The sequence below is a fragment of the Cnephaeus nilssonii genome (genome assembly GCF_951640355.1).
Source record: "Cnephaeus nilssonii genome assembly, chromosome: 23".
Classification (NCBI taxonomy): domain Eukaryota; kingdom Metazoa; phylum Chordata; class Mammalia; order Chiroptera; family Vespertilionidae; genus Cnephaeus; species Cnephaeus nilssonii.
The window spans coordinates 4,044,689-4,115,416 of NC_137094.1; the positions used below are offsets into that span (position 1 = coordinate 4,044,689).

Below are 70,728 nucleotides of genomic sequence, written 5' to 3' on the forward strand. Positions count from 1 at the left end.
ACTGCGTCAGTCATGTGCTTGTCTTTGGAACATAACAACAGGAATGATGGCCTGAAGCCACTGCCCGGCTCCTCTCACGGAGAATCCACCCACCAGGTCCATGTCTCTCCCACTTCCTGTGACCAGATAAATGCTCTGTGACTGTCAGGACCACGGTGCCGGCTCCCTGTCTCCGCCCTCCAGACCCGATAGTCCTGGCCCCACAATCTGCTTCTCGATCAACCAGTTTGCTAGTTGATTCAGCCAACCTTCACGTGCATCCTCTGCAGGACGGAGCGCTCGCCAACGGCCTTTGAAAGCAAGCCCTGGACCCTGGTCGCAAGTGCGCTTGGATTTTTCCTGCCGCCTGCACGAGCGGACACAGCAGGCATTTAACCGGCTGTGCGTTTCCTGCTCGCACTCCCGCGCTGGCCCGTGTCTGTCTCCTGCTACCTTAGTTCTTTCATTCTAACCCTTCCTTGGGCCTTTGTGCTCAGGAGATTACACTATATCTCACTATCATTAGCATCTTTACCTTCTCAGTGACTTAGCACCTTCTCTTACTTTATTTCTTCCTGGGCATTCTAATTCCTCTCCTACAGCATAATGTCCTCCCACACGATGTGTATGAAGTTCTAACTTCAGCCCGTGGCTCTTTAGGCCCCCGCCCTCCTCCGCCCTCCTCTGACCCTCCGGTTCTGTTGCACTTGCTCCACACAAAGGTTGCTGCGATCCCTTTGACGGGAAAACACACCCAGAATCACTGAACTTCCCACTGAGGAAATCTTTTAAGTCCTTCACGCCCTGGCCGTGTGCTCAGTGGTTAGTGTTGATCCGTGCACTGAAGGGTCTCAGGTTCGATTACCGGTCAAGGTCACGTACCTGGGCTGCAGGTTCGATCCCTGGCTCCCGACAGGGCGCGTGGGGGAGGTAACCAAACAATGTGTCTCTCTCACATTGGTGATCTTCTCTCTCTCCCTCTCCCTCCCTTCCACTATCTCTAAAAATCAATCGAAAAAATACCCTGGGCTGAGGATTAAAACAAAGTTGGGGTTTCACAGATTCCAGAGCCCCTTTGTGGAACCCCTAAGTTCAATGCCTCCACGTTGCTTCCAGTACAAGAGCTACACCCCGATAACCCACGATGAGGGCAAATGCAAGGACAGGGAACACTGGCCAGGCAACAACCTGAAGACTCCAGTTCAAGCCCTCGAGTCACATTGTGTCTCTCCATTCCTCCTCCTGGGTTTTCCATCCACGGTCTTGGCAACTCACTTGGTCATGTATTCCCTTCTAAAGGGGAGCGGAGGTGTTGAGCCCCTGACATTTACAGATTGGGGAGTTGAGACCCCATTTCAAGAGGAAGATTGGCCCTAACCGGTTTGGCTCAGTGGATAGAGCGTCGGACTGCAGACTCAAGGGTTCCAGGTTCGATTCCGGTCAAGGGCATCTACCTTGGTTGCGGGCACATACCCAGTGGGGGGTGTGCAGGAGGCGCTGATCAATGTTTCTCTCTCATCAATGTTTCTAACTTTCTATCCCTCTCCCTTTCTATCCTTCTCCCTTCTTCTCTGTAAAATATCAATAAAATATATTTAAAAAAAAAAAAAGAGGAAGATTGGCTGAGGGTTCAAGACCTCTCTCGCCGCGGGACACCATGCCAGGGGACTGTTGATGCTACAAGCACAGGCCGTTCTTGCTGTCTCGGCAGAGAAATGAAGGGCAGCCGGGAAGACGGTGCTCAGATTCGGTTCCTGAGTCCCCGACACCTTAGGGCACTTGCCCATTCACTTGCTTGCTTTCCATTAAATAGGAATCATTTCTATAACGGCAATTCCAAGAGGGTTCCTTGGAATAAGAAAAAAGCGATTTAATTTTTTTACTTGGTTCTCAAGATTTTCTCCAAAATCATTTCTTCGTGATGGTTTTGTTTTCGAGCCGGAGAGGGAAGCATTTGAAGCTCTGGGTGTGAATGGCTCTCACTCCCATGCTTGATGGAAACCCTGTGGCGCTTGGCTTGCTCCTCAGCTGAGCACTGGAGGCAAAAACCCGACAGAGCGAGGGGCTTTCAGCCCAGGGTCCAGGGTCCAGGTGTAGTCCTGACCCGGAAACGCTGGTTTTCCTTCTTGTCACCCTTGGAACCAGCAGGGCTGTGACGAGGACTCAGGCCCCGAAGGTGCTGGCAAGTGGATCTGTCCATGGGGGCCTCCCTCACGGGCCCTGGACGGGAGCGGACCGTCTGCGGGTGAAGACACCACGGAGAACGGACCGTGAGCGGCCCTTTGGGGGCAGATACCACCACCGCCCGCTGCTCTCCCACCAGGAAGCCCAGCTCCTCACAGCGGGCTCACCCACCGCTCCTGGCACGGGCACGCCATCACCGGCCACCGCTCCTGGCACGGGCACGCCATCACCGGCCACCAGCGCAGGAAGAGCACATGGGGAGAGACCCTCGGTGCTAACAGCCGTCTGGGGGCGCTGAGTCCACGGATTTAAGCGAAAGGGAGTTTCGCTGGGAACTCCATCCTGCCCTTGTTGTAATGTACCCCCATCTCACAAAGGACGCCTCAAGAAGTCAAACTATGGAGTCATTTATTAAAGGCCGGTGGCATATGAGGGGCTAAAGCGCTCCAGACCTCGAAGCCCTGAACAGCTTGCCACATCTGGCTTATACGGGCAGAATATCACAAAGGTATCGATTACATCTTTGGGTCTGGAATGAGGAACCTGTTTCGAGAAAAGCATTTTTACAGAGGCAAAACTGAGCAAGTTAGTTATCTAAAGTATCTACGAATCACTGAATCAACAGAAATACATTATCTGGGACCACCGGGGCAATTTAGAATAATTGTGCTGTCCAGATTCCGGGACCACTGAGTCAACGGAAACTCAGTTATCTGTAGCTACTGAGACAATTTGGGATAATTGAGCTGTCCAGATTCCGGGACCCCTGAGTCAACCGAAACTCGTTATCTGTAGCCACTGAGACAATTTGGGATAATTGAGCTGTCCTGGTTCCCAGAAGAATGTGCTTCAGTAACCAGTGAGATCACAATCAATGGGACATTCAAACCATCATCAATGGAGTACTGGGATAGCATACATAAGTTCAGAAAGTCAAAGTAACTTTCTATTGTTTTAGCAAACAAGTAAGTACAGACCCCAAACAGCAGTTTCTACCTGAGATGATGGCCACCATACTTCCCACTTCCCACTGAGCTGCCCAGGCCACAGGCCCCCAGCAGCTTCCGCTCTGAGGGCCTTCGAGTGGCCCCGCCTCCTCCACCCCCTGGAGGGCTGCGAGTGGGGCCGACTCCCTGGCTTCCTCTTTCCTGCTGTTAAAGACCATCGGCCCCTTTGCATTTCAAGTCTTCCTGCTCCTCACCGTGGGAACAGGCATGGCAGCAGTTGGGGCCAACGTGGAGACGTGGAGATGTCCGAGGCTCCAGAACCTCACTGTGGTCTCCCGGTGGGGACCTGTCCCCTGCTTCCCTCTTCCCCTTAACCACCCCGACGGCGCAGATTCCCTCCCCTTGGGGTCCACCTTTTTCTCTTAAAACCCAGCTTCCCAGCCAGAAAGGCAGGCCGTCCTGTGTGAGTGCCCCTGTCTCCAGGGCAGCCCCGTGTCTCCGGTGGTTCTGGAAGGGAAGGCCCGGCGGCTGGGAGGTGGCGGCCGGCCTGGCTGGGTGCGGGAGGGGCCGCAGAGGAAGCTGCCTGGTCCCTGGCCTGGCAGGGCCTGTGCTGGGTGAGCGCCCAGGTCTGCCAAGGGGAACGCTGACTGAGACTTCAAAACGCAGTGTGTGCTGCAAGGGCTCCGAGGAGTTCCAGGACGCGGACTGGCCCTGCTCCTAGACACGGGCAAGGGATGTGGGGGGCTGGGGGAGGCGGGCCAGGCTGGCAGCATGAAGCCAGACACACACCTGCCAAGTTCGAGGAGCCCAGTGGGGACCCCTGAAACGCTGAGAGCACCCCAAGAGCCAGTGTCACGTGCCTGCCAGGGCCAGGCTCCAGGGAGGGGCGACCTCTCCTATTCCCCAGCCTTTGCCCCCCCCCCCCCCCCACTTCCCCGGGGCCCTGAAAGGGGCTAGGAACTGGGACAGGAAGTCGGGAGGCTGAGAAATAGAGAGCAGCCGCCTCCCTTCCCCGCGGCCGACCTCCAGCCCGAAGCAGGTCCCAGGAGCCGAGGGAGGAGGTCACGGTGAGGCCACAAGCTCAGACAGGACTGGAATCCTGCCCCGGGCGTCCCGGTTGCGGAGCTGAAACTGTTTGAATCTGGGAGCCACAGAGGGAAGTGGCAGGGCCTGAGCTTTCACCAGTGACGGGGGTCTCGCTGAGCAATCTGTAAAGGGCAGCGGGAGGAAAATCAATGGTTCTGACCCCAAGCTGTGCCTCTTCAACATAATGGAGGTAAGACGTGTTTTGTCAGGTTCCCGTTAGCTTGGCGGGGGCGTTCGAGGTCTCCTCCGTTGCTGTCACGAGCCAGGGCCTGCCCTGGGGAGGCTGCGGGAGGTGCCCACGACCTGGCTGCGGCCCTGGGAGACCTGAGCGGGCACAGCCAGTTGGCGCCGCTTCCCGGTGTTCTGGGCACCACCCCAAGGAATGGAAGCAGGCAAAGGCTTTCGACTCCAGGCAAGCGGAGCAGGACCGTCCTCTGGGCGAGGACACGGGCTCACAACACACCCGCTGAGGAGGAGAGGCTAAGCGGCCTGTCCCGGGGTGCCCGGCCGGCCGCAGGGCGTCGCTGAACCCCGTCTGAGGTCAGCACTCGGCACCGCCACGCAGGCTATTCTGGGCGACTGTGCCTATTCCTGGGGTGATGTACATACGGCGTTTCTGCAAGCCTCGCACTCAGCCTCCGAGGACCTGAGGGCTATGGACCCAGCGCCCAGTGTGCCTGTGGGAAGCTGCCCTCACCTCCAGGAAGTCATGCACTCAGCCTTCCCTGACCCTCCGGGTCCTAATGGCAGAGCCCACCTCCCCCCGAACAGGCTAAAATACCAGGCATTCTGCGCCCAAGCGCCCTTGCAGCCGGGCCACTGGCCAGTCCCAGCCCGCACCGAGCTGGGTCTGTGGGACAAGGGAGTGCTTTTCTGGTACAAATGGCAGGATGAGCAGGGAGCTCCCTCCCCCTCTCCTGCTTTGGATGCTGATGCCAGGAGTCCAGGTGCATCTGGCAACTGCGGAGGGAGGACCACGAGGAAAACCAGCTGATGGCAATCCTGCCACCGTCCACTTCCTGGCAAGAAGCTCCTTCCTGTTGGAACTGCTGTCGTCGGGTTTTCCTTCTCGTGGCTGAGATTCCCCAGTGACCACCGAGCATCTTCTGTGTGTTCACGGCCCAGCTTAGGAGGTGAACTCGTCTGGTCTCCTCTTTCTACTCATGTCTTCTCCGGTCCTCAGCTTCCTTCAGGGACTAGTCATCGGCGTGGAGACGGCACAGGCGGCTGGAGCACATCTCCCGGGCCCAGGGGCTGTCTTTCGGGGGGAATTTCCTGTCTGGGGGTGACAGGGAACGGACATCATTCTAGGAAATACGGGTTCTTAACCTGCTCCATCGCAGCCTGTGCGGGGACCTGGACAGTCTCCCCTGAGCCTGTGGCCACATCTGCCGGCTCCACGGAAGGGCCAGGAGGTCCTGACTGGCATCTGTGCTCAGTGTCTCCCCGATCACAGCTGAGACCAGCCGCTCCTCCGGGAGTGGCTCCGAGGCTGGACCGGAGCTAGGGCTGCCGCTTCCTTTGTGTCGCTGAAGAGCACTGAGGGGTCAGTGCCCAGGACACGAGGACGGCCGCCTGCCCGCTGTGAGCGGGGGCCAGGCAGGAGCTGGGGTCCCCATCTGCTTCTCCGGCCTCCACCAGCGCTGCTCTGGCTGTCCGCAGCACCCCACGGCCTGGCTGCCTGCTGGCTCCATAGTTTGGGCTCTTGTGGATTCACAGAAACAGAATTCTTTAAACACGGTATTTCTGGAATGCCTGCAAGTCCTAGGCAGACAGATCCCAACGCAGCCTTGTCCCTGGCTCCTGATCAGCGCTGCACACGGCTCATTCAATCCAAGCAGCCCGGCCTGGCCCGGCGAGGACCGCGCGGCTAAAGTTAGCCCGGCACCTGCCGCAGCAGCTATCTGAGCCCCCGCAGGCCTGCCAGCAAGTGGGGCTGGGCCGGGACAGTGTGGAGTTTGGTCCCTTCCGTCAACATGGGGGACTGGGGGGGGAGCGGGGGGGGGGGGGGGAGGACGGGGAGGAAGCCGCGCTGAGGGAGGCCAGTGTCACGGTGCTGTTTCCCAGGAAATAAAGGGGCAGCTCTCTCGCTGAGCCAGCGCTGGGCTCTTCCTCCACGACTGCCCAGCAGCCCCCTGCGACTCAGGGCGTCCTGGTCCCTGGTTTCTCCATTTCCACCGGGAGACTCCTACACTATCAACACCCCCCGGGGTTTAGCAATGATGGCTGAGAACGACTGAGGGGCCACCGAGCCAGGAACAGTGCGAAGACTTCACGGGATCAGCACTCAGCCTCCACAGGCAGAGGTAGGCTGGCACCCAGGGTTTCAGGGACTCCGAATGGCTTGGTTCGTCTTCCCGCAGCCAGAGAGGCTTGGCTGAACGGTGTGACGGTGCGGGCCCTGGCTCAGGCGACCGGGAACACAGGGTTATAGGGGCCCGGCCTCTGCCTACCAGCTGAGCCCCTAACTGGCTCTGGAGGGGTGGGGAGTGGAGGCAGGCAGCAGCACCCCCCTAGAGTGCCCGTTATAACCCAGACCACTGAGAGACTAGGAAACGGAGAGAGCTGCCCTGCTCTCGGAAGCCAGAAAAAGGGGCAAACAGGCTGCTGAATCATCTTCCAGGCAGAGTCACCGGCAGAAGCCAGGAGGCAGCGGGTGCTATCCCTGCACCAGACCCCTGAACCAGCTTTAGCCCCAAACCAGGCTCAGCGTGAAGGGCCCTCGACAGAAGGGTGAAGACACTGTTCCTTAAAATGAGAAGAATCTCTCTATGTAAAAGCCTAAGCGACCGAGCGACTGGTCGACGGGTTGCTATGACACGCACTGACCACCAGGGGTCAGATGCTCAATGCAAGAGATGACCCCTGGTGGTCAGAGTGCTCCTACAGCTGGCCAACCTCCCGCAGTCCCTCCCCCAGTCGGCTGTCTGTCCTCTCCTACCCCCCGCCCCCACCAGCCCTGATGGCCAGCCAGGCCGAGGGACCCCACCTGTGCATGAATTCATGCACCAGGCCTCTAGTAAATAAATCAATCCTAATCTTCTGGGAACTGAAACACAGAATTTAAGGGAAAGGAAGGGACACCACTTTGGGAAATGTGAAATCCTTAACATATGTGGGGGATATTGGCGTGAAATAAAACCAGCCAGCCCTAGCCAGTTTGGCTACGTGGATAGAGCGTCGGCATGGCAACCAAAGGGTCCCGGGTTCAATTCCGGTCAAAGGCACATACCTTGGTTGCAGGCTCTTCCCTGGCCTGGGCCCTGATCAGGGCTCATGCAGGAGGCAACCAATCTAGTTTCTCTCACATACATGACTCTATCTTTCCCTCTCTCTCCCACTCCCCCTAAAAATCAATGGAAAAATATCCGTAGGTGAGGATTAAGAATAAATAAATTTATAAAACAAAAACAAAGAAACAACAAGAAAAGCCCGCCCCACAGGTCGAAGATAAACCATTCCAGACACTCAGACCTCCAGTGAGAGGATCCACAGCCGGTGCACGCCCTGGCCGGTGGTGGTTGGAGTGCTGCCCGTACACCAGAAGGCTGCAGTTGGAGCCCTGGTTGGGGAGCCTCCCACACCGATCAATGTTTCTCTCTGCCCCCCTTCCTCTCTCTAAAATCAATAACAAACAAACAAACACAACGGCCAGTGCGCCGTAGGCTCTCGGTGTGAATACGTCACAGAGCTCGTTCACACACGGGAACACCCTGTGCTAACCTGGGGCCCGGCTGCCGCGGGGCTTCCCAACGAAACGAGCGGCTGATGGACCAAGCACTTCAACGGGAAAGCGAAGCAGGTCTAGGCTGATCACAGCCCAACAGGTGAGCGGTACTTCGGCTGATTCCGACTCTGAGGAGTCAGAATTACACACAGGAATGGTGGGAACCCTGCAGCAAAACAGGAAGCAGCTTCCGAAGCCGCTGAAAAGTGTAAAAAAACTTGCTAGGGGTGACAGTCGCTATCTCTGTCAAGAAAGCGTAACATGTTTAGTTTGGCAGGATAGAAAGCCCATCACATTTATTTCGAACTAACACGATCCAGCCCAAAATGTAGTAATAAACAGAAGAAATAAAGATGGCAGTGTGCAAGAAATACAGATGCCACAGCTGGTGAAGGACTATAATAAATATATGGGTGGCTGTGACAAAAATGACCAGATGACCCGCCTTCACCGGTCTCGTCATTACCGCTGGCCCCGGCGGCTTTTCATAAAGTTTTTTATGTGGGCCAGTTATAATTCTTATATCTTTTATGCTTCAAAGCAGCAAGCTGCTTCAAAAAAGCCAGTGTATTTCACCAGATATATTCAGAAACTGTGCCTGCAACTTATTGGTGGATACAGGACATCAGCCCACCGCCACCCACAAAAGGAACCCTGCCCTCAACGGATGACCCCAGGCAATCATTTTCCAGAGATTCCCCTGGGACATCATCTAATCATATCTGTGCTGTGTGCATGGAAAAGCACTCCAGGTACAACTAGCAAAATCCTGGAGTGTCTTACAAAGACAATCCATGCAAGAAGCACCTCTGTGTGAAACAAGGCTCATCCTGCTGGGTGGATTGGCAGAGGTGGAATATTGGCGGTAGATAAAAGGTAGACCTATTTCCTACAATGTCTCCAAGTTCCATCTTACTCTAACCACTTGTTTGCATGTAACTAACATTTTTCTATATCATGTTGGTTTTTTCTCTTTAATGCTCAGGAGCCCAGGTATAGGGGACAGTTAGGTTCAGGGCCTCAGGTCTGGTAGGGTTAAGTGATCACTCCACCCGAAGGGCTGTTTAATCGGGTGCTGTGAGGGCAACTGCTTCTCTGTGCTGATAAAAAGGGCAAAGGATACAGAATATTCGGGATCCAGGGAGCCTGAGAGCCTTGCTGAATGGCTGATTTAGGGGGAGGCGGGGGGGGGGGGGTGGTGGTGTCTCAGGTCAAAGGTGCTAAGGGTCTTTAAACACGGAGGACGCCGAGAACGTAAGAACTCCACCGTGTTCAAGTTGACTGCTGTGTTTGCATCTGAGACCGAGCACCTCACCTGGTCTGCATGGCCTTCGTACGAACTGCATGTAGCCAGACTCGGCTCCCCAGAGCCCCAGTTCAGAAATGGCCGCTGTTATCCTCACTCACTAGCACATAAAGCTCAGCTCAGAGAAAGCGGAACTGCTTCTCTTCTTCCCTGTCTGGAACAGTATGTCCTTGTCTCCCTTGCCAACAAGTCCAGGGCAGTTTGGGGTTCGAGACCACAGTGCACGCTGCTGCCTTCTCAGCCTGTGACTCCGCCTTTAGGCCCACACTCCCTCCTTTTCCTCTAAAAGGCCCAAAGTGCCACAGGTACACCCAGGCTTTCATTTTTAAGTGCCGTTGTCAGATGTACAGTCGTAGCATGAGGCCACCTGGTACACGTGTATAAAGCAGCCTCCACAGAACCGTGCCCTGACGTGGTCTGTCACCAGCGCACCTGATTGGCTGGCGCAGCGCTTTCCAGGGTTTGGTGTTTGGAAGGGGCAGTGCGCCTGCCCCCGGAACACTCGGGGGGGTTCACGGACACCGGCCAACCGCCCTGCCGTCTTTGTGGACCTGGCACCGTGAAGACTGACTAGACTTCTAGTGAGGATGAGACCAACACAATACACAGAAATACCGCAGCCACGTTCACATTAACGGAGAATTATCATTGGCCCCGGAAATGTCAGTGATATAATTTAACCGGGAAGACAAAGTTGCTCATAGGGAAGTCAAGTTTCAAATACAACTTTCAATGTCTCCACTACACGCCCTGAGAAGGCCGCGGCCAGCTGCCTGCAGAAAAGGAAGCTGCTCCTGTTTCTGAGAAGAAATGTTATCGGTCTCCTCACCCCCTCCACCAGCTAACACCCCAAAGCTAAAAGGGTGACAATAAACGCCAAAGGAAAAACCTAAATATTATGAAATTAGTTTTTATTTTTACCTCAAAATAAATGCTTAACATTTTTCAAAACTAAAAAAGAACACTTAAGTGTAAGGTGGAAGATTAGGTTTTCCTTCCCCCGGAACCAGGACGCCAGGACTTCTCACGTGGCCTGGTCTCTCCTTAGGACTAGTCTAGACAAAACCCTGCCCCTCCCTTTCTCCACTGTCAGTTACCCACAGGGCTATGGCTGCAGGGAAACCCCACCCCGACCCCCTGAACAATGGGTCTGAAAAGTCTGGAAAAATCGTTGAACATGTGACCCGGCGTTCAAATCTCTCTGAGGGGTTCCGTGAAGGCACGCCCTCGGCACCCCAGCCGCGGCCTCTGCCTGCCGTCAGTGCCACGCACACCAGGCAGGTTCCTGCCGGCGGCTGGGCTGCGCCTCGGGCTCCGCCAGCTCACCACAGGGACGTCTTAAAGTTGAACTTGAGCTTCAGCAGGTACTTGAGGTTCACCTGAGCCGTGTCGTAGACAATGTACCTGGAGGGGAGTGTGTCAAGGAGGCAATGGTTTCCGAGCGGAGAGTGTGCGCCCCAATCGGGCAGGAGGCTCGGCGGGGCGCCCCGTACACTGGGCTGCTCGGGCGGGGGCCAGGCTCACTGGTGCAGGGAGACCAGGGCGGGCAAGATCACCCGGAGGCCATCCAAGGCAGCCTCCCCAGCCCGCTGGCTGCACACGGGACTACACACAAAGGATACTCGTTGTACAGCAGGGAGGTGTCGTCGACACCAGACGACACCCCGGTCCCGAGAGGAACCTCCACCCCATCCAGAGTGATACTAGCAGAAGGGTCAGGGGTCGTCTTGCCCAAACCTGCGAAACAGAAGGCACGAGTGAGACCACTGTGAGCCGATGCCGAGAATGTGCCAGGCGGGGAGTCCACTCGTGTCAGATCTGTGATCATTTTAAAGACAAACTTCATCCTCCATTTCTTCCAGATGGGGCCCTGGAGGCTAAAATCACGTTCCCAGGGCACCAGCCTTGGGATTCTGATGAGAAGGTGCACGCGGCACCCGCCCCCAACTACACTTGGAGCAGAGTTCCAAAGCAGTCCCTTCCCCAGGCAGCGGGGCTCCGGCTCCTCAGGTGCCACCGGCTCCTCAACCCACAACGCGCAGGGGCCACCCGGCCCCGACCTGGGCGCTGGAGCGAGGAGTCGGGTTAAATCGCAGCGACCACGCACCTCACTGCCGGTGCTCAGACTCCCCGTGGCAGTTATCACACCGGGGCTGGCAGCGAGGGCAGCTTCTGAACCGAGCCTCCGGCTGTGTCACAGCCGAGCCCCAGGCCCGCCGCTTCCTGGGAGCCAGGTGCCGGGGACAGAGCCGCAGAGCTGACGACACTTACCTTTGACGCTGTGCTTGCCCTTGGGCAGCTTGCTGACGTGCAAAGCGTGCTTCAGCTCGTACCTGTGAGAGAGGACCGTCTCAGAGGGCTCCGGGGACACGGCTGACTCGCAGACGAGGTCAAGGGAGGGAGATGAGCCCCGAGAACCCAGCCCATCGCCCTGCTGGGGGCTCCCTCCCTTGGGCTTCCGACAGGGAAGCTCTCTGCACAGCTCGTGCCGGTGATCCCAGCTCTGCAGCCCCGTGCACAGGACGGTCCTGTGTGGAGCCGCGGCAGCCACGCAGGGGTTTGTTCAGCCCCCATCCCTGGACCCACAGGTTTTCTCTGCAGGTATTAGAACCGGGACTGATGCCACTTTCATCCGAGCTGTCTCTGAACAGCAGTGGGAGGGGCAACGGGTGACCCTCTCTGCTCCCAGCTCCCGCCCTGGGCTGGTGAGGCCTTCCTCCACCTCCCCGTTCACTTCCCGTCACAGGTTCCTGCCACCTCCCCCCCGAGCCCCCATGGGGCCTGTAATTGTGGAGGGAAAGTCCAGGGTCACCCCCAGCCCAGGGGACTCTCTTCCTGGAGCCCACCCGCCCTCCCCAACAAGGGCCACAGCCCCAGGCACACTCACATGTTCCCAAGGGCAACCTCTCCCAAGAGGATCAAGCCCACCGGGTCTCCCTGGGACGTGTGGCAGTAGTTGGCGCTCTTGGAGACCATGTCGGCGAAATAGATCCCTTTGCCGAACATGTAGCCCGTCTGCAGGGGGGAAGGACAGCTGAGCTTCTGACAGGCGCAGCCAGCACCACCCGCTACGGGTGCCCGCGAGCCGTGCCACGCAGAGTGCCGCAGCACCACCTCCCCTCCCCCACACCCCTCGCAGGGCACCAAGCCCGAGCTCCCGCAGCTGCTCCGACCCGGGTCTGCCGGTTCTGAGTGGCCTCAGCAAGTGCTTCACCTCCGGACCCACGTCCTTTTCCTCTGAACGGAGGCAAGACCCGCACGGGGCTGCTGTGAGCATTACACGAGTCAATAAACGCTCCCCCAGAGCCTGGCACATGTGAACTCCCAGTAAATGCTGCCTATTCTTTCATTCCCTTTGCGAGTGACACACGAGGTTCAAAAAGGTCAGGTCACTTCCCAAGTCACGTGCCGTGGCACAGCACTATCGAGTCTTTAAACCTCTCCCCCCGCCCCCCTTTTACAGCCCTAAAATGAGAGGCTTGGAAGACCACCGCCAAGTCCCTGTCCAGCTGCTCCCTTCTGCCATCAAGTGGGTGACACAGCCCCCCTGGTCTGGGCAGGGCTTTCCTCACGCATCACCGCACCCCCGAGGAAGACAGGGAGCTCCATGGAGGTCACCCAGCTGGGAGGGGGACAGCAGGTGGGAACTCAGCTTGGTTCCCAGCCAAAGTCTGTTCTCTGCCTGTCAACACCCCAATCAGCACTCACAGCCGGGCCTGGACGCCTCCCACACGCGCAGTCACACCAGCGGCAGAGTTCGGGTCAGGAGAAGGAGGGCGAAGGCCCTGCTCAGGGGCTGTGCGAAGGGCCTGGCAGCAGCCACCTGTCGGCCACAGCCGAGCCCAAACCTCCATCTTCCCACCAGGCCCCTATTCACTGGGCACGTGCACGTCGCACCCAAGTATCGATTGAAGCTCTCTCTGGAGCCAGCTGCGGAGACAGGCACTGCCACCCACTCTCCAGGCCAGGCACGTACCACAGGCGCTTCAGGGGGCGCGATCCGGAGCCCCTGGGACAGAATGCCGGCGAAGTTGGTGGTTCTAGACCCGTGCCACAGCAGCCTCCGGTTGTGCAGCTGCTTGAACGGCTTGTAGCGCTGGTTTTCCCCTTCTCGCTCGATCTTAAAGATCTTGTTGGAGTCGTCGGTAAAGGAGAGAGGTGAGAGAAACCGTGTTACTCCGGTTAACCCAAGGGCCTGACCAGATCCAGGAGAACTGAGCTGGGAACCCTAACGGACCCTGAAGTAAGTAAGCTGTTCCCATCAGGCTGGGAGAGAGCGACCCGACTAGCCAACGTCCCAGCTAGCAGAGACCAGCTACGGAAACGAGTCACAGGTGCAGGGGATGTACAACAAGGCACTTCATTAAATAAAACCCTCACCCGAGGACATTTTCCCATTGACTTTTAGAAAGAGTGGAGGGGAGGAGGGGAGGAGGGGAGGAAGAAAAGAGAGAGCCACATCGATTGGTTGCCTCCCTCAGGTGCCCGACTGGGGCTGGGGATCGAAACTGCAACTGACTGGGACTCGGACCAAGACCCTTCTGTCTGCGGGCCGACGCTCTAACCACAGCCAAATCGGCCAGGGCAAGGCACTTCATTTTAGATCTCTGAAAATATTTCCCGATTCTAAAACCAGGTTTTAGGCTAGGAAACGTCCTTTAAAACAGAACCCACCCCCAAACCAGGAGACTGATTTTTCAGCTCAATAATTGAAATTTCCCCTGGTTATTTCAAGCAAAGTTAACTGCTTTTCTCTACCCAGGCCCAGGTTGGAAGGAGGAGCAGGAGGAGCGGCAGGGGGCGGAGAGCCCTACCTCGAGGACTTTCAAGTCATAGGCATTGTGTGTGGTCGCGTGAGTGTTCTTCACGTACTTCCTGATGACCTTGGCTTCCTCGGAATCCTTGTCCACCACCTAGGAGAGGGCGTCTGGGTATCAGAGCACACGGTGGGAGGAACAGCACAGGCTCAGGTGCACAAGTCACATGGCCATGGCCTTCAGGAAAGCCCGATGGGACCGAGAGCCCAGGGCCCAGGCCCACAGCTGGGGAGGCCCCGGCCTGCGGCCCCACTTCCTTGGACACGCCTTCTTTGGGCTACGAGGAAACCAGAAACCTGGGCTCTGTCAACAGAGCCTTTAGAACAAGGAGCCAGCTCCCAGGTCCAGTCCAGTTCATGGAGGTAAGACACGTGGGCCAGGAGGGGCACCCCAAAGCCACGACTTGCAATCCAAAGTGGCAAGGATGCTGCCAACCGCGTGGCACTGGAGGGCGGGGCTCTGGACTCCTCAGGGCCACGCACACCACGGCTCAGGCACCACCCACTCCCTACCTGTCCACGAGTTAATGTAATCCGTGCTAAACGTGAGCGTTAGGAGAAGTGCTGGTCCTATTTCACATTCGTATCCAGGGTTCAGAAAACAGGACTTCTGCTCTCCTTCCAGCCTCTTAGCACAACAACCCCGTCACCAAGAACCGACCCCAGCCTCCCATCACGAAGGCGCCCCCGGGCACCACACACGACACGGGATGCTCCCTGCTCGGACCCACAGCCTCCCATCAAGAAGGTACCCCGGGCACCACACGTGACGTGGGATGCTCCCTGCTCGGACCCACAGCGTCCCATCAAGAAGGTGCCCCGGGCACCACACGTGACGTGGGATGCTCCCTGCTCGGACCCACAGCCTCCCATCACGAAGGTGCCCCGGGCACCACACACGACACGGGATGCTCCCTGCTCGGACCCAGTCTTGTGCTTCTTCCTAAGCGAGGAGCAAGGGCTCTCTTTAGTGATACAGACCCGCCCTCCCAGGCTCAGCAGACTCTAGGGAACCCGGACCCTGTGACTGCAGGGAGGACACAGGGCTGAGCAGAGGCGCCTGGGAGCCGAGACCAGCTCCAGGCCAGGGCGAGCCGGGAGCCGAGGCTAACACCCCTCTCAGGCCAGCCTCCGTGCAGAAGTCCAAGGACTCCGGGCATCACCGGGAGGACAGGGACCAGCACTGTCATTATGAGGTGCCATCAGGCACGTCTACTTCTGAAATGGATATCGTAACTCATTTAGGGCTCCAAAAACAGCCCCCCCTGGATAAGGAAGAGACCATCGGTCAGGCCCCTCAAAACCAAGCCGAGGCCTTGGCTGGAAGCCTGCCTTGCACCAGGTGCTCAGCTGTAGGGGAAACGGCCCGCAGCTCTCCAAGGTCAGTGCTGGGACGCGGCGGCAAGGCGGGCGTGTGGCCCAGCCACCAGTGCTCGGGAGCTCTCCGGGAGACCCGGCACACAGGGAGGTTTGGGGACCCCGCACTTGGGTGAGCGCCGAGGATGCTTCAGAAAGGGTGCGCCCTGTTACCTTAATGTCGGTTTTGAGCTTCTCGTAGTTGACATCAATGGGGTCCTTGCTGCTGTCATCAGACCCTCCCCTGAGCAAACTGTAGGCCACCTCGATGTCCAGCAGGTTGTCCAGCATTTCCACCTTGGCCTGGAGGGACAGAAAAAACCCTTGAGCGAGGGGCCACGTGAGGGGGGACGCCCAGCTGACCGGGCAGCCTGTCGCCGTCCAGTGCACACCCTGGAGGGTCCCTGTGGCGGGAGGCGGAAGCCGTGAGGCTGTGGGAAGGCCATCTTGCCTCTCGCCCACATGGTGACAGGTGGCACTTACACCGGCTGCCTCCCGGCTCTGTCCCCACCGAGGGGAAGCACCACATCCGCTCTGCCCGTGGTCCGTCCCCACCACCGTGGGCAGAACCCACTTCACACTGACACCGGCCCTGCCCTTAGGGACCACGGTGTGGAGGGAGCGCGGCCCTGCAGACCCAGAGGCGCTACCTGCACGCTGTCCGCGTTGCTCAGGAGCGGAGGCTTCTTCATCCCGAAGTCGTGGGGGATCAGGGTGTAGAAGCGGTTGGAGAGATCCAGGATCTGGGAGTCGCTGCTGCCCTGGGACAAGGCCTGGAGGGGAGGGACAGACGGACACAGGCTGAGGCTCCTCTAGGAGGGGTGCGGGCCGGTGCCCGGTGAGCGCAGAGCCTTCCTGTTGGTGCCCCACCCCCCGCAGCGGCAGGACCTCCGTCCTCACACCGTGGGGCTCCGCACACAGCCCGCTGCCCATCAGTCTCACCGGCACAGGAGCTGTGGCGTTAAGAGCCACCGTGCAGGGTGAACTGCGTGTCTAGGCGGTGGCTCATGGGAGTTGCTGTAAAATTATTTCTGCTTTTCATATGCTTTGAAAACTTTTCAAAATGAAATAAAAGGGGAAAAACCCTTTGCTAGAAAATTCAGTCTGGCCTCCTTCATCCACTGAACTTCACCTTTAAGACCGGGATTCCTTTCAGGAGGTCCAGGTGGCGGGCTCAGAAGGACCAAGTCCCCCTTTCTGCCACGATGACATCAGTGCTCAAGATGCAAAGGTGTCAATGAACGCAGAGAGGGAGGAGCTGGACCAGGGACACTGCGTGCTGGGCAGCAGCCTCTGGACCCAGGATGGCAGAGGGGCAGCAAGCTGGCATCCTGCAAGCCCGAGGCCGCAGTCTGCTTCTCACAGGACATCGGCGTCTCGGAGTCGTACAACTTGGGCCTGCGGCCGTCTCCCGCTCTGTGCAATGGTGGGGACACTGCCGGAGCCCAGCTCTACGTGTTAACTGCTCCGTGTCAGGGACTCTACTCCAGCTCCCGCCAGAAAGCATCTCCCCGGCCCAAATGCCGCTCCGTGTGCTTTTCTTCTTTCACAAGCCGAGCCTGCCCCCCCCCCCCGCACCCGCACCGCCCCCCAAGTGGAACCCTCCAGGGCACGGCTGGAAGGCTCTGTGGAGGGGGACTATGAATGAAAGTGAGACATTATTTAGCTTCCTACTCGGTAACTTCCCAGCAACTGCATAATAAATTCAGCCTAATTCAAAGGACACACAAAATAAAATCTAAAGTTTTTTATGAGGCAGGAGAACTGAATTCCTCATCAAGCTCACAGGAAGTTTACTGCCTGTCTCATCAGGGAAACACTGCCAATTCACTGTGATCATCTCTCCCGGCAGCACTTGTCAAACTGAAAAAATCTCAATCATCATGAACTGGGGCCAGTACATCCACTGACCTTGAGTAAACGTACGGCTGCCCCCGAGACCGGGGCTGGCCGGGGGCGGGGGTGGGGTGGGGAGGGGGCTGGCCCCGGAGAGCCCCCAGCAGCCGGGACGGAGCAGGGCCGGCCCTCGCTTACCTGCTGGACCTCACTGAGGATCGAGTACGCGGCCTGGATCTGCCTTTTGCTCAGCTTCCCCAAGGGCATCTTCTGAAGGTCAATCTGCGGAGACAGGGATCCCCTTGAAAGGCAGGCTCTGTGCAGCAGGCACCGGGCGGGGTGGGCGGGTCACCTTCTCAGGCCTCCCGGGGCCCTGACGCCCTGACGGAAGCATCCAGAGCTGCCCCCTCTTCCTGGGGAGATGCAGTCACCCAGCTCCGCAGACTGCAGTCCGACCCCCACGCAGGGGCCGAGAGTCTGTGAGGAGATTCCTGCTGTCATGAGTGTCAGGGAGAAGCCCGCCAGGCTCTCCAGCCCCGCGTTCGACGTGAAATAGCCATGCACTTCCAGAAGACGCAGCGCATTCCCCACTCATTCCCAAGCGAGGACGTGGTGAGCCAAGGCCGTCCCCAGAAGGAAACCACTATAAAGTGACTTTGAAAGAGCGCGCTCCTGGACACACACGTTTGTAGAAAGTCACCAGTGTGTTCACATCAGCCACCACACGGCCAAACGTTCGCGCTGACAGTACTGCTACTGCGCCCCCCCCCGCCCCTCCGGGAACCACCACCAGGAGAGGAGACGCTGACATGGAGAACAGATCTGCAGCCAGAAGGCCTGGTCACCAGCCACTCGCTGTGCACCCACTTCTCCGCCCGGGGCTCCTGTCTGTAATCGGGGCCACGTCCTCTGAGGGACCTGCCCGGATGCTCCCCCGGCCCTCACACATCCGTGCGCGGGGACCCCACGCTGTATCCTGAGACACTGTCTCTGGGGCTATTCCCAATGGGTCCTCTGTTCCGGGGCCCGGACCCCCTTACCCCCCTCTGCCTCCCCGGCACCTGCAGTGCCCGGGACACAGATGGAGCCGAACAAGCACCTGAGACATGGAACCACGTGGGGAGAAAATGAAATAGCCATGGACGTGCTCAGTTCACCAGGCACAGCGGGGCCAGCGTCGACAGCTCCCACGGCCATGGCACCCACGTGTCGCCGCACCCTCAGGGCTGCCGATGTGGAGGGAGGGCGGGCTTCCGGGAGTTAAACAGTTGGAGCTAACTCTGGGGAAGAAGGTGGACGATCCCTTTTGAACCGAGGAGCTATAATAAAAGCCGACTTGTAGTCTGGACTACACAGTGGTTCTGAAAGCAGAGCCAGAGGAGGAACTCCGGACGACGTCCCGACCCAGGGCAGCGCGAGCAGAGCGGAGAGCAGGCACTGAGGGGAGCAGTGTTCCCCACGCGGTACATGTTCACGTTTACTTTAAAAGGACTGGTCTCTAATCTGCACCCTCCACACACACACACAGGCCAGGAACAAGGGGCTGAGGCAACACAAGCCGCCCCCTCGCTCGGCAAACAGACTGGAGGCACAGCCCTGCGGCCGGCTGGGCAGCGGCTCCAGCGGCTCGGCTCCCGGCTCCGGGAGGACCTGTGAGAGGGCGAGGCCGGGCCCAGAGCCGCCCCGCAGCACAGGGAGGCTTCCTGGGCATCACAGGCTCTGGGCGGAGCATCCTCCCTCCCCTGGCACACTCCGCTCTGGGCTCAGACGTCACCTCCTCGCAGGGAGCACCAGGTGCCCCCCTGGGCATAAAGCCCCCAGGGCCACCATGTTTACCATCCGCCCGGTTACCCGGCCCCACGGGACACCCGCCAGGCGGGGAGCGGGCACCCTCCTCTCCCTCTCACGGCTGCCCTAGCCTGTTCCCGGGCAGGGCCCAGCCCTTTAGGTGAGGAGTGCTGTAAATCACAGAAAAACCAGCGTACAGGAGCTGGGAATGACATGCGGGGCAGTCCATCGGGGCAGGAGAGAGGGGCTCAAACCCCTCCCCCTCCCCCACCCCCTCACTCAGCTTGGGGCCCAACCTCTTCCTAAAACAGGGGGAATGAATTTCATCTGTGAAGCAGGTGTCAGGAGTTCCCTGCACTGCTGTCAATGGCGGTCAGTTCTACTGGAGGGGGCTGCGCCCCGGCCTGCCTGCCTGTTGGGCCGCAGAGAAGATGCTACCGACCCCCTGCCATTGCAACAAGGGGGCGCAAAGGGCAGGGGGACCAGGAACCCAGGGGACACTCTCCAACACACCTCTGCAAGCACCTTGACCTCAGCACACCTCATCTACCTCTGGCTTCGGAGCAGGAAAAGATGCCAAATCCAGGAAGAGCTGCTGAGCGCCTACTGCCCCGCACAGGCTCAGACAGAACCCCCGGTGCACGCACCTCATACTCCACCATGGCCTTCTTCATACTCTCCACATCGAAGATCATCTTGATGAGGTTCTGGACCGGCTTGGGGAGCTTGGACTTGGTTCCAGGGTTTACTGTCAGTTTCTTCACCGCCTCTTCATCCTTTGGGGGAAAAGGAAAGTTTCGGAGGAAAAGGAAGTCAGTAAGAGACCCCATTAAACAACCCAAAGTGGCAGTGGTGTTTGGGCTGCAGGGGGAGCACCCAGGATGAGTGCCACCAGCAAAAGGCTAGGCACCACTCAACAGGGTTTGGGCGGCAGCCACCAGAGTGTGCGTTTGCAGAGCGATCAGGCACTTCCAGGCCCCCCAGTCCTCTGACTGCCCCGTTCTTACTGCAGCTGCACTGCCACCACTCACCCCCCCCTCACCCCCCACCCCTTCCTGCTCCTTGTCTCCTGCCCTCGGGCTGCTGGTCCTGTATGGGAGTTTGTTCAGTGCCCACTCGTGCCCAACCCAGAAGTGCTTGGCAGCTAGGAGGGCAAACCCTGGGCCGAGGGAACAGGGGACAGATTCTCCCCCTTCTCTTGCACCGCCTCCCCCCCAGGCCAATTGCATGAAGGACTAAGTCTATACAGCCTTCCCCACAGCCCCAAAGCCTCAAGCCAGGCAGCCTGACCGTGTTCAGTGCATCCAATTTGGCCAACCCCACCCCCAAACCCTCACCCGTCCTGATACACTAAGAGCAGGAGGCTCGACCCCCACCGCCCGCAGCCCAGCCTACGCCAAGAGCACCCTGTTCCGGAGATGCCTCAACGTCTCACTCTGAGCCCCGTGGGGCAGGGCGATGCTGCCCATCAGTGTCCGCAGACACATGTGCTTCGAGGGCAGGGAGCGGGCACTGGGCGCTGCTCCTGGGACCGCGGGGCTGCCCCATGCAGAGACCTGTGCCATGCTCATGGCTGTTGTGGGTGAACTTCTATTTTGGATGTACTCTTAACACGGAAACACCCAGCTTCTGGTTCTGACCTCACCGAGGAACAAACTCTTAACGGGTCAAAAAGCCTTATTTAAATGCACATACTCTGGCCCTAGCTGGTTTGGCTCAGTGGATAGAGCGTCAGCCTGTGGACTGAAGGGTCCCAGGTTCGATTCTAGTCAAAGGCGTGTGACCGGGTTGCGGGCCAATCCCAGTAGGGGTTGTGCAGGAGGCAGCCAATCAGTGATTTTCTGTCATCATTGATGTTTCTCTCCCCTCCCCATTCCTTGCTGAAATCAATAAAAAATATATATATTTTTATATATTTCATTGATTTTCCACAGAGAGGAAGGGAGAGGGATAGAGAGCTAAAAACATCGATGAGAGAGAAACATCGACCAGCTGCCTCCTGCACCCCCACCACCGGGGATGTGCCCGCAACCAATGTACTTGCCCTTGACCGGAATCGAACCAGGGACCTTTCAGTCCGCAGACCGACTCTATCCACTGAGCCAAACCGGTTTCGGCTATTTTTAAAATAAATACACATACTCTGAAACTCAGAAACTCCACCTCTATGGTAATACTCAGAGGTATAGGTATTTATGTTTATCAGCACTGTTATAACTAATACCTGTGACTAATCTAAACCCCTATCGGGGGAGGCACATTATATTGCTTAGTAAATTATGAATTATGGCTGCCCACAGGATAGAATTCTATAGAGCCTTAAGAAATGATTCTCTAGATCAGTTCAATACAGTAGTCACTGGTTTTGAAATACGGCCAGTCTAAACTGAGATGTACAGTAAGCGTTAAAAATACACCAGATTTCAAAGAAAAGAAGTTAAAACCTCCCCACCTCACACTCATGGTGCGGACCCCATTCATGAAGGGTACTGGATTTTATTGAATGCTTTTTCCTGGTCTATTATGACGATCATGTGGCTTTTAACCTTTATTCCATTCATGTTACATTACACTGATTTTCGTATGGCGAACCAACCTTGCCTTCCTCGGATAAACGCCTCCTGTGCTGCCAGACTGCTAGCGTTTTGCTGAGGGTTTTGCATCTAGACTCACAGTGAATTGGTCTTCAGTTTCCCTACGATGTCCTTACCTGGCTTTGGTATCGGGCTCACACTGGCCTCCGATAATGAGTTGGGAGTGTTCCTTCCCATTCTGTTTTTGGAAGTTTGTGAAGGACTTGTACTAATTCTTTAAACGTGGTAGCATTCACCAGTGACGCCGTCTGATTCATGGAATGTCTTTAAAAGCCTAGGGTAGCGCTTCCCTTTACAGACACCAGATGGTGTAAGCGGACCCCGTGATTACCTGCCCGTAGTCGATCTCCAGGGGGTAGAACTTTTTGGGATACTTTGTGAAGTTCTCCGAGTGCCAAGCGTTCCCGGTTTTCTCTTCATATAACTTCATGAAGTGCTCAACTGCATCCTCCTTGGACGGCATCTGCTCCAGTTTGTTACTGCCAATCACCGTGCCCACGCGGCCCCAGGACCGGAATATCCAGTACCTGTGAGGGCAGCAAGGGAGAGGAGGGGCAATTACCCATCTGTGGGTCAGCGGGCACATTTCTGGAGGTCCCCTTCCCGGACAGGCCACTGGGTGAGAAAGAACTGCCAATTGCCTAAGATGACGAGCGACAGCGGAACGAAGGGAGCTGACATTACAATAAAGAACATTTATTTTACTTTTATTGAATTGGCGGTTATAACTTTAAAGTAATTAAACAATGGCCTTTCAAACTGCCTATAAAAAGTGCCCAAAGAAATGCAGTAAGTATCCTTTAGAAGTCATGTGTTTCAAGAGATGCAGCCATTAACAACATACCCTCACGATGACACAGAACTTGTGGTTCAGCTCAGAAGCTATGTGCGATGAAATGGCAGGTGTGGGACAGTGGCATCCAGGGTCAGCCACCCTCAGACACAGGCTACCACTGTTTCCATCTCAACTTAGGGCACACATCATGGGCACTCTCTAGCTCCTGAGCTGCCTAGCTTTGGCTAAGTTAATTTTTCTTAGTGGAAGTAGTGGGTAAGTTAAATCTTACATCACTGTAAGTATAAATATAAAACTTGTATGCGTTTTAAGGTAAATAAAGCCAGAGTTCAAATGCTCTGGCAGTGTGGCTCAGTGGTTGAGTGTCAACCTATGAACCAGGAGGTCACGGTTCTATTCACAGTCAGGGCCCATGCCTGGGTTGCAGGCTCCATCCCCAGTGTGGGGCGTGCAGGAGGCAGCCAATCAATGATTCTCTCTCATCATTGATGTTTGTCTTTCTCCCTCTCCCTTCGTCTCTGATATCAATAAAAATACATTTTTAAAAAAGAAAGAAAATTTGGGACTTGCTGCTGTTTTCCTGGGCTGTTGCCCAAAAGCATATAAATTTATCCTATTGGGTTCTTTCGCTTGGAAATGTTTGGAAGATACCACACTGACCTATCCTGAAAACATTTTCTGGCCCTAATAACCCACACAACCCTTTCACTCTAAAACCCAACAAACCCAGGCCCCAGGAAAACGCACACATCCACAACCACCATCAGAATTTCTTGCTGGTGGTGGGGAACGTTCTTCTCGTTGCCTGTCATTTAACAGACCATGACTGCATTTCTACAGAAACCCAATCCTTCTCCTGCAGTACAGTATACATCTAGCTTTCCGAAGGTGTATTTTTACAAGCAAGAGACCATTTTTGACTTTCAAATCTCTGACCAGAGGAGGTAATGAACTAAATGACAGTTGCGGTGTATTTCTTTACACATGTTGAGTAGCCAACCAAATACTCTGCATTCTTTATGGTCGCCTCTGATATCCCCTTTTCAAATGAAACATTTGTGGAAGATGAAGAGGCAGGGAGAACGTGAGCCCGCGGACGGAGGCTGGCAGGGTTCACAGTGCTGGCTTTTCACTGCCGGGGCTGCCACCGCGGGGTTTGCCTTCCCACTAGGAAACCTTTTGGGTCTCCTGGAGTCACAATGGTAAGTGGTTTCCATGTGCTAAGAGTTTAACATGTAAAAGTAGTTTTTAAAAGCATTTTCACCATTAGAATGAGCTCCTTCCACGAACATTCGCCCACACAGCCCCCTCCACGTCGGCTGTAATGGGGACGTCAGCCAGGGGTGCGGGCGGAGAAAGCAGTCCAGCCCCTCAGCACCCAGCACTGGCCCTCGCCGCGTTCTATCAGGTTTAAAAAATAACAAAAAAGGCAAATCCAAACCTCTTCAGTAACTCGAGTCTGAAGGAAAATTTGGAAGTTCAGTTCTAGCCGAACTTGACTTGCTCCAGAAGTGGAGAAACATGAGTGAGGGTGTGAGAAACTCTAGAACCTTCAAGGGAATGTAAGGAGAGCTGGGGGATTGCGTGACCCGCCCTATGGAGACGGCCCGCTGGACCCAGGAGAGCCAGGCTGGCGGGACGTGGCGTCCTTCCTCTCCCACCGAAGCCTCATTGCGCCCCACGCTCCCTGTGAGGGGGCAGAAGGCCCAGGCACGGAGAAAGGCGGGTTCCTGAGGCTGACGGCACAGCCAGGCGGGGCCCCTGTCCTGGAGCCTGGAGCACAGCTCCCCGAACGCCCCGTCCCAGAACACACCTGCTTCCTTTGTCATCTTCCAGGAGCTGCAGCTTGTAGTAGGAGTTGGTTCCTTTCACGATGTCCACCAGGCCCAGCGTGGCGCTGAAGACCTTCCCGCCTTTCTCCAGGACGTGGGCGGAGCGTTCCAGACCTGTCACAGGCAGGGCTCCATAGCTCCTCCTCCAAGAGGGGCCAGGGTGCTGGGGGAGGGGTCTGTGGGCGGAGTCCACACCTGCTGGACACCCTCACCCCACCTCCGGAGGCTCCCACAGGTGTGCTCTCGGGACAGGATGTGGTGGTGGAGCCCGAGGGCGAAGGCGGGCCCCATTCTGCTCCCATCACCCCTGCTGCTCACCAGAATCAGGATCAACAGCAGCTCCTCCTTTAAGAGTTAACTTCACTGTCTTTTCAGATTTGGTGTTTCCTGGGAAGGGGAGAGAGGAATGTGAGCATTAAATTAAAAGTAAATTCAAAGGGGGAAGCAAGACAAGCGGGTCATTTCCACTTGTATCCGATGCCAACACGGGACCCGTGTGCCTTCCACACCCAGGCCGTTTCAGGGGCACACGCAGGGCCTCACCTTCCTCTTTGACGGGGGCCTTGCTCTTTTTGGAGACTGCAGCCCCCGACTTCCCTTTTGGGGCCACGACTTCGACAGGCTCCTCCTTCACCTCGGCCCCCCAGGGGGACAGGAGGTGAGCTGAGACCAGCTCCTGGAGGCTCTTGGTTGAGGCAGCGACGTCCTGGAGGAAATCCTCAGACACCACTCGAACGTTGCCCTCCTTTACTTCCTCCATCTTCTTACTCATCTTTTCCACCTCCTCTGTCCAAATCAGGCGGGAAAGAGAAGAATAAACAAGTTTAAAACGAATGTTAAGTCTCAAGCTACTAGTCACACTTACTCCCAAGCCCTCATCCCCACAGCTCTCCTTTCCTTCCAGCCTCGTGCTCTTGGGCTATTTCCACAACGGCCTTTGCCAGCGACATTCCCTTTCTCTCCGGCACGATGAGCCAGCGCCACCTTCTCTAGACCATTCCACAGAGTGAGAAGCTAACAGGCATCCACAGAAAGAGGGCCCGGAAGTCAGTATGTTTGGAAAATGCTGCACGCTGTTTCTCTGGTCTCAGAGATATTACAATGGTCGTCGGTGTAATAATGCTGCCAAGAAACCCATTTACCGCTGTTTAGCTGCATTTCCCAAATGTACTGAAGCTGCAAACTTTTGTGTTGGCAGCAAACCTGCGAACCCCTGTGGCAGAGCGCCAGGCGGTGAGAGGAACAGCAGCCTCAGTCTGTAGCGGGAGCAGGACCAGACCCGCTCCGGACAGCGGCGGCACCAGGCTCACCAGCCGCCGCCCTTCCCCCAGAGCACAGCAACCACGCTGCCCGGGTGACACGCTGCGTGGCCTCAGCCTCACCTCCTTCAATCCTCATCGCGATCGCAAGAGGAGAGCGTGACCCCGGGTGCCAGGGAGACGCACTCACTTTTAGTGCTGATGCACAGGGACGCCTTGTTGGCCGTCCCAGTCAGCTTCCCCCCGAGTTTCTCGACGGTGGCCTTCACTTCATCCTTGTTCCGGGCGAGTTTCCCAAGAGTCAGGATCTTCATGTTGGACAGCGGCTTATCTGGGATGGGAGAGGAGAATCGTGAGGGCTGCTCTTGAGGAAGGGGGCGGGGAGGAAAGGGGCTAGAAAACCAGGCAGCAAGCTCTCAGGAAAAAGCCGAACAGGCTGCAGGGCCCCTGGACAGCCTCAGCACCCCTCTTTCGTCAGCTTCTCCCGCGGGAAGAATGTGAAAACAGAAGCAAAGGCTGCTGGGAAAGCAGAGGCCAGCCAGCCAGTGCCACCGGAGAGCTGCACTCATCCCGGGGCACAGAAAGGCTGGAGCTGGAGCCTGGGGACCAGGGACAGGAAGCCGGCAGAGGATGGGAAGGAAGCAGAGGTCGGTCACGTGAACGCCCAATCACTTTTCTTCTTCTCCTCCCATTTAAAAGCAAACTGCAACTTCCTACGCAGTACTTAGTAATCAACCCATTAAAAACCGGACACGTCCTTGACAACACAAAGCTCCCACCACAATGACGGGAGACAACGGATTCCGGGGAGAAGGAAGAGCCTGCACTCAACCCCGCTCGACGGCCCTGGACGGGGCGCCATGTTTGCGACCGATGGGAATGCAGTGCTGGCGGCATCTACGACAGGAGGTGCCGCAGGGAAAAGTCCTGCCAGCCCGCCCCCCGCGCCCCGAGGACACAAAGGCAGTGGGCTTTCTCCTGAGAAACAGACGGGCGCGGAGCCTTCTCACTAACGCTGCCCAGCACAGAGGCCTCTGCACGCAGAGGAGGCCGGCGCGCCGCGGGCTCTGGACGCCTGGTGGGAGCAGGGCTCCCGGAGGCAGGAGAGCGAGACCCGGAGACGCTCTGCAGAAGCTGGGCAGATACCCTGCAGGCCATTCCAGGTAAGGCCATCTACCTGGCCTCCCTGCTCCTGCTGTGGGGGGGGACCAAGACAGGGCTTCCCCACAGGATCAGCAACAGTGACCAGAGAAAGACAGCCTGTTCCCCCAAAGCACAGGACCTCAGCTCCCCCCTGCCCCCCCACCCCACGCCCCCCGGCCCCGGAGCGCTACCTGGTGGGGCAGAAGAGTTCATGGTGGTGGGCGCCGAGGCTGTGGGAGGCGGCGGTGCTGCTGCCACGGGGGCACTGGTCTCGGGGGGGAATATCCGGTCCTGCTTTTTGACCTTCAGTTTCTTGAGGTAAGGGACTTCTCGGAATTCCTGAAGAATTTAAGTTTCAGTTAAGAAACCAGTTCTCCCTTGAAATAATCACCTGATAGAGCAAAGATAATTTCTGTTGTCCAAATTAAAAATCTCTTTTGTAGGGAAGTGGCTATAGGGTTAAGCCTCGGACTGACCTGTTGGCAAAGACGAAAACAAGTCCCAGCTTAGAGGGCACAACCCTCTTAACATCATTAAGCTTGATCTTGTGAGCTCCCTAGATCCTTCCTGGGTAGCTAATGGGCTGTGGGAGGTGCAGCAAGTGCTTCCAAAACAAGTGAAACTCACAAGAACATTGTAACCATGGTGACCACTACCTTGTTTACCTCTGACTATAAAATAAAGCATCAGCTTGTTGTCTGGATCTTTTCTCTGTGGCCTCAGCCAGGCACAGGAAGATCCACCTAGACCCCGCTTATTCTCTGTCTTTTCTACATCCTTCGCCGCCCTCCCTCAGGCTTGCCGAACCCTTGGCCGTGCTGGCACGGCACACCTTAATGTTTCTTCTTTTTATAATAAAGAATAACATTAAGGCCCTGGCTGGTTTGGCTCAGTGGATAGAGCATCGGCCTGCAGACTGAAGGGTCCCAGGTTCTATTCCACTCAAGGGCACAGGCCTGGGTTGCGGGCTTGATCCCAACAGGGGGCATGCAGGAAGCAACTGATCAATGATTCTCTCTCATCGTGGATGTTTCTATTTTTCTCTCCTCCCCCTTCCTCTCTGAAATCAATAAAAAAAATATATATATTTTAAAATATATTTTATTGATTTTTTACAGAGAGGAAGGGAGAGGGAGAGTTAGAAACATTGATGAGAGAGAAACAGTGATCAGCTGCCTCCTGCACACCCCCCACTGGGGATGTGCCCGCAACCAAGGTACACGCCCTTGACCAGAATTGAACCTGGGACCCTTCAGTCCGCAAGGCGACGCTCTATCCACCGAGCCAAACCAGTCAGGGCAAAAATATATTTTTTAAAAAAATAACATTAAGAAAACGTGAGGCTCCTAGTATGAATTATTACAGATATGGAGCTTCATTCTAGCACTCCTACACTTATGTTAGAGTGTGTGCTGTGGATGCGGTAAAAAAGCTTTAAAGAGCGAGTTTGCCATCTGTGAACCACTGATGACCTGGACTACCACCTCCAGGCCTCCTTCTCAAGTTGTTCCGCTCCAGTCAACCTCTCTGGGTTCCCATGCCCGTCCCATGACCAAAGGCCCACCGACTGCTCACACTGGGAGATTCCGCAGAGGGAAATCTTAGGAAAAACACGCAGCAGAGCCCAGTCGTGGTCAATGTTCCGTGCAAATCCCAGGATCAGCACAGCTCTCTCCATCCCATGTGATCTGCAACAGGCTGTGCTGAGTGGTCACTGGATTAACATCAAATACAGTGGGTCCCCCACTTAGCTGCCTTTTAAAAAATATACATATTTTTATTGATTTCAGAGAGAAAGGGAGGGAGAGATAGAAACATCAATGATGACAGCGAATCATCGACTGGCTGCCTCCTGCTCGCCCCCTCCTGGAGAAAGTTCCAGCAAGGCAAGCTTTAACCTGGGAGCCGAGTTCTAAACCAGAGGCGTGCTCCGGGGCTGCGAGACGGGGAACGCGGGAAGGGCTCCTCAGCAGTGACCGCTCAGCAGCCTCTAACAGGCTGAGCAAAGGCACGCGACGGACCTACCGTGGTCTGCTGGGAGCCGCAGGCCATCAGCTCCCTGCTGCTGGAAGTACAAAGAACTAGAGGTTTGTGTACACACAGGGCGGTGAGAGTGTATGTGAGGAGGAGACGGTGGCAGAAAAGGGCCACAGAAGGCCAACAGCCAGATCATGAAGGGCTTCCAAGCTAAGGAGCTGACCTTGACTCCGTGGGCCGAGACCCTGGGGACAGCAGAGGTACTGCACGGAGTCTACAAACCCAAGAACTTGCGTGGGCAACAAGCAAGCTGTGGACCTGGGAAAATGCCTCACATGCAGACACCTTTGATTTTAGAGAGGAAGGCAGAAAGAAACATCGACTGACTGCCTCCCGCCTGCCTCCTACAGGGATCGAGCCCGCAACCCGGGCATGTGCCCTGACTGGGAATCAGTCAATTCTAGAAGATAAATAAATCCCAGATACTTGCTTCCAGCCAACCCTGGCCTCTGCTCAAGGAGGCGCTGAAGAAAAAAAGGAGGGACTGGGAGCCATCAGCCCCTCACCCAGGCTGGCCAGGCACCCCAAAGTGGGGACCTCTTAGTGCATGGGGTGATGCTCAACCAATTGAGCCACACTGGCCAGGGCTGCAGATATCCTTTTAAAATACCCCTTTAAAAATATAGGTAGATGCTAGTCCTGGCTGGTGGCTTGGATGGAGTGCTGTCCAGTACATTAAAAGGTTGTGGGCTTGATTCCCAGTCAGGGTATAAATATGAGGCAACTGATGGATGTTTCTCTCCGCCCCCTCTCTAAAAATATTAATAAACGTATCATTGGGAAAAAAGTATGTATTCACATGTATATACTAGAGGCCCGGTGCACGAAATTGGTGCACAGGTGTGTTTGTGTGTGTGTGTGTGTGTGTGTGTGTGTGTGTGTGTGTGTGTTGTGTGTGTCTGTCCCTCACCCGGCCTGCACCCTCTCCAATCTGGGACCCCTCAAAGGATGTCCTACTGCTGGTTTACAAGGACCAGGCTGGCAGTTGGACATCCCTCTCACAATCCGGGACTGATGGTTCCTAACCGCTCACCTGCCTGCCTGCCTGATTGCACCTAACCACTCTGCCTGCCGGCCTGCTCGCCCCCAAATGCCCCCTGCTGCTGGCCTGCTCACTCCAAACTGCACCCCACCCCCGCTGTCCTGATCACCCACAACTGACCCCCCAGTGACGGCCTGCTCACCCCCAACTGGCCCCTCTGCTGGTCTGCTTACCCCCAACGGCTCCGCCCCCCACCAGCCTGATCACCCACAATTGCAGTCCCATCCTGGCCTGATCACCCACAACTGCCCTCCCCTCTTGGCCTCTAACTGCCTCTACCTCAGCCCTGCCACCATGGCTTTGTCCAGAAGAATGCCCGGAAGGTCTCTTGGAAGGTCTCCCAGTCTAATTAGCATATTACCCTTTTATTAGTATAGATAGAGGCTTGGTGCATGGGTGGGGGCCAGCTGGTTTGCCCTGAAGGGTGTCCCAGATCAGGGTGGGGGTTCCCTTGGGGTATGGGGTGGCCTGGGCGAGGGGCCTGTGGTGGTTTGCAGGCTAGCCACGCCCCCATGGGGTGGGGGTCCCCGCTGGGGTGCCTGGCCAGCCTGGGTGAGGGGCTGATGGCTCCCAGTCCCTCTTTTTTTTCTTCAGCGCCTCCTTGAGCAGAGGCCAGGGTTGGCTGGAAGCAAGTATCTGGGATTTATTTATCTTCTAGAATTGAAACTTTGTAGCCTTGAGTGGAGGCCAGGGCCGGCCAGGGCGGGTGGGAAGCTTGGCTTCCTCCATCGCTGGGGAAACCCAAGCCTCCTGCTCGCTCCAGCTCTGTGGCCGCCGCCATCTTTGTTGGGTTAATTTGCATACCTGCTCCTGATTGGCCGGTGGGTGTAGCAGAGTGATGGTTAATTTTCATGTCTCTTGATTAGTGTAGACATTGTGCAATCTAAGTAACCATTCGACTGGTAGCTATGACACTCAATGACCACCAGGGGGCAGATGCTGAACGCAGGAGCTGCAGAGCGACAGCAGCTTTGCAGAGTGCCCTCTTGAACTCTGGGGCCCCTCAGGGGACGTCGGACTGCCGGTTTTGGCCGATCCCCACAGGCCAGTCCAAGGGACCCCACCTGCCCGAGGGACCCCGCTCACTCCACAGATGCCCTTCAAGCCCAGGCGTCGCCCCAGATGCGGCCGGCCAGGGAGGGACCATGGGAGACCGTCTCCAGGGAGTGTCTGGCCAATCTTGCTGAGTCCTGCCCCGCTGGCCACCTTCTAATTTACTTTCACTGCACAAATCCATGCACCAGGCCTCTAGTTGATATATAAAGCACAAAATAGTTCACATTATTTACTTCCTTATTATTTTCTCAAAGATAGAAGGAATATAAATACCACAGAAGGACCTGTTACATCTGTATATTCAGAAAAACTGAAAATACTAGTATTTCTATAGAAACTGAGGAATCACTACAAGATATTAAGGGTGTGGGAAGCAACAAGGCCAGATTTGCTGAATGACCACTCAATAAAAAGGACTGAGAGGGAGGGAGTAAATTATGGTAGTGGACAGAGGCGGCAGGAAACGAATGAGCCCGGGCAGGAGGGCCGGCGGAACCATGGGGTTCTGTTCCAGATGCTGGGTTAGCAGTGCCAATGGGACACTCAGTACCAATGACCAAGTGCTTACTACATGGCACCCTTCCAAATGCTCGCCCCCTCAGAAGTACGCACAGGGAGAGAGAACCGGATGATCAAATCCCGAATCCTAGTTAGTGGCAGTCCCAACTCTGCTCCAGGCAGCTGGGTGCCCGCTCAAGCTGAGTTTGAGGACACAGGTGGAGTCCTTCCAGCAGACAAGTCCCCAAAGACACTATCAACCCCCCACCCTGCCCACAATTCCAAATGAGGTTCCTCAACTGAGATTTTGCACCTGAGAATTCAACATGTAGTTGCATTATAAAAGAGATCAAAACAGAAGATAACTGAACTCTGGAACCAGCTCCCCCTTTAGCTTAAAAGCAAAGAAGTATTGTTAAGGAAAGCTCTCCTAACATAAAGGCAGGAATGGTCCACTTACTCAGCATCCGTCCCCTGTGCTTAGAACAGTGCCTGGCACAGAGGAAGCTCCTGCTGAGCAGGAACAGAAACGACCCACATTCTTGGCCCACAGGACTTCACTCCAACCGGACAAGCCTGCACCCCAGTACGAAGTGCTTTGGTTCTACGTCTGTGAAGTGTTTAAACCACGGAGCCAGTAACTTTACATTCTAATTGTGAGGAGGGGCCAGATGTAAAGCAGCCTGAAGGATGCTGCCCTGCCGTCGTGGCTGCGAGGAGGGAGGGGACCATATTTTCTGTCTACAGACCCCAGGGGCCCCCACTTACCTTTGGAATCACCCACTCCTTCCGGTTGGGCGTCTGCGTCTTAGCCATACACTTGGTCCAGGCAGTGACGTCCCCCGTGCAGTAGTAGGCGTCACTCTTGAAGACCAGCTGGCCTGAGCACTCCTCGCAGGGGAGGAGGGCACCGAACACGATGCCGTCAGCCACACGGTCCAAGATCTGCCAGTGGAGAAGCGTGTCAGAGACAGAGCGTGACAGAGACAAGGAGGGGCCACAGTGCCGTTACCCAGGTGGGATGAAGAATCTGCAAACTGCACGCACCATCACAGGAGAGAGGGCTCGCCCCAGGCTTGCTAACTGCCCGCCCCTGGCCGGCTGGTTGACAGGCGGAGCTTAGATTTTTGTACTTCTAAGTCCACGCACGTTCCTGCAGTTCCCACTGCCCTCGGGGATTTAGAAGTCAAGGGAGAGCCAGATCACCCACTGCTTCTGCACGAGAACAGTGCCACCCTCTCCCCAGAGCCGGCAGGACAGGCCTGCTGGGGAAGCTGGTCTCACGAGGTGGTCCTCCTCCCTCCAGACCTCACAGCCCTGGGGCAGCGTGGGCAGAGGCAGCAGAGAGCTCCTCAGGCCCGTGTGGTGTGAATATACAAGGACAATAGAAGGCCCCTTCAGTCCTCACCAAAACCTTAAGCCAAGGGCTACCTTGGGGAAGGTGCTGGAAGGGCCTGGGAGAGCCCGCCCCTTCCTGCCCCTGGGAATGGGGCCTCGATGATGCTGACCGTGCAACACAACCACGGAACTGCCACTCCTCCCAATGAAAGCCGGCAGGTGCTCAGCCGAGGGCCTCCCACCTCCCAGAGGACAGTCCCTCCACAGCGCCTGGCCGCCTCCCACGGCTCCCGTAACAAAGGCAGCTCACCGCCGACTCCCCGGAGGGCACTTGCTGCTTGTTGAAGATGAGCAGCTCTTTCAGGTCATTCGTCGAGCACGCTTTCTTGAGCTCATCCTTGGTGTTCCAGATCAGGTCGTTCTGGGCCTGTGGACAAGACCCAGCCGCTGAGCGACCAGCTCTTTTCAGAGAGAGAAACCCACCACCAGGGGAGATCCCATTGGCCTTGCTCGTCTCCAACCTCATCCTTAACTGAGCTGCTCTCCAACGTCAGCCTCATCAACAGGGAAGTGTGCGCCCAGCCCCACTCCTGTGGATGCCAAGGTAAGCCCAGAGCGCAGCCGCTCAACACCAGGGTGGAAGGTGGGGAGACCCTGGAGGGACGTGGGGAAGGCTGCTGTCCAGGAACCAGGGTCCCTGGAATCAACCACTCAGAAACAAATGCCCGGAGACTCAGGAAGGAGCCTGGAAGCTCCGGGGGTCATCAGCCCCACATCCGGTACTAGGGAGGTGGGCGTGGCTGCTCTCCCCAATCTGAGAGTGCATGGGGAGGGGGTGTCCCACACCTATCTCCTCAGTGCAAAATAGCACGACTCTACTGCAGCCAGATGTGGACCACAACAAACGTTTTTTACAGAGGGCAACCACACCAGATTGTCCTTCTTATCAAACAACTGGAACAAGATCAGAAATCGCTTCTAATTTTCACACCACCAGTAAAAACCGAATACTTGTGTAAGCCAGCCAAGCAGGTGCCTCATGGAAACAAGTTCCTAAGAGAGACGGCATATTCTCCCCCACATCCCCAAACAGCTAGCATTTTCTGATTAACAATTTGTACTTTGCTTCAGTGCACGTGTAATCAACAGCGATGAATCTCTGGCCAATGACTACTGATTTAATGGGAGTCCTTCTTTTCACTATGTTGACTTCTATTCCTTTTTCTTTTAAACAAGAGCGTCATTAAAAACAAAAACCAACCAACAGCAGTAACAACTTTATCTCTTCAAGGCACTTGTCTAAGGCAGGGGTGTGGAACCTTCTTTCTGCCCAGGGCCACTTGGCTATTTATAACATCATTTGTGGGCCATATAAAATTATCAACTTAAAAATTAGCCTTCTATATTTGGTCAAACATTGCATTAACTCACACCCCTACCATCTAGCCAGCGCCAGACCATGATTTCATGGGCTTTATATGGCCCCAGGCCCGAGGTTCCCACCCCTGGACTAAGGTAAGAACATTGGGCATTTCTAAAATTCCTCTTCAGTTTGCGTGCTCACCAGCGACCCTACAGGTCCAGGAAGCAGTGATGTACGGTGTGGCTGAAGCAGGAACCTACCAGCTCAGTGAGGCTGGTGCGGGGGCCTGACTCTCAGCTCCTGCCTGAGCCTGGGTGCTGGTCTGGCACCTGGAGCCCAAAGGGAGTTCTCTTTCAAATAAGAACCGTTTCTTTGGGGGGAAGGAAGAAAGCCACGTGGGGGAAACCATGCTTTTTAACAGCAGCCATCAACGTGGGAATTCCTACAGGTCTTGGTAAGTGGGACACACACCTCCTTGAGCCTTCTTCCCAGAACGAGGGAAGAACTGAGGCAGAATGGCGAAGGACACAGCTCAGCACTCACCTTGAGAGCCTTTTCAAGCTTGGCATCCTTGTCTTTCTCTTTCTTCGGTTTCTTCTTGGGCACTTGGTCTAGTCCATCTACCTCGTCGCCTTTCCTCTTTCTGAAAGAGACACAGCACATAAAGAGAACCAGAGCCACGAAAACTCGGACATGCAACGACGTGGGCGCCACGTCTCTTATTATTTCAACTCTCTGCAGGCCCCGCTGGCCGTCTCTCAGGGAGTTTGCGCAGACGCCATCCCCTTCAGAACATACTGTTGCCAAGGAGCGATTTGGGGTTGCTCCAGAGCCTTGGGACAACCCAGTACAGAAGTCACTGGTGGGTCCTCCCATCCCAATGGTCGCACCATATGAAACCCAGGTCCTTCTAAATCTTCAGCCAGCGAACTGCTCCCCTCCCAACTCATGAAACACCCGTGATGATCCTCCCAGCACCATTTCTCAGAGACACCCAGACACAAAGGAACGTCCACAGGAGGCGGCCATGAGGCCAGGAAAGTGGGTCATGCAGGGCCCACAAGGTCAGACACCAGGAGCAGCCTACAGCCCTTCCCTGCCGCCCTCCACCACCACAGCGGGGAAGAGGCCGCCTGAGCTGTCGCCATCCCTGTCTGCACCCTGGCTTTCTCAGAGTTAGCAAGGGGACACAGGACTGGTATGGAATCTGTGGGATCTCTGGGCCTCCACCACGCCCCTCATTGAACCCCCCTAACCCTCCCGCTGGCCCTCCACCCACACTTCGCTCTTGACTCCCGGGAGCTGCTTCTCCAGGGCTTCCTTATCCTCCGGAGCAAGCAGGCTGAAGCCCTTGAGCTGGCTCGCACTGTATTCGGGCCGGAAACCCAGCTCCTCCCTGTTCTCAACAAAGCATTCTGGGTGGTACCAGCGGTCAATCATGCCCAGCTGGGGCTTCTCCGGGTCCAGCATCTTCTTGGACAGGCGCACCTGGCCCTACAGGAAAAACCACACGTGGTACTGAGAGACAAGGAAGGATGGGAGACATCAGGGCCGGGGGTGACCAAGCCAGCCCGTGCTCAGCCAGTGAGGGCCTCAGGCCCACCTCAAGGGCGACGTGAGGACTGCGGGGAGGTTTTGGCACTTTTATGCCACCAGTGAGCGTGTGTTACCCTCAAGCCCCTGCACCCCATTTTCAATGGACTCAACTTCCACTAGTTATGTATGTGCCTGGGCAAGTCAAGGAAGTGGTAACTGAACCTTAAGACACCTGCTAAGAAGGGCTTCCGGTGGCTAGCGAGGCTCCAATGAAAACAAAACTAAACAGACCCCAGCAGGGTGTCTACAGAAGGCCTCTCGCGCCAACTGCCCTGCAGGAGAGGCCTGCACTGCGTCCCTGCCACCGGAGTCGGCCCTGATAACCGAGTTCCTGGAGTCTTAGTTCAACCACCAGGACTGAGGCTTTCCCCGTCCCGAGCTGCACAGCGCTGACCAATCAGAGTGGCTCCATTTTGACCCATCAGGACAGTGCCTTCTGGACCAATCAGAGAATCTGGAGTCCTTATTTGCATGAGGATGGCGGGGATTTCTGTCCACATAAGCCAGCTCCCCTCTGGCTAGGAGACCCCGAAGATGGGACTGCATTTCTCCAGTGTGTTTCACAGCTGTGCTCTGTCACCACCATTGAAGCTATCTGCACTGAATGAAGCTTCCTTCTTCACCGCACCCCAACTGGAGGTTCCTGGGCAGAGCTGAGGACCTGAACTGCACCTGGGATGCTACACTCCAGGCCCAGAGCCTGAGGCAGGCCTCCAGTCCCAGCAGGGCCTTTCTGCCCCCCCCCGCCCCGCCGCCCCCCTTTCTTCCATCTGTTGAACCCAGTCCTTCCATCCTGCCCAGCTTCACAATTCCAGGCCTGACATTCCTAGGAGAGTTCCATGACTGTGAGCTCCAGACTCAGGCAACGCAGCATGAGGGTGCTGACACTACGCAGAACTCGATTTCAGGGCAAGCATCCCTCAATAGCACATGCCTTCTGACATTCCCCTCAGAACCTAAACTTTTGCCCCATTTTGTAGTGATTAAAGGTAGCTGGAGATCTTTTAATAATGTCATGATTTTCCTTTCTAAATCCCACTGCCCATCTCCAAATTCCTAGCACAGTAATCAAATGGAGTATCTGCATCAGATCAGGGAGGGTGACAGGCAGAGCACAGCCCGTCCTTGCACCCCTGTGCTTCCACAATCGTCCAGGTGGCGTTCCCAGTCGGCTGTCCTTCTTCAGGGACAACAGGCAGGAAAGGGTGGTTAATGAAGTTAGGGACACCCAGTGGAAGAAACCCCGAGTCCGGTGCCTGAGCCCCAATCCTCACCTTGTCTATCTTCTCCAGGCAGCCCTTGCAGGTGCTCCTGTTGGACTTGGCATACTCGGCCGCAAAGTCGCCCAGGGTCTTCTCCGTCTTACTGCCAGCTCCGCCTTGGCCTTTGCCTGGAGAATCAGACACAGCAATGCTCAACTCACAGCGTGTCCCGGCCGCCCCGCACGCCCCTGGGGTTCTCCCCAGGACACTTGTTCTGGGTGGCTGCGGTTGGTCCGTTTCCTCCGTGCCATTTCTAACCGCTGTGGGTGCTGAACACACTTCTCTTCTGGCAACAAAACCAAACCTTCCCCGGACAGGCTGCTGAAAACAGCTCAATGTCCGCTGGTGGCTGTCTCACCTCCACCTCTCCATTTCCTCTGGCACCCCCTCACTGTGGAAAGCACTTATACTGGTGAAAGTCAGATGCTGAACTAAAGGGAGTATCTTGGTACAGACACAGTCTATGTAAGGTAGCATATGGTAGGGGGGCATTTCTCATTAGTGGGAAAAGGCTGAATCATTCAGAAGAGTCTTGGGGATAAACAGCCAAGCATCTGGGACAAAAGCCAGGTTCTTTTCTGATATAAAAATAAGCTCCGAGGCTGAGTGTTTTTCCTATGATCAGGAATGAGACAAAGCTGTCTCCTCTCACCACTTATTGGACATTGTATTTGAGATTCTAGTTAAGTGATAAATTTCACTAACATTGAAAATGTCTGCTCTGTGAAGACATTGTCAAGAGAATGAGAAAGACAAGCTACAGACTGGGAAAATGCATTTTCAAGTACAGTTATTTAAAATATGCAAAGAGCTCTTAAAACTCAAAACAAACATTTAAAAATGGGGAAAATATCTTAACAGCCTTCTTACTACAAATTAGAACAAGACACCACTACACACCTATTCGAACGGTCAAAATACAAAACGCCGACAACACCAAATGCTGGCAGAGATGTGGAGCAACAGAAATACTCATGCATTGCTGATGGAAATTCAAAAAACGCTCCGGCCCTCTGAGAGATTGGCAGCTTCATACAAAACTAAACATACAACCTAGCCATCACCTTACTTGGTTATTTACCCAAATGAGTCGAAAAACTTAGGTCCACATAAAAACCTACATATGAGGGTGCAAACTCATAAAAATTCAAAAACCAACACTAAAAAAACTACATGTTTATACTTGTTAATAACTGCCCAAACTTGGAAGCAACGAAGATGTCCTTCAGTATAACTAAACTAGTTACCAGTACGAATGAAGTATTACATCTAGACAATAGAATATTATTCAGCATTGAACAGAAATGAACTAAAAAAAAGAAAGAAACGAGCTATCAAACCACGAGGAGAGACCGGCCAGTGACTCCGTTAGGTGCGCGTTGTCCTGGGCACCCAAAGGCTGCCGGTTCGATTCCGGGCCAGGGCGCACACCCGGGTTGTGGCCCCCGCGGAGGCACACACGGAAGGCACCGTTTCTCTCTCACTCTGATGTCTCTCTTCCTCTCCCTCAGCACACGCTCAGGTGAGGGTTAAAAACAACCCGGAAGAGGCCTGCAGGAACCTTCAATGCATGTGGATGTGAATGAGCCAATCTGGAAAGGCTCCTGCGTGAGTCCAATGTGTGACCTCCGGAACACGGCAGAACCACGGAGACAGTGTAAAGGTCAGTGCTGGCCAGCGGCTGGGGGGGAAGGAACGATGAGCAGACGAGGCGTGGAGGGTTTCAGGCGTGAGAAATACTCAGCTGTCATGACAAATACATGCCACTGTCCACTGGTCTACAGAACGCCCACCACGAGTGACCGCGACCGCACACTATGGACTTGGGTGAAGACGCGCCCACGCTGGTTCATGGGTCGGAGCTAAGGGCTCCTCCAGTGGAGGGCGCTGACGACGGGGAGGCCAGGCTTCTGTGGGTCAGGGGGCATAGGGGAACTCTCTAACTTTCTGTTTAATTTTGCTATGAACTGAAACTGCTCTAAAAAGTAAAGTCTATTAAAACAACTTTAAAGACCACGTTTCAAGCGCCGGGAAGATGTCCTGCAGCAGGACGGAGCCGGTCTGCGGGTGCAGCCGAGCAGCAGGCCGTTCCCTGTGGGCACGTGGGCATCGGAGGGCGGAGCCTGAGAACGTTCCTGTGCTCTCGGGAAAGGTCCCCTGGAAGCTCTGGGGTTGGGAGTCACGGCCGCGGCCCCCCAACCCCCTCCCCCCCATGTGGGTGTGTTCGGACCTGCCACGCCGCCAGCCTCGGCCGTCTTCTTCACTTTCTGCTGGTCGTCCCACCGGAGCTCCGAGAACCCGTCCACCTCGACGTCCGGCTGCCAGATGGAGTGGCCGACCTTCCAGAAGCAGGAGAAGTGGTACCAGTGGGGGACTTTGCCATCGAACATGGGCGACTGGAAGGAGGAGCACAGAGGGAGGTGATGGGACAGTTAGCTGACCTCCAACGCAGCCTCAAGCCCAACCCTCAGCAACGGAACCTACCAGCCCTTGCTTTCTTTTCTTATTTTTATTGATTTTTCACAGAGAGGAAGGGAGGAGAGAGTTAGAAACATCGATGAGAGAGAAACATCGATCAGCTGCCTCCTGCACGCCCCCCACTGGGGATGTGCCCGAAACCAAGGCACATGCCCTTGACCGGAATCCAACCTGGGACCTTTAGTCCGCAGGCTGACGCTCTATCCACTGAGCCAAACCGGTTTTGGCAGCCCTTGCTTTCTTATCAGTGAACCCAGGCAGCCTTGCCCTGTCCCCACACGGCCCGGGGAAGCTGCAGACGCGTGAGAAACAGCAGCAGCACTTTCTCCATGTCTCTCCAGGCTCTCCCCCCACAGCTGAGAGCTGCCTGCTGGGCCCGCGCTCAGGACAGGGGACCCTGTGGGAACGGCGGCATTTTGGACAGGACTGTGCCATGTACCTTTGCAACCACACGCCACTGTGTTCCAGTGACACGCGTTACCTCTGAGCACAGTAAACGCACACAAGACGCCTGTCCCGTGTCCTGACCCTGCAGGGTCTGCCCAGGAGTCAGGCCGGACTCGGGGGGCCTGTGCGCCCCAAAGGGCCCTGGAAGAGCCTCTGCAGTTAGAATGACAAGGAGCCAGTCCCAGGCAAAGAGCAAGGCAGAGAGAACGTCAGCGAAGGGGCAGGCTCGTGGCAGCCAGAGATGTGAGTGGAACGAATTAACTTCCACGGGGGGTGGGGGTGGGGTGGTAACGGACAACGGGAGGACACACGGACACGGATCAGGGAAGCAGAGGCCAGCCAGGGCAGACAACAGAACTCCCGGGCTAGGCCACCAGCTTGCTCACCACCTCCGGGAACTGGGAAGTGGGGCCACGCGGGAAAGGGGGTTCACCTCACGGCAGGCTGTCCTTCCTGGGAAGCCTCACCATCAGGTTGGTACCATCAGCGTCACAGTGCCAGGCACTCCCATGGCCTCAGAGCGGGCGACAGTGACCAGCAGTGACAAACACTGGCATTTACTTGGCCCCTGGCACACCCCACTGCGTCTGGGTACAAACAAGCACCCCCACTGAGACCCGGGGGAGGGGGTCCCCATAAAGGCAGCTCCGACACCGCGGTTCTTTCCATTTCGATGCTGGGTAGGAAGAGCTACTTAAAGACACTCCGCGGTTCCGACTAGAGCCAGGAGACCTCAGCACCTGCTGTTACACGAACGTAAAGCCAAATGTCCGGCAGAAGAAATGAAAAGGTGCAGAGCTTTAAAAGTAAACGCCACACCGAACTTTCAGGATGGAGCTGCGGGGACAGGGAAACACTGTGAAGAGCAGTGGCAGGGTCTCCCAACGAGCCCTCGCCCACTACGAGCGGCCTTTCCAGATCTAATGGAGTAGAAGGAGCGGCCTCTCTAGATCTAATGGAGTAAAACGGAGGCCGAGGCTGGACCTCAAGGACTCCTCACATGGCGCAGTCTGGTTTACAGCAACGTCGGCTGTTTCCTCAGCCCAGAACTCGCCCGGTCCGACCGGCACTTTCGGGGGTTCCCAGAGGACCCTTCCCACACCTAAGGATGATCCATTTGGCTCTGACCAGTGTTCTCAGTGGTTAGAGCATGGGCCTGCGCACTGAAGGGTCGCAGGTTCGATCCCCAGCCCCAGCTAGTATGTGTGGAGGCAATCAACTGATGTGTCTCTCACATTGATGTTTCTCTCTCCCTCTCTCCCTCCCTCCCTTCCATTCTCTCTACAATAATCGATGGGAAAGATATCCTCGGGTGAGGATCAACGAAAAACCAACAATAATGGTCCCCGTGGGTGAGGGCTGATCAACGCCTGTGCTGCCCACGCTGGTCATCCCCCGGGGCGGGCTGGAAGCGCCCTGAAAGGCACCACGTCCGGCCGGCCGCCAATGGCCAAGGCTGCTCCTGTGGGCGCTCGTGTCTGCGGGACGCACTGCCCTGGGAGTGCGGAGAGAAGGAGGAAGGAAGGAAGGAGGGGGTCCCTGCTGGGGAAGAGTTCCCCTAAACCAGACAACAAATGGCACCCCAGAGGAGACATGCGTTCTGGCTCTCAAACTTTCACCAAGCATCAGGGCACCTCGTACACTCCCGCCGTGGCCCCCGCACCCACCCGCCGTGGCCCCCGCACCCACCCGCCGTGGCCCCCGCACCCACCCGCCGTGGCCCCCGTACCCACCCGCCGTGGCCCCCGTACCCACCCGCAGTGGCCCCCGTACCCACCCGCAGTGGCCCCCGTACCCACCCGCCGTGGCCCCCGTACCCACCCGCAGTGGCCTCACCCGCAGTGACCTCCACCGGCCCCTCCAGCGTGGCACCTTGCCCACCCTCCTCTGTGACGTTCACGCAGGGGAGGGCCCGTGGCGCAGTGGCTTTGCCCCACGTGGAACGTGACTGCGCCCCACCTTCCAGGCTCGGCCAGGCCTCCCTGTCCTAGACCTTGGTCTGGGTGCCGTGGCCCCTGCGGGTGACCGGGCCGTCTCCGTCCAGAGGAAGAACCTTTGACTAAAGGGAAGCTGCACCCGGACCTCAGGACGGAGGATGACATGGTGGGAAGGAGCCAAACCAAGGTCGCTGGACGGCGGCTATCACTGGGCAGCCGCCTCGCTCTCTCTGTGCACTGAGCACCTACCCCACACCAGGGTCCTCCGGCCACGCCACGGCCCGCCCACTCCAGAGAGCCAGGGAGACATGGGCCCTGACCCTCCCAGGACAGATAACAAAGCCTCCTCCCGCCCTCCCCTCCCCGCTGCCTGGGGCACCGCTGGGTATCAGGTATGTGATACTCCCAGGACAGCCTCCCATACAAATGCTAAAGAGGGCGTTTAAGCACCAGGGCCAGAAGAATGGCTTCTTTCTCCCTGCCCCCTCCCTCCCCCAGCCGGCCAAGACGACCAACTAGACATTCGGAATTAAAACTCTGCTCCCTCATCACAATTAGGAATGACCACACTGACTTTTAATAACAAAGAGCGTCCTTCACAATCAGGTTCCCAGGGAGCCATCCTCCGGGGCAGAGCCGCGGGCTTCCGGTCTGTACCCACCGGGCAGGGTCCTCTCTCGCTGCCTGGTGAAGCTTGTGTCCCTTCTCAGAACAACACTTACAAACGCAGCACACAAGACAGATTCACACGTGGGACCCAATGCACAGAAACAGTTACCAAGACGTTGGAAAAGCTTATGGACTACAGTAACCCGTGGGCTTTAAGGCCTCAAGTAACAAGAACTAGCCGCCACGCACATGACTACGCTTATCTTGAGGCAGTGATGAGCGTAAGTGCTCAGAGAAATGCCCGCCGGAGGTGGAGTGAAAATATCTGGCATTACCAGCGGTGACAGAACCACCGGCGCTGCTGACACGCCTCGGTGGCCGCGCTCCTCAATGGAGGAAGTGAAACCTCCATCTAGAGCAGGGGTCCTCAAACTTTTAAACAGGGGGCCAGTTCACTGTCCCTCAGACCGTTGGAGGGCAGGACTATAGTTTAAAAAAAACTATGAACAAATTCCTATGCACACTGCACATATCTTATTTTGAAGTAAAAAAACAAAACGGCAAAAACAACCCGCATGTGGCCCGCGGGCCGTAGTTTGAGGACGCCTGCTCTAGAGGCTGGTGGAGGAAATGCAAATCTGTTCTCTCCAAACTCAGACCTCTGCCCCTCAGGAGCCCCAGCGTCGGAAGAGAATTCTCAGGATCAGCCGCCGTGCATTCAGGGTATAAAGTTCAGCTGCGCCAGGCTGGTGTGGCTTGGTGGTTGAGCCTTGACCTGTGAACCAGGGTGTCATGGGTTCGATTCCCAGTCAGGGCACACGTCCTGGTTGCCGGCTTGGTCCCCTTTGGGGGGCATGCAGTGGGAGGCATGCAGGAGTCAGCCGATCAACGGTTCTCTCTCATCATTGATGTTTCTCTCTCTCTCTCCCTCTCCCTTTCTCTCTGAAATCAATAAAAATATATTTAAAAAATAAAAATAAAAAAAAAGTAAAGCTCAGCTGCGTGTTGGGGGGTGCGCTCCTCAGATGGCAGATCTGCTGCTCCACCCTCAGCTGCCCCCACCTCTGGGAACAGGACCCCTGACCACGCTCCGCCTGGGCACACATGCCCGGGGCACAGCGCCATCAAGGGTGCCCACCCCCGGACGCTGCGCCCCATCACCTTCCTTGTAACCACACTGAAGCTCCTGGTGCCCCTGGGACCCAGCGCAGGGCCTCGAACCTACCGGGTGCTCGGCCAGTGTTGAGTGATTGGGTGTCAGGGACCAGCTAGGGCAGCCCCCAGGGCACCCCGGTCCTGAGATGAGATAACCAACCACTCACACCCACCCCCCAACCCCCAGCACAGAAGTCCCAGCGAGGGCTCTGCGGTCACTCCTCACACACCAGGCCTCACGCGGGGAGGGAAAATCCAGTTCCCTGGACCCTGAGCACCGCGTGCCGGGGCTCCAGGCAGCTTGATGGAGGTGGGGAGACAGGGCGGGCGAGAACCAAGACCACAGGAGCAAAATGGAAGCGGGAGGCGGCGGGAACCCCGGGCAGGGCCTGCAGACACCACCTCGGAGCCCTCCAACCCCATGGGCGCCCCTGAAGCCCGAGGGAACCCGGGCAGGGGGATCCCCCATCTGTCCAGAAGTCCCCAGGAGGAACCCCGAGGCCATTCTTACTCAAACCGGACAGCTGCACACGGCATCAAGGGAACGCCACTAGGAACCTGGAAAGTTTGGGGAAATGTCATTTTACAGTAAAAACAAAAAAAAAAAATCAGGCCCAAGTGAACGCACGGTACAGAAATGACACCAACGTGCACAGCTTTGCATAATTAAAAAAAACACGCGGGTGTTGAAATGACAGCCAAAAATAGCTTTAGAAATCCTCGTGCCAGTCGCCGCCACAGAAGTAGGACAAAAACCCGCCAGAACCGGGTCGCTCCGAGTCGGACCCGCCTCGCAAGACCCGCACACGCCCCGCCCCGCCCCGCCCCCGCCCCCGGGGCGAATGGGGACAGAGGCGGTTCCTCCTTTTTTTTACGAAGCAAAAAGGCACCCGGTTCCAGGCTACTTCCCGGGCTTTTCCTGCAAGATCACGGCCGGGCGGCGGGCGCCCCCGACGGGCTCCGCGCCGGCCGCGAGCAGCGGCGCCCCCGGCCCCGCGCGGCGCCCAGGCCCGGCCGCCCCTCCGCCGAGCCCGCCGCCCCGGCCGCGGAAGCCGCCGCGCACAAAGCGGCCTCCCCGCACCTGCACCATGATGGCCATGCGGAGCGAGTCCTTGGGGATGCTCTCGCTGCACTTCTTGCAGGAGGCGCGCCCGCTCTTGGCGTACTCGACCCGGTAGAGCTTGTCCGAGGACTCCGCCATCCTCCCCTCGTGCCGCTGCCGGCCCCGGAGCCCGCCGCCGCCGCCGCCGCCGCCTGAGGACACACAGCCGCCGCCCGCCGCCTCGCCGCCCCTCGCGTGCGTGCGTCCGGCCGTCAGTCCGCTCCGCTCTGGAGCGCGAGCGCCCGGAACCGTCGCCCAGCACGTCGCGCCGACCGCCCGCCGCTCGCGGATCGATTGCTGATGCCTGGCGGCGGGCACGCCCCCGCGCACGCGTCCTAGGGGCGGGGCCTCGGCGCGCGCGCCCCCTGCCGGCCGCGGAGGGCGGAGCTCCCGGGCGCCTGCGGCGGCGCGAGCCGGGCGGGCGGCGGCGCTGCGGGCTGAGCTTAGGTTTTGCGGGGCGCCGGGAGCTCTGGGAGGAGCGGCTCCACCCCTGGAGCCGTTTTGCCCGCTGGAAGGCGTGCACGCTCTCCCGATTAATCCTACCTCCATCCCCCGGGACACGCGTGTCCTCTCTCCCCCGAGGGCGGCCCGGCTGGAGGGCGCTGGCCCGGCTCGGGAACGTGGTTGATCTGCCAAGGGCAGGTCCACCCGGCTGGCCCTCGGCGGGGCGCTAACTGCGGTCTGCAAACCGTGGGGACGCACACTAACTGAAGTCCAGCATCGCCTTCATGATGGACTTTAAATGCATGAGTACAACCCCCAGGAGTAGGAACAGCGCCTGTGACTTAGGCGGCAAGTCATCGCAGCTGTTTTCCTGCCGCTGAGCACGTGCTGGAGGCAGCTCAGGACTGTCACGCTCCTCACGACTTGAAGTTGCGGGCGCTAAGACCTGCTGCTGCTAGATCTTGCCATTTAATGTAGAACTACATTTTATTATTATTTTTTAGTTCATAGAACTACAATTTTATATAATTGATTTCTCTTTCAACCCTGTGCAGTGGATTCTGTTTGTTTAAAGCGCAGTGTGCTGTGTTGGAGACCATTCAGCCCTGTTATAGAAGACAAGAAAACAGACAGGACGAACGAAACTCATAAAACCTGTTTAGAGCGCAGAGAGGAAGAAGGTTAGTACGTTAAGAGACGCAGATGTTGAGGAGGCAAGCAGATTATGAGAGGTGGGCCGGGCATCCTAGGTTAGGATTCCGAGGACAAATAGAATAAGTGGATTATGTCATGGATAAGAGCACTGAGAGAGCAACCAAGTCCGGCACCACCATGACCATTCAGCCTCTGGCTTAACAACCTCGCCATCCCTAATGCCCGCCGGTCACAGTCAGCTGTGTCCACAGCTGGCCCCCTCACTGGGTTTCCATTCTTGGCAGGAACTCTTGTTTTATTCAACTTTTTCCCCCTGTGCTTGCTTGATGCTTGTCGTTTAGTTGGCCCTCAGAACATATGTATTTATTCAAATTCCTGTTTTTCAAGCATAGCCTCAATTGTCCCTGAATGTTTTAGGTGCCTGTTACTCTCAGTTGCCTGTGCAGCTCCAAAGGAACCCCAATTCCTGGTGTGGTGGGGGTGGGGGACTGAGCAGGAGCAAGGAAATGTCCCCTGTGCTCCCCGTATCTGGGGACATTCAGAGATGCCTGAGGAACCCCTGAGCCCCAATACTGTTGTCTTGCTGGGGGACAGGATGTGTGGGAGAGACAGAGTCAGGAGCTTAAGGATTTTATTGTGCTTTCCTGGACAAAAGTAAACAGACACAAACAAGACAATTAAATAACATAGGCATAAATCGAATAAAGGGTGAAAGTTTTTCCTCCCTAGTCACACAGCCCGGAGGCCATCACTCCTCGGTTTATAGTTTGGCCTATATCTTGCGGGATTCTTTTTTTTTTTTAATATATTTTATTGATTTTTTACAGAGAGGAAGGGAGACGGATAGAGAGTTAGAAACATCGATGAGAGAGAAACATCGATCAGCTGCCTCCTGCACACCCCCTACTGGGGATGTGCCCGCAACCAAGGTACATGCCCTTGACCGGAATCGAACCTGGGACCCTTGAGTCCACAGGCCGACGCTCTATCCACTGAGCCAAACCAGTTTTGGCTTGCGGGATTCTTTACACACACACACACACACACACACACACACACAGAGTTTGAGATCTTACCTTAATTTTTTGAATATCCCAGAGATATCTATTCCTGTCAGAAACGGGGGGTCGTTGATCCCTTTTAACAGCTGTATACAAATTCACAATAGAGATGAACCATACTTTATTGGTGTGTTTGAAGGATGATAGTGTCCTTTACGTTTATTTTATTTATAGAGTTTTCATATTTCTGTAAAATATTGAGATCTGTTCTGTCCAATACAGCAGCCACTAGCAACATGGCTACTGAGCACTTCTGAGGGATGAGTTTGACTTGGGATGGGCTGTAAGTATAAATTTACATTGAACTTTGAAGACTTTGTATGAAAAAAGTAAAGTAAAATATCTCATTAGTAATTTCTTTACATTGGTTACATGTTGAAATGATACTATTTTGGAAACACTGGTTAAATATTGGGTTAAATAAAATGTATTATTAAAATACTAGAGGCCCAGTGCACGAAATTAATGCACCGGCAGGGTCCCTAGGCCTGGCCGGTGATCAGGGCCAATCCCGCCTTCTGGCTGCTGGCCAGGGCCTCCCTTCGTTCAGCGCTGCCCCCTGGTGGTCAGCGCATGTCATAGTGCAGTGATGGGCAACCTTTTGAGCTTGGTGTGTCAAACTTCGCCAAAAAAACTGAGCATAACTCGGGTAGTGGGTCACTTTGAGGAAAAAACTAACTCCAAGACTCTAGTTGCAAACGTTTCACCCTCGGGAGCAGCAAATGTTTCATCCTCGGCATGCGGCCGCGTGTCATCAGAAATGGCTACGCGTGTCAGGGCTGACACGCGTGTCATAGGTTCGCCATCACTGTCATAGTGAGTGATTTAATTTCCGGTCAAACTCCCAAGGGGACACTTTGCATATTAGCCTTTTATATATGTAGATTTTGTTTCTTGTTACTTTTTCAATATGACTGATAAAAATTCAAAATTATGTATCTTGCATTGTGTTTCTTTTGGGCAGAGCCCACTTAGATAAGACATAAATGTACAGAGCAAACGATGAAAGTTCTGTTTCATCACCTACCTCCACGCCCCCACCCTGAGTTGTCATTTATTATTACTTTTCCAATGTGTATTTAAGGCTATGTACTTTATCCTGAGTTAAGCCTTGGCTGTAGTCTTCAGATTTTGAATGCGTGTTGTACTTTGGTGTGTTTGTTTGCATATTCCATTGGCGATTTTAATTTTTCCTTCTGTTAATTTCCCGTGCTACCTTTTTGCCCATTTAAAAACATTCCCCACAATGTTTAAGCTCTGTAGGTTTGTTTTTTTAATGGTGTAAACATGTCTTACTTTATTTCCCTGTTTGCTCCTAACTTCCAAATGCTCTTTTACCATGCATTATGTTGCCTGGTTTATTAACAGAGTGAGACTCAAGGAAACATGCTGGTGCCTGAGGGGAGACTGTGGTGGGCGGTTCGAGCTGGTCTGTGCAAGGGTGAGAGGCAGAAGGGCTGTTTCCATGGCTGCCTCCACCCACTCACCTAGCCCTCCTTTCCATTTTCCTTTGGAAAAAACACCCCACAATATAAACATCAGCCTTCTTTCCCCTCCCCCTGATTATATAATACCTTCAGCCTGTAAAAACATTTAAAAAACCCAACACATTACTTTTGAGTATGAGGAAGAATGTGAGACGCCTGCAATTCTGTTCTGTCAACATTTTGGTGATGCTCCCAGGAAGCAGGTGGCCGGCAGGCAGGGCTGTCCGCATGGATTTGGCCCATGAGTGACGATTGCTCTCCCTCACTTGGAGGACCACCACCCAGGCCTCCTGCAAGAGGAAGACGTGTGATTTGAGCTGAAGGAGCACCTTGACCGTGAAGGCCTCATGGGGGCCGGGCTGGGAGACAGGGAATGAATGACCAGGAGGTTCTAGCTGTTGAGTTCAATACCAAGGCCATGGTTGTGCTGGAGCCAGTTCCTCCCCTCCCCCAGCAGTCTGAGCCCGGGCATCTTTGGGAGCCTCATGACCATTGTTGCCCATGGACCTCAGATGGAACCATTTCAATCAATCAGAGACGTTCTGGTGGGTGGATGGAGAGGGGTCCCGCTTATTTAAAAATACATGTTTTTATTGATTTCAGAGAGAGGGATAGAGAGATAGAAACATCAATGAGAGAGAGAGAGAGAGAGAGAGAGAGAGAGAGAGAGAGAGAGAGACATTGAGAGGATTCCAAGATGGCAACTGACAGAACGGCAGTAAGGAAGAGAGTGTGAGGGAGTGAGGGAGTGAAAGAGGAGCGTGTGGATGTGTGGTGTGTGTGTGTCTGAGTGAGGGATAGCTAAATCTTGCAGGACCTTCAGGGGCTGGCGGACTGAGCTCGCATAGCCGGGCAGCCTCTGCTAATGCTGTAATCTCTCCTGGAGCGCCGGCTCTGCCACAGAGGCTGTGCCATCTCGAAGGGGAGAGCTGCTGTGACTGGGATCCCAGCCTCACCTCCACCCAGGATGCTCTCAGACATCACCAGGGATCCTACAGCCATTCGGCCAGAGACCTGCTGCCTGGGCTGCTGACCCACGGACACTGGAACTTAAGCCCTCCCAGCTGAGGGCTCCTGTGAGTTCCGGTGGGCACTTCCCTCCCCACAGCCAGAGGCTTTAGCCCCAGGCAACAAGACTGCACATGCAAACAGTTGAGCCTTACGCAGCAGACCAGGACTCTGAGACTGCGCGAGCACAAACAGCCGAGCCTTACCCAGCAGCTCCGGGCACCACGACCACTCCAGCAGCCACGCGAGCAGCCACTGCCCGCAATCACACGAGAAGCAGACGCCCTGCAACCCCCAGGAGCAGCCACTGCCTGTGACCACATGAGGAGCAGCCACCCTGTCCGTGAGCAGCCACTGCCCCACGACTGCACAAGGAGTGGATACACCACGACTGAGGAACAGCCGTGACCACCCGAGGAGCAGATGCTGCCCAAGATCACCTGAGGAGCAGCTGCCACCTGCGAGCACGCGACCCGCCACCAAGCCCACCACTATAACCACAGGCCCTGTGCGACTCGACACCTAGATCCTTTGGTGAGAGCAAAAATGGGGAGACAGAATAACAACCCTCAAAGGAAATCACCAAGAAAGGGACTAAATGAAACAGAGGCATACAATATGTCAGAAAAAGAATTCAGAATAAGGGTCATACAGTTCATAAACCAGATGGATGAGAAAATCAACAACCTATGTAAGAATCAGGAGGAAATAAAGAGTGATATAGTTACAATAAAGAAAAAACAATATGGAAGCTTTCAACAGTAGACTAGGAGAAGCAGAGGACTGAATTAGCAAATTAGAAGACAGAGAAGCAAAATACATCCAATCTGAACTGCAATTGGAGAAAAAAATCAAAAGACAGGAGGAGAGCTTGAGGGAGCTTTGGGACAACATGAAATGAAGCAACATATGTATAATAGGGGTGCCAGAATGACAAGAAGAGGAGCAAGGGTTAGAAAACCTATTTAAAGAAATAATGCCAGCTCTAGCCAGTTTGGCTCAGTGGATAGAGCATTGGCCTGCGGACTGAAGGGTCCCAGGTTTGATTCCAGTCAAGGGCACATGCCAGGGTTGTGGGCTCAATCCCCAGTGGGGGACTTGTAGGAGGCAGCCGATCCATGATTCTCTCTCATTGTGGTTGTTTCTATCTCTGTCTCCCTCTTCCTTCCTCTCTGAAATCAATAAAAATATATTTAAAAAAATAATGTCAGTAAACTTCCCTGATTTGGGGAAGAAAAGGTCACACAAGCACAGAGAGTCCCAAACAAGATGAACCCAAAAACCCACACCAAGACATGTCATAATTACGATGGCAAATGTTAGCAATAAAGAGAGAATCTTAAAGGCTACAAGAGAGAGACAGAAAATTACCTACAAGGGAACTCCCATTAGATTATCAAATGATTTCTCAACTAAAACACATCAGGCCAGAAAAGAATGGAAGGAAGTATACAAAGTGATGCAAAGCAAGGGACTGAATCCAAGAATACTCTATCCAGCTATCATTCAAAATTGAAGGGGAAATCAGGAGCTTCATAGACAAAAAAGGCTAAGCGAGTTTATCACTACCAAGCCAACAATGCAAGAAATGCTAAAGGGACTGTTGTAAAAAGAAGAAATAGAAAGGGAAGAAGGAACACAGGCACAAAAAATAAAAATGGCTACAAAAAAGTAATTATCTATAATAATAAAAGCATAATATGCTAATTAGACCAGATGTCCTTCCGGACAACCTTCCGGATGAAGCTGGGGCTGCAAGAGAAGCCCGGGTCCCCAGTGCCTACTGGAGGCCAGAGAGAAGCCTGGGTCCTGGGTGCCAGAGGGAAGCTGGTGCCAGCAGCCGGAGGAAGGAAGGCCTACTCTTGCATGAATTTCATGCATCGGGCCTCTAGTCAATAATAACTTTAAATGTCAATGGCCTAAATACTCCAATCAAAAGACATCAAGTAGCTGAATGGATAAGAAAACATGACCCATATATATACTGTCTACAAGAAACCCACCTCAGAACAAGAGACTCACACAGACTGAATGTGAAGGGATGGAAAAATGTCTTTCAGGCAAATGGAAATGAAAAAAAGAAAGAAAGCTGGGGTAGCAATACTTACACCTGACAAAATAGACGTCAGAGTGAAGGCCGTAACAAGAGATAAGGAAGGCCACTTCATAATACTAAAGGGATCAATACAACAAGAATATATAACTCTGGTAAACATATATGCACCCAATGCAGGAGCACCCAAATACATAAAAAAAACTTCTGGAAGATATCAAGGGAGAAATAGACAGCAATATGATCATAGTAGGGGACTTTAATACCCCACTGACATCACTGGATAAATCCTCTAGACAAAAAATCAGCGAAGAGCCCTGACTGGTTTGGCTCAGTGGATAGAGCATCAGTCTGTGGACTGAAAGGTCCCAGGTTCGATTCTGGTCAAGGGCATGTACCTTGGTTGTGGGCACATCCCCAGTAGGAGATGTGCAGGAGGCAGCTGATTGATGTTTCTCTCTCATCGATGTTTCTAACTCTCTATCCCTCTCCCTTCCTCTCTGTAAAAAAATCAATAAAATATATTTTTAAAAAATCAGCAAAGAAACAGCTATCCTAAATGACTCACTAGATTAGATGGACTTAATTGGCATATTCAGAACATTTCACCCACAGAATATACATTCTTCTCAAGTACACATGGGACATTTTCAAAGATAGACCACATATTGGGTTACAGGCAAAGTCTCTCCAAATTTAAGAGGATTGAAATCATACCAACCATCTTCTCAGACCACAATGGCATAATATTAGAAAGTAACTACAATAAAAACAATAAAAAAATTCAAACACTTGGAGGCTGAATAGCATGCTATTAAACAATGATTGGGTTACCAAAGAGATCAAAGAAAAAATTAAAAACATCCTGGAAATGAATGACAATGAAAACACAACAATCCAAAATCTATGGGACACAGTGAAAGCAGTCCTGAGAAGAAAGTTCATAGCATTACAGGAGTGAAAGCAGTCCTGAGAAGAAAGTTCATAGCATTACCTCAAAAAAACAAGAAAAATTGGTAATAAATTATCGAACTCTACAACTTCAGAATTAGAAAGAGAGCAACAAGAAAAGCCCAGAGAGAGAGCAAAAGGAGGAAGATAATAAAGATTAGAGCAGAAATAAATGACATAGAGACCAAAAAAACAATACAAAAGATCAATGAAACCAAGAGCTGGTTCTTTGAAAGGATAAACAAGATTGATGAACCTCTAGCCAGACTCACCAAGAAGCAAAGAGAGAGGACCCAAATAAACAAAATCAAAATGAAAGAGGCGAAATAACAACAGACCCCACAGAAATACAGAAGATTATAAAGAAATATGATGAACAACTCTACTCCAACAAACTAAACAATCTAGAGGAAATGGACATATTCCTAGAAAAATACGACCTTGCAAAACTCAATCAAGAAGAATAAAAAATCTCAACAGGCCAATAACTAAGGAGGAAATTGAAGCAATCATCAAAAACCTTCCAGCAAACAAAAGCCTAGGGCCAGATGGCTTCACAGGGGAGATTTACCAAACATTCAAAGAACTAAAACCTATCCTCCTCAGACTATTCCAAAAAATTCAAGAGGAAGGAACACTTCCAAGCTCTTTCTATGAAGCCAGCATCACTCTAATCCCAAAACCAGATAAAGACAACACAATGAAAGAGAATTATAGGCCAATATCCCTGATGAACATAGATGGTAAAATCCTCAACAAAATTTTAGCAAACTGGATCCAGCATTGCATTAGAAAGACCAAGTGGGATTTATTCTAGGGATGCAAGGCTGGTACAATATCCACAAATCAATAAACATGATACATCACATAAACAAATTGAGAGACAAAAATCACATAATCATATCAATTGATGCAGAAAAGGCATTTGACAAAATCCAACACCATTTCTTGATAAAAACTCCCAGCAAAGTAGGAATAGAGGGATCATACCTCAACATAATAAAGGCCTTATATGACAAACCTACAGCCAACATCATACTTAATGGGCAAAAACTAAAACCATTTTCCCTAAGAACAGGAACAAGACAGGGATGCCCACTTTCACCACTACTGTTCGATATAGTACTGGAAGTGCTAGCCATAGCTATCAGACAAGAAGAAGAAATAATAGGCATCCAAATTGGAAAAGAAGTAAAACTGTCCTTATTCACAGATGCCATGATATTGTACATAGAAAACCCTAAAGATTCCATAAAAAAACTACTACAACTAATAACTGAATTTGGCAATGTAGCAGGATACAAAATTAACACCCAGAAATCTATAGTTCTTTTATACACCAACGAGAGGCCCAGTACATGAAATTCGTGCACAGGGGGAGGGGGTCCCCTCAGCCCAGCCTGCACCCTCTCCAATACGGGACCCTTTGGGATATGTCCGACTGCTGGTTTCGGCCCAACCTCAGGGATCGGGCTGAAACCAGCAGTCGGACATCCTTCTCACAATCTGGGACTGCTGGCTCCTAACTGCTCACCTGCCTGCCAGCCTCATCACCCCTAACTGCCCCCCCTCACCAGCCTGGTTGCCCCCTACTGCCCCCCCTGCCAGCCTGATCACCCCTAACTTCCCCCCTGCTGGCCTGGTCGCCCCTAACTGCGCCCCCCCCCGTCAGTCTGGTCACCCTAACTGCCCCCCCACCGGTCTGGTCACTCCTTTAGTGCCCCCCCCCCCCGCCAGCCTGGTCATCCCCAACTGCCCCCCCCCTCTGCTGGCCTGGTTGCTCCTCACTGCCCCCCTCTGCCGGCCTGGTCGCCCCAAACTGCACCCCCCCCCCCCGCTGGCCTGGTCACCCCTCACTGCCCCCCTCTGCCAGCCTGGTCACCCCTCACTGCCCCCCTCTGTCAGCCTGGTTGCCCCTCACTGTCCCCCCTGCTGGCCTGGTCGCCCCATACAGCCTGCTGTTCAGTCATTTGGTCGTCCCTCGATAATCCCCCTGCTGGCCTGGTCACCCCACACAGCCTGCTGTTTGGTTGTTACTGTGAGGGTGTTGTGACCAATTTGCATATTACCCTTTTATTAGTATAGATAATGAACTCACAGAAAGATAAACTAAAAAAACAATCCCATTTAACATTGCAAAAAACATTTACGATACCTAGGAATAAATTTAACCAAGGAGGTAAAAGACCTGTACTCAGAAAATTACAGGACACTGAAAAAAGAGATAGAGGAAGACATAACCAAATGGAAGAATATACCATGTTCATGGATTGGTAGAATTAACATCATTAAAATGTCCATACTACCCACAGCAATCTATAGATTCAATGCAATCCCCATTAAAATACCAACTGCATATTTCACAGACCTAGAACAAGCTCTCCAAAAATTCATCTGGAATAAAAAAAGACCCCAGATAGCTGCAGCAATCTTGAGAAAGAACAAAGTTGGAGGGATCACAATACCAGGTATCAAGCTATACTACAAAGACACTGTTCTTAAAACTGCCTGGTACTGGCACAAGAAGAGACAGATAGACCAATGGAACAGAACAGGGAACCCAGAGTTCAACCCAAGCCATTATGCTCAATTAATATTTGACAAAGGAGACAAGAGCATACAATGCAGTCAAGACAGTCTCTTCAATAAATGGTGTTGGGAAATTTGGTCAGATACATGCAAAAAAAATGAAACTAGATCACCAACTTACATCACACACAAAAATAAACTCAAAATGGATAAAGGATTTAAATGTAAGATGGGAAACCATAGAAATTCTAGGAGAATTTCTAGGCAGCAAAATAGCAGACATTTGTTATAGCAATATCTTTACCCATACATCGTCTAAGGTAATGGAAACTAAAGAGAAAATAAACAAATCGGAATACATGAAAATAAAAAGCTTCTGCACAGCAAAAGAAACCATCAACAAAACAACAAGAAAGTCCCCTGCATGGGAGAACATATTTGCCAATGTTATCACCGATAAGGGTTTAATCTCTAAAATTTATAGGGAACTCATACAACTTAACCAAAGGAAAATAAACAATCCAATCTAAAAATGGGCAAAGAACCTAAATAGACATTTTTCAAAAGAAGACATACAGAAGGCTGAGAGACATATGAAAACATGCTCAAAGCCACTAATGATCTGAGAGATGCAAATCAAAACAACGAGGTACCACCTCACACCTATCAGAATGGCTATCATCAACAAATCAACAAACGACAAGTGCTGGCGAGGATGTGGAGAAAAAGGAACCCTCGTGCACTGCTGGTGGGAATGCAGACTGGTGCAGCCACTGTGGAGAACAGTATGGAGTTTCCTCAAAAAGTTAAAAATGGAACTCCCACTTGACGCAGTAATCCCACTTCTAGGACTATATCCCGAAACTAGAAACACCAATCAGAAAGGACATATGCACCCCTATGTTCATAGCAGTGCAATTTATAATAGCTAAGATTTAGAAACAGCCTAAGTGCCCATCAGCAGGTGAGTGGGTTAGAAAACTGTGGTACATCTACACAATGGAATACTACGCTGCTATAAAAAGAAGGAATTCTTACCATTTGCAGCAGCATGGATGGATCTGGAAAGCACTATGCGAAATAAGCCAGCCAGAGAAAGATAAATACCACATGATCTCACTCATTTGTGGAATATACTGAACAACATAAACTGATGAACAAAAACAGATCCAGAGACGGAGAAGCATCGAAGAGACTGCCCAACCTCAGAGGGAAGGCGGGGGTGAGGGAGTAAGAGATCAACCAAAGGACTTGTATGCATGCATATGAGCATAACCAATGGACACAGACAGTAGGGAGGTGAGGGCATGTGCTGGGGTGTGGGGCGGCCAGGGAGAGGTCAATGGGGGAAAAAGGAGACTTATGTATTACCTGAAACAATAAAGAATTTAAATTAAAAAAGAGAGAGAGCCCTAGCTGGTTTGGCTCAATGGATAGAGCGTCAGCCTGCGGACTGAGGGGTCCCAGGTTCGATTCCGGCCAAGGGCACATGCCCGGGTTGCAGGCTCGATCCCCAGTAGGGGGCGTGCAGGAGGCAGCCAATCAATGATTCTCTCTCATCATTGATGTTTCTATCTCTCTCTCTCTCCCTCTCCCTTCCTCTCTAAAATCAATAAAATATATTAAAAAAAAAAAAAAGAGAGAGAGAGAGAGAGAGACATTGATCGGCAGCCTCTTGCCGCCTCCTGCACATCCCCTATTGGGGATCGAGCCTGCAACCTGGCATATGCTTTGACTGCGAATCGAATCAGGACCTCTTGGTTCATGGGTTGACACTCAATCACTGTGCCACACCAGACAGCCTGGCTCCTGCCTTTTTCTCCCAAGAGTCTCTTTGGCACTCTGGCAGTTTTGTATCTCCCACCACCCAACATACACATCCCAGTACCCGCTCTCCGTGCCCAGGAGTACTGGGCAGGGCACCTTTGAGGCTGACTCAAAAAGGGGTAATGGGCCCTAGCCGGTTTGGCTCAGTGGAATAGAGTGTCGGCCTGTGGACTGAAGGGTCCCGGGTTTGATTCAGTCAAGGGCACATGCCCCGGTTATGGGCTCAATCCCCAGTGTGGGGCATACAGGAGGCAGCTAATCATTGATTCTCTTATCATTGATGGTTCTCTCTCTCTCTCCCTCTCCCTTCCTCTCTGAAATCAATAAAAATACTGAGTGGCCAGATTATTATGATCTCTGAATGCATAATAATCTGGCCACTCAGTGTATATCCTATATAATAAAAGGCTAATTGTCCCCTCGACCAGGAGTTCGACCAGCAGGCAGGCCGGCCAACTGCCCATGTCCTCTCCCCCTGGCCAGGCTGGCTGGACCCCACCCATGCACGAATTCATGCACCGTGCCTCTAATATATACACACACACACACACACACACACACACACACACACACACACTGAGTGGCCAGATTATTATGCGTTCAGAGATAATAATAATCTGGCCACTCAGTGTATATAAAAAGGGGGGGAACGAGGGACTCCACACTTCTCAAGTGATTGACAACACTTGAATATAGATTATTCCAAAGGGACACCTGGGACAGGCAATTTAAAGAAAAAACAAAAACAAAAACAGCTGCTCTAGATGTTGACATAAGAATCCAGCCGTAACTGGTGTGGCTCAGTGGATATAGAGTCGGCCTGTGGACTGAAGGGTCCCAGGTTCAATTCCAGTCAAGGGCATGTACCTTGGTTGTGGGCACATCCCCAGTAGGGGGTGTGCGGGAGGCAGCTGATCGATGTTTCTCTCTCATTGATGTTTCTAACTCTCTATCCCTCTCCCCTCCTCTCTGTAAAAAATCAATAAAACATATTTTTAAAAAATGTCCAAATATGTAAACAATTTTTTAAGTTTATTTGAGACAAATTGATGTCATATGCTGGGGAGCATGATCTCAAATATTCCGGATAATAACAGTCTTACTGCTTCTTTTATGCGTCTGAAATGAAGGAGGGATTTAAGGCAGAGTACATAAAGATTGGAGAAAGCCACGCGGGGGCTGGATTACAGGATAGTCAATAAGACTACGTGCCCTCTTGAGGACTAATACCCTCTTCAAGGGGTACCTTCTGGCATTCCCATCGCCTGTTAACCTAGGTGCACAGAACAATGGGCAGGGCCAGCTTACAAGCTCTCACGTGCCCTGGCCGGTGGCTTAGTTGGTTGGGGCCTTGTCCCATACCCCAAAATGTTGCGGGTTTGATTCCCAGTCAGGGCACATACCCAGGTTGCAGGTTTAGCCCTCGGGCAGGGTGTGTATGGGAGACAACCAATCAGTCGATGTTTCTCTCTCCTTTCCTCTCTCTCTCTCTAAAAAAAGTCAATGAAAACATATCCTTGGATGAGGATTAAAACACAACAACGTTCACTAAAGAAGTTGTAGGCCGGGGGCGTGACCACCCACCACCACCTTCCCTTTAAGAATTCATGATCAGGTCACCTGTGAGGTTACTTCCCATAGAGCCCCTCTTGTTCTCGGTCCACATAGATCGTAAATAAATACTAAATTAGCAGAAGGTGCCCCTGCCATGGCCTGCCCCTGACGATGGCGTTGCCCACGGTGCTGTACATTCTTGGAAGACTGAACTGCTCCTTGAGAGTGCGCTGTGAGTGAATGAGCGAGCGAGCGTGTGGTTAGCACAGCCCTCCTACTTTACAATATAGGAAAGTTTTAACACATTAATTTTGTTGTATTCTTAACCCTTACCCTAATACCTGGCACATAGTAGGCACTTAGTAAACATCTGTTGAATGCATGAATAAGTATATGATTGAATATATATAAAAATACATAAAAATTTTTTTCTTTTCTTTTTATTTTTTAAAAATATATTTTATTGATTTTTTTACTGAGAGGAAGGGAGAGGGATAGAGAGCTAGAAACATCGATGAGAGAGAAACACCGATCAGCCGCCTCCTGCACACCCCCCACTAGGGACGTACCCGCAACCAAGGCACATGCCCCTGACCAGAATCAAACCCGGGACCCCTGAGTCCGCAGGCCGACGCTCTAACCACTGATATTATTTTTTAATATATTTTTGTTGATTTCAGAGAGGAAGGGAGAGGGAGAGAGAATCACTGATTGGCTGCCTCCTGCACACCCGCAACTGGATTTGAGCCCACAACCTAGGCCAGTGGTCAGCAAACTCATTAGTCAACAGAGCTGCATGTGGCTCGGGAGCCGCAGTTTCCCGACCACTGATAGGCACGTGCCCCTGACAGGACCTGAACCAGGAACCTGCCAGTCCACAGTCGGAAGCTCCATCCACTGAGCCACACCAGCCAGGGCCTAAGACATTTTTTTCACTTACCTTTTAAAAAGCCAGGATGCAGGGTGGAGCCCAGCCCGGCTGGTGTTGCTCAGTGGTTGAGTGTCGACCTATGTACCTGGAAGTCGGGTTTGATTCCCAGTCAGGGCACGTGCAGGCTCGATCCTGGTGGGGGGCGTGCCGGAGGCAGCTGATTGATGACTCTCTCTCATCATTAATGTTTCTATCTCTCTCTTCCTCTCTGAAATCAATAAAAATTAAAAAAATAAGAGTGGAGCCCATTAGCTGCACAGCTGTTAGCTCAGGTCAGCGGCGCAGGTCAGTCCCTGCTGCGTGCACAGCCTGTGCGGGCGCTGCCCCACGCTCTGCCCACACAGGCCGTTCCTCCGAGCGCTCTGCTCACCGAGCAAACAGGCCCGGGCATTCTAAAACACAGGCCGGCGTACAGACACGCCCATCGCCTCAGAAAGCGAGGCTCCCTCCCAGCCCACAGTTGTCCTGGGTGCTGCTCTTCTTCAGAATGGGGCTCTGTTGTGATGGAGCGAGACGTTCTAGAAAGAACGGCCAGGCGGGCACGGCGCCCGGGTGCTGGCCGCAGGGTCACTTCTCCGGGGAGAGCATGGCCACCGAAACGGAGCTTGTGTTCCCTCACTTCCAGTTAAAGACCTCTGCCCTGTTCTCCTAGTGACTGGGCCAATCTTATTTAATCCTTTTATGCTTTTAAATTTTAAAATTTTATTTATTGACTAGAGGCCCCATGCACAAAATTCGTGCATGGGGGGGGCTCCCTTCAGCCCAGCCTGCACCTTCTCCAATCCGGGACACCTCAGGGGATGTCCGACTGCCAGTTTAGGCCCGATCCACAGGCCTAAGCCAGCAGTCGGACATCCCTCTCACAATCCGAGACCACTGGCTCCTACCTGCTCACCTGCCTGCCTGCCTGATCGCACCTAACTGCCTCCCCCGCCAGCCTGGTCGCCCCCAACTGCACCCCCTGCCAGCCTGGTAGCCCCTTAGTGCCCCCCCCAGGCCTGGTCACCCCTTACTGCACCCCCTGCCAACGTGGTCACTCCCAACTGCCCCCCTGCCAACCTGGTCACCCCTCACTGTCCCCCTCTGCCAGCCTGGTCACCCTCACTGTCCCTGTTGCTGGTCTGGTCACCCCCAACTGCCCCCCCACGGGCCTGGTAGCCCCACACAGCCTGCTGCTCAGTCATTTGGTCGCCCCTCACTAACCCACCTGCTGGCCTGGTCACCCCACGCAGCCTGCTGCTCAGTCATTTGATTGCCCCTCACTAACCTCCCTGCTGGCCTGGCCGCCCCACGCAGCCTGCTGCTCGGTAGTTTGGTTGCCCCTCACTAACCTCCCTGCTGATCTGGTCGCCCCACACAGCCTGTTCAGTTGTCGGTTTAGTTGTTTCAGATGCGATGGTCACTTAGCCTTTTATATATAGAGATTTCAGAGAGAGAGAGAAAGAGCGAGAGCGAGAGTGAGAGAGAGAGACAGAGAGAGACAGAGAGAGACAGAGAGAGAGAGAGGTTGAGAGAGAGAAACATTGATTTGCTGCTCCACCCTCCGTGCACTCACTGGTTGTTTCCTGCCGGGGCCCCCAGCCAGGGAGGAACCGCAGCCCTGCTGCATCTGGAGGAGCTCCAGCCCACTGAGCTACCCGGCCAGAGCCAGTCCTTTGTTCTTTTTTTAAAAAATATATTTTTTATTGATTTCAGAGAGGAAGGGAGAGAGAGAGAGAGATAGAGACATCAATGATGAGAGAGAATCATTGATCCGCTGCCTCCTGCATGCCCCCTACTGGGGATCCAGCCCGGAACCCAGGCATGTGCCCTTGATTGGAATCGAACCCGGGATCCTTCAGTCCACAGGCTAATGCTCTATCCACTGAACCAAACCAGCTAGGGCTAGTCCTTTGTTCAAAATATATATTTTATTGATTTTTTACAGAGAGGAAGGGAGAGGGATAGAGAGTTAGAAACATCGATGAGAGAGAAACATCGATCAGCTGCCTCCTGCACGCCCCCTACTGGGGATGTGCCCGCAACCAAGGTACATGCCCTTGACCGGAATCGAACCTGGGACCCTTCAGTCTGCAGGCCGATGCTCTATCCACTGAGCCAAACCGGTTAGGGCTAGTCCTTTGTTCTTAAGGAAAAAATAAAACATATAAAGGAGGAAAGGAAGGAAATAAAGCCACAGATAGCTCATCAGTTCAGAGGAAAATAGCGTCACCAAGCCACAGTGACACTCCGACCCGGCTGCCTCTTAGTGTTACTGACACGGCCGCGGTGGAGATGGTTACGTAATTTATCGGGGTGCAGACTTCCTAACCATGTTCCCACAGAGGCACTTCTCAACTGTTACGATTTCTTTTCCAATAACTCTTTAAAAAAAAAAATAGCATCAAATTCCGTGGTTTTCTCTTCTCTACAATTTTAGAGGCCAGGAGATTTCATTAGAACTAAAAGCATACAACGTATTGTTTTCAGATTTGATTATTTGAATGACAGTGGAACCCTACTGTGATGTGATTTGTTATTTGACTTATTGCAAAATAATGGAGTTGAATTTCATTCCCTGGAATATAATAACATGAAACAAAACTTCCAGACTTTCAAAAAATATACGTTTTTATTGCCCTACCCGGTTTGGCTCAGTGGATAGAGCATTGGCCTGCAGACCAAAGTGTTCCGGGTTCAATTCCGGTTAAGGGCACATACCTAGCTTGCAAACTCCTCCCCGGCCCAGGCCCTCCCTGGTCAGGGCACGTGCAGGAGGCAGCCAATCAATGTGTTTCTCTCACATTGATGTTTCTCTCTCTGTCTTTCCCTCTCTCTTCCACTCTCTCTGAAAATCAATGGAAAAATATCCTCCAGTGAGGATTAACAACAATAACAAGAAATGTACATATACTAGTGGCCTGGTGCATGAAATTCGTGCTCATTAAATGGGAATTAATTAGAGAAAATATTTTAATATTGCTATTTGCCCTTTTTCTATAATAGAAGTGTCAGAGATGAAAGAAAATTAGTAAAATGTATATGAAAATCTTCCTCCTGTCAGAGTGTGGGGTGCACCTCGAGACCCAGAGTCAAGTCCCCGCCCACCTGCATGTGCCTCAAAATTATGTGAGACCCAGACCTGGCTTGCCCCACCCCCATTGGGTAGATTCAGACCCTGCCGGCCCCATCCCTATCAAGCCCTGCCAGGCAAGGGGCACACCCTCAGGTGCCCCAGCATGGTGCCAGGGCGGGGGCTGTGGCCTGAGGTCCCCCAGCCAGACACCAGGGTGGTGGGCACGCCTTGAGGTCCCCTGTCAAGTCCTGCTGGGCGGGGGGCGCGGCCTGAGTTCCCCTGGTCCGGGGCAAAGGGCACGGCCTGCGGTCCCCTGGCCCGGCACCAGAGCAGAGGGCACGCCTTGAGGATCCCTGTCAAGCCCCGCTGGGCGGGGGGCGCAACCTGAGGTCCCCCGGACTGGTGCTGGGGGGGGCACCTTGATGTCCCCAGTCAAGCCCTGCCAGGTGGGGGGCATGGCCTGAGGTCCCCCGGCCCTGGCTGGGGCGGGGGGTGTGCCTTGATGTTCCCCGTCAAATCCTGCCAGGCAGGGGGGGGGGGGCACGGCCTGGATCCCCCTTCAAGCCCCACTGGGCGGGGGGCACAGCCTCAGGTGCCCCACCCCAGCCAGGTGCCACGTAGCCTCAGGTCCTTGCTGATCGCTGCTTATGGGAACCCTGCCTCTGCTGTGGGCACAGCCATCTTGTGATGGCATGAGAGTTAATTTGCATATGCCATCTTTATTATATAGGATATGTTTTTATTGATTTCAGAGAAAGAGGTTGAGAGATAGGAACATCCACGAGAAACATTGATCAACTGCTTCCTGCACGCCCCCTACTGGGGATCGAGCCCTCCACCCAGACATGTGCCCTGACTGGGAATCGAATCAGTGACCTCCTGGTGCGTGGGTCGATGCTCAACCACTGAGCCACACCGGTTAGGCATAACCTCCGACTGTCTAACCAGGGAGGGATCTGGGCGCTGTGTCTGGTCTCCTGGACTTCCAGCTGAGGCTGGAGGTGATGAGATTTTCCAGGGAGTGGCAGAGTGGGGTAGGGGCCGTGCCCTCCCCACACTGACCCAGGAGGAGCTAGTGCTCTGGGCAGAGGGTTCTCTAACTGTGAGATGGAGGTGTGGGCAGGGCTGTGATGACTCAGACTCAGGGAGCTAGGTGCATCCAAGCCGCGCTCAACCTGGATGTGCCACCGATGGGGCACGGGGGCGCGGCCCCTCTTCACTGCCAGGGACTGTGTCCTGGGACCACGACCAGAGAAGCCTTCTCTCACAGCGGCCCAGAGCCCCGGCTGAGCGCAGGGACGCTCCTCAGCCACAGGTCGCGTCCTGCTTGACAGTCATCAGCTCACAGGGCTGGTTTCCCTCTAACCTGGGAACCCTCGAGGACAAAGGCGATTTGGCTCATTGTGGAAACTCTCTCTCTGCCCAGCACAGTGGTAGGCGCGGTGGCTGTAGCTATAAACCTCCTTTGCTCTGTTGACCTAATTGTGGGGTCAAGAGTAATCTTTGCTTTTAAAATCTGGCTCCGTCCTAAGTCTGGGATGTTAGGAAGCTTGCCTAGGGCTTGGGGAGTTTACTCCACAGCCTGGAAATAAGTTGCCCTACTGTCCACTAGATGGTGTCTCACACACACACACACACACACACACACACACACACACACACGCACGCACACTCAGCCTGCACACATATCCCTGGACACGCACAGCGAGGCGTGATGTTGAGAGAATGCCACCGGATCCAATCCATCCCGCTTGCTTGTCTTGTTTTGCTGGCTGGCAGCGTGCGCAGGGAGACATTTGGGAACGGGCGTGAGAGGAGGAGGAGGAGGATGTGCCTGTAGCACTGTTGTAAGAGTGGAGGCAGAGAAAAGCAGGGAGCCCTCCTGGTCAGAGGGATGCTGGCCTGGACCAGGGCAATGAGGCTGGGGAGGAGTGGGTGGGTTAGGGGCAGGAGAGACAGGCCATGATGACCAATGGGATACAGCACTCTTCGCATCCACTAGTTTCCGCCTCTCCCTTTACAGCTGGTGTTTCCAGGGCTGCAGAGAGCAGATACTCAGTGGGCACTTTTTGGATAAGAAATAAGCAGTTAACATGTAATGAGTGCTTTATGGGCCCTTCTAAGCACGTCACACATATTAATTTCCTTTATCCTCCCACCCCCAACACACACGTCAGGCCCCTCCCTGCCCAGATCAAAACCTCTGGGACAGTCCTGGCCGGTGTGGCTCAGTGGATAGAGTGTCGGCCTTCGGACCAAAGGGTCCCGGGTTCGGTTCTGGTCAAGGGCATGTGCCTTGGTTGCAGGCTCCTCCCTGGCCGGGGCCCTGTTTCTCTCACATTGATGTTTCTCTCTGTCTTTCCCTCTCTATTCCACTCTCCCTAGAAGCCCATGGGAAAACATCCTGGGGTGAGGATTACCGAAAACACACACAGAAAACCCACCACAACAACAACAACAACAAACACCCCTGGGATGACCGGGCCAGAGCCACTGTGTTTGGAAGAAAGCGCAGGTGACCCTCAGCACTCCCCGCCCAGCTGGGAGCGCACTGAGCCCAGCAGGCTTGTCCTGCGATGGGGGTGGGGCCTGGGCCCCCCGCCGCCCCTCAAGCCTTCCCAGTGGCCTCGCACACGTTTCTCTTCCACGCTGACCTCATCACTCCCATCAGCCACACACCACGCACGCTCTTCTCTCCTTTCTCTCTTCTTCACCGAGACCCCAGGCTCTGCCCCGTCCCTCTCCCGTCCCTCCTCCCTTCCGTGAACGGTGCTCCGGTCTGGAGCACATCCGTGGAGTTGGCCCTGGTCCCCTCAGTCAAGAGGCCCTGCCCTCGAGGTGCCCTCTGGAGAGGCTGTCCCAGCAGGCTCCTGACCCCTGACCCTGCGGGGCGGCTCCGCCTCACCCCACACCCGAGCCTGGGGCGCTCCTCATGCCTTCTCGCTGGCGGCTTTCTTCAGGCCTCGGGCTGCCCCGGTTCAGAAGCCTCCCTTGGGGCCCCCTCCCCCGCCCCATCTCCCCTGCCCTGTCTTCTCCCCCCCAGTGCTGGGAGCGAACAGGGGTCCAGACGGCAGGGAGGCTGAGGCCTGGGCCCACGGAGGACCGAGCATGTGCCACCTGCAAAGCCCTGGCTGTGCTGCTCCCGTTCGTAGGCACCTGCTGGGCACCAGGCCCCGGGCCAGGCCTGGGCTTCCCCAGGTGAGCGAGCCCCCTCTCCTCTGTTCGCAGAGGCAGCCACATGAACATGCTACACGACACCTGGTAGAGACAAGGCGCGGCATGCGGTGGTCACAGGGAAAGGGGGCGGGAACTGCGGCGAGAGGGCATCCAGGCAGCCCTAGTGCCCCCAAAACTGGGCTCCCGTGTCGCATCGACCAGGACACCGCATGCCCCTTGGGAAGACCGTGGTTGATTGCAAAGCCCTGCCTCGGGGCTGCCAGGACCCCGTGGCCCCTCCCACATGATCCTCGATGCCCAGAGTCCCCCGCTTGTGAGCAGCGTCAGGTAGGAACCAGCCTCCACCTCCCACTCTGGGCACCTGGGCCCTGCGCACAGTAGGTGCGCTGTGTGTGCTTGCTGAAGGGACAGGAGGCGCCCTGGGAACTGGTAGGATTTTGGGGGGGAGTGCGGGGGGGGGGCGTGGAAAGGGGAGATGTGACCAGGAAGAAAGGAGACAAAGGCAGGTGGCCAGACTGCTCACTGCCCCTCTCCCCGGTGGCTCTCTGGGATGTCTGAGCAGCAGGCGCCTCCAGAACCACCAGCTTTGGGGGCCACCGGCAGAGCCAGGTGCGTTTGCTGACCCCCGCCCTCTGGGGTGGGGCATTTGCATGGCCTAAAAGGGAGGGGTGTGATGGCCTCACGCTGCTGGGCCCAGGGGCACCCTCCTTTCTCTGCCGGCCCAGCAGCCGGGGCTGACTCTGCCCATCTCCTCGCTGGGTGAACTTTGGAATCACCAGGGAAGCTTTTTGAAAATTCTGATGCTTTATTTCCCTGGGCTGGGCCGGGCCGCAGGGAGGGTGCGTTCTGAAAGCTCCTCTGGTGACTCTAAGGCTCAGCCTCCCCTGGCCCTCCCCCCCCGCCCCGGCCTGCTCTGACCTGCTCCAGCCTCCTTCACAGCAGCTCCATCGCCCACAGCACACCCCAGAGCCCTCTCGACAGGGAACATACACCCCGCAGACTGCGGCCCTGCTCTGAGGCCAGAGCTGTGGAGACAGCTCCTGGCAGACACATTAGAGCGAGCGCGCAGTCAGTCAGCAGGAGCCCAGCAGAGACTCTCAGCCCCTGGAGAGAGAGGTGGGGGGACAGGGTGAGGGGGAGGGGAAGGGGACAGGTGGGGGAGCGATGGAGAGATCAAGAGAGGGGAGCAGGAGCGTGCGAAGGCGTCTCCGAGAGAAGCCTGGGGCAGAGGGAGAGGAAGGAAGTCACAGGGAGCCCAGCCATCGAGGCGAAGAGCCCCTCCCGGGAGGCTGGGACGGAGGACACTCGTCCGGTGTGGAGGCTGCAGGCGGCAGGGAGGTCACAGGCAGGTCACAGGCAGGTCACAGGCAGGTCATCCACGGGCTACCACTTGGGTGCTGGGCCGATGGGTGTAAAGGCCTCTCCAGGCGCAGCGAGCCCTTAGTCAGATAAAAGGGGGGTGTTTGAGGGTCCCCTTTAGGGCCTGAGCCAGACGTTTCCATCCTGAGGATCAAAGACAGGGTGTCCCAGCCCTGACGGCAGGGGCTTCTACAGGCAGGGGCTCCTGGGAGCGCTCGGTCATTGTTTTGTAAATTTTATTATTGATTTTAGAGAGGTGAAGAGAGAGAGAGAGAGAAAGAGAGAGAGAGAGAGAGAGAGAGAGAGAGAGAGAGAGAGATTGGTTGCCTCCCATATGGAGATCAGACCCACAACTTGGGTATGTGCCCTGACTGGGAATTGAACCCACTGCTGTTTGGCGCACGCAGGATCAGCTAGCCCACGCTTGGCTTTCAAAACTTTGCAGCTCACAAGCCGGAGTTTGGATCGGCTCATTGTTAAATTGAATCACTACGCTGATTGAATCACCGTTGAAAGTTTTGTGTGTGTTGAAATAAGCGAATAAAAAGGCGAATTCACCGACGATGAAGAAGAGGCAGTCCGGGTCCTCTTGTTAAGACCTGAAGGCTGCCTCGCACGTCCTGGAATCGTATCGGGGACGGTGGGGCCTGGGGGAGTGGGGCAGCTCCCCCTTGGGGCACCTGGACTCCGCAGGAAGGAGATGTGTCCGTCAGGAGGATGGCTGGACCGATGAGCAGGTGTGTATCCAGGGTGAGGACCTGAGGCCCGCAGGCTGCTGGGAAAGCTCATTTATTCCCTCTCCCGGAGGCCACCCCCGTGTCCAATTAGCTGGAGGCCTGGCAGGCAGCGGCGGGCTCCAGACTCCACCGCAGCAATGAAGGGCCGCCCCTGCTGGAGACGGCACTGAACAGAGAGGAAGTGAAATGAGCTTGTCCCCAGAGGGCCATCCAGCTTCAGCGGGGCTGTGGCTTCCCTCCGCGGGGCCAGGGTGCTGTGGGGGGGAGACTCGCACTCCTGGAGCTAAGCCTCAGCGGGAGAACCAGGGGCTGAGATCAGAGCTGGGGTTCTGTCATTTCAGGCTCACAGCAGAGAGGAACCCTGGTCCCGGAGCCGGAAGGACCCCGGGCATCTCTACCCTCATGTCCATGGGGCAGGGACCGGGGGTGGGGGGAGGACTAGGACGGCTGGCCCCTCAGAGTGATGGGGGCGGCCCAGGCTCCAAGCCGCAGGCCCTGGCTCTGCAGACAGAACTGAGGAAGGCGGGGCTGGGAGCTCCCGTCTCTCCAGGCAAACACCGCATGGACCCCCGTGCTCCTGGGCAGTCGTGGGGGACCCCTGGGAAGCCGCCCACACGCCCAGGGGAGGCTCAGCCCAGGGGGGCCCAGCGGTCCTTAGCGCTGTGCCCTCTGCCATCAGATGCAAACAGGCTTGCACAAAACTCAGGGAGAAGCTGAGGAAAATAACGTAACGGCAATAAAGTGTGCTCAGGGAGCTGGTTCCTTCCTGCTTCCTCTCCTCTGGCGGCTCCGAGGACTGGGAGGGGGGATGGAGGCCAGTGGGAGAGCCTCGTGCTAACCCCAGCAGCCCTTTGTCCTTTTGCCCGGATCCCCCGGACGGTGGAGATGAGCAGAGGCCTTGACAGGTGGGGAGCGGGGGGGGGGCGGGCCAGCAGAGGGAGACGGGCCTGCAGCGGATGACCCCACCCCGGCACCTGGCCACCGCCTCCGTGACCATCAGGAACATGACGTGCTGAGTGTGGCCAGCTCTGGGCCAGGAGATCTGGAAGGAAGGGGAGCATGAGCCACAGATGGAAATCACGCTTCCTCCGTGGAGCCGTGAGACGGAGGAGCCGGGGACTTGGGCCGGGTTCAGCGGATGGGTGGCCGGAGGGGCCAGGTCCCAGGTCTGGGCACGCAGAGTCCCGAGAGGAGCGAGATCTGTCCACAGACTCGGTCTCACAGGGCCCTGCCCTGGCCCGGCGGGGAAGGTGGTGCATCCAGCGGTGGGGAAGGGCGCAGGGAAGTGAAGTCCACGAGAACGGCCCACAGAAGGAGGCTGCCACTCACACCCGTGCTTCCTGCGCTCGCTGCCTCAGGGCAGTTCTTCATCTCTGGATTCTAGAAGAATCTCGAGGATGAGGTGTGCCAGGCCTCACTCCCATGATTCTGACTAAGGAGGCCTGGGGTGGGGCCCTCTTAGTAACTGGATGAATTTCCGCTTTTGTAGGGAAGTCTAATGGGGCCGTGGAGCCTGCATGCTCTCCGGAGGATGGGTTCTCAGCCGGGAGACCCCGCCTGCCCCAGGACCCCGCGGCCAGCCTTCCCAGCCCAGGTCTGGGCGGGGATGGAGACAGTCAGGGTCTGCGGGCCGGCAGGGCCCCCCTCCCCCCACCGGAAGCTGCGGGATGGCAGCGCCTCGCCTCCTGCTCTGTGTACTGATCGGTGCTGTTGCTCCGGGTCTCCCCTCGGCTGTGGCTGGGCAGTGGGCCCCTGGGAACCGGAGCCACGGTCTTGTCTCTCCCAGACCCCGCCCCGCAGGTGGTCACAGCCCCCTGACTTCAGGGAAAAAAGAAGTGAAGCCAGCATTCACCGAACGCACGCTGCTCTCCGAGTCCCATTTAATTCTCCCTGAATACAGTGTCTGTAAACGTTCACGTGCAAAGAAATCTCTTCGTGTTCACGTGTTTTCATCTCTTTTCGGTAAATACGAAGAAGTGGAACTGCTGAGTAATATGAAGCGTGTATGTTTAACTTGATAAGAAACTAGCCGGTTGCTTCCCAAAGTAAGTGTATCATTTCACACTCCTATCAACAAATAGCTTGCCCTGGCCAGTTTGGCTCAGCGGATAGAGCGTCGGCCTGTGGGCTCAAGGGTCCCAGGTTCAATTCCGGTCAAGGGCATGTACCTTGGTTGCGGGCACATCCCCAGTAGGAGGTGTGCAGGAGGCAGCTGATCGATGTTTCTCTCTCATCGATGTTTCTAACTCTCTCTCCCTCTCCCTTCCTCTCTGTAAAAAAAAATCAATAAAATATATTGAAAACAAAACAAAACAAATAGCTTTACATTTTTATCAACACTTTGGACTGTCTTTTAAATTTTAGCCATGCTAGTGGGTATACAGTAAGCAGTATCTAATATAAATTTAATTTGCATTTCCCTGATGATTAATGATGTCGAGCATCTTTCCATGTGCTTGGCCATCTGTAAACTTTTGTAAAGTGTCTTTTCAAATCTCGTTTCTATTTTTTTATTGAGTTACTTGTCTTCTGAATATTGAGTTATGAGAGTTCTTCATGTATTTCTCCCTGAGAGTTTAATTTGCATTCTTCTGTTATGTATGAGGCTGGGCATCGTCACTTGCTTCGGAGCTATTTGTACAGCCTTTCCTGTGAACCGTCTAGTAATATTCTGTGCCCACTCTTCTTTTTCTTTTTTCAAAAATATTTTTATTGAGCCGAAACCGGTTTGGCTCAGTGGATAGAGCGTCAGCCTGCGGACTCAAGGGTCCCAGGTTCGATTCCGGTCAAGGGCATGTACCTGGGTTGCGGGCACATCCCCAGTGGGGGGTGTGCAGGAGGCAGCTGATCGGTGTTTCTCTCTCATCGATGTTTCTAGCTCTCTATCCCTCTCTCTTCCTCTCTGTAAAAAATCAATAAAAAAAATATTTTTATTGATTTCAGAGAGGAAGGAAGAGGGAGAGAGAGACAGACACATCAATGATGAGAGAGAATCATTGATCGGTTGCCTCCTGCACGCCTCCCACTGGGGATCGAGCCTGCAACCTGAGCTGAGCATGTGCCCTTGACCAGAATCAAACCTGGGACCTTTCAGTCCGTAGGCCGACGCTCTATCCACTGAGCCACACCAGCCAGGGCTGCCCACTCTTCTTCTGAGTTGTGTCTTTGTTCTATCGATTTCTAGGAGGTCTCTATCCATTAGAGAGATTAGCCCTCTGAGATAGGAATTGCAAGCACTGCCCCTTGCTGGTTGTCTGCCTTTGACTTAGCTTATGCTGTTCTTCGCCATGCAGAAGGGTTTTATTCTTATATGTTGGAATTTGCCAATATTT

General features: G+C 54.5%; 1 protein-coding gene across 1 annotated transcript; it reads right to left on the minus strand.

The window, feature by feature from the left end:
- Nucleotides 1–10,080: 10,080 nt before the first annotated feature.
- PARP1 (poly(ADP-ribose) polymerase 1) lies at nt 10,081–44,857 on the minus strand. Its single transcript, XM_079763530.1, has 23 exons — nt 44,549–44,857; nt 39,072–39,237; nt 36,854–36,969; nt 35,263–35,477; nt 34,527–34,626; nt 32,931–33,047; nt 32,051–32,227; nt 26,841–26,988; nt 25,697–25,837; nt 24,791–25,033; nt 24,566–24,634; nt 24,229–24,361; nt 21,951–22,146; nt 19,673–19,801; nt 17,436–17,519; nt 16,052–16,174; nt 15,576–15,704; nt 14,044–14,142; nt 13,206–13,358; nt 12,117–12,244; nt 11,501–11,562; nt 10,852–10,966; nt 10,081–10,633 (listed from the first exon to the last, which is right to left on the minus strand). Exons 1-23 carry the CDS (start codon nt 44,666–44,668, stop codon nt 10,552–10,554), a joined length of 3,045 nt encoding a protein of 1,014 aa, XP_079619656.1. The 5' UTR covers nt 44,669–44,857; the 3' UTR covers nt 10,081–10,551.
- Nucleotides 44,858–70,728: the final 25,871 nt, after the last annotated feature.

Coding starts and splice junctions, on each gene's coding strand:
- PARP1 (XM_079763530.1), bottom strand. CDS start 44,668: ATGGCGGAGTCCTCGGACAAGCTCTACCGGGTCGAGTACGCCAAGAGC. Junction 24,362..24,565: donor TGCTGTTGATCCTGATTCTG/GTGAGCAGCAGG, acceptor TGCCTGTGACAG/GTCTGGAACGCTCCGCCCAC. Junction 10,634..10,851: donor ACCTCCCTGCTGTACAACGA/GTATCCTTTGTG, acceptor ACTCCCCTCCAG/GTACATTGTCTACGACACGG.